Source organism: Pinus tabuliformis, chromosome X (genome assembly GCF_031772625.1).
Source record: "Pinus tabuliformis cultivar Carrire ecotype Pingquan chromosome X, CPIR1, whole genome shotgun sequence".
Taxonomy (NCBI): domain Eukaryota; kingdom Viridiplantae; phylum Streptophyta; class Pinopsida; order Pinales; family Pinaceae; genus Pinus; species Pinus tabuliformis.
The window spans coordinates 864005469-864077557 of record NC_142308.1 but is presented as its reverse complement, the minus strand read 5'-3'; the positions used below and the strand labels follow the sequence as shown (position 1 = coordinate 864077557).

The following is a 72089-nucleotide window of genomic DNA, read 5'->3' as shown; positions in this document are numbered from 1 at the left end:
GCCATTTGTTGTTTTTTTTTGAAATTGTGAAATTTTCTAATAATGATGAATGATTTTCAATTTCAGGCAGCAAAGACTTCAAGGTAAATATGTTAAAAATAGGACTTTGACTGAGGTCTTAAGCTGATTTTTTTATCAATCTGGGTTGGGTGACTAGGATAGGATCCATGGCGGGATAATTACGGAGATGCCCATGGGGTTGGTTTCTTCAATGTTGGATGTCTGTAACCTGCAAAACCTTGGAATTAGTTGTGGAATTCACAGTTAGCTACAGAATCAGGTTGCATTCACAGCTAATTTGCAAAACCTTATTAAAACAAGACACAGTGTTTTGAGGGCCACTACAAACCATAACCAGTCAATCTTGGACAACTAAACCTATCAAAGTAGTTGGATTTTTATTTTATTTTTATTTTTTTTTTATTGTTTCCCTTTTTTTTATTGAATCAAATGAAATGATGAAGTTTATTTTTTCCCCTTTTTCTCTTCTTTTTCTTTTTTTAACATAACAATTTTTTTTTTCTGATCCTCCAGATCACACAAAGTGCAGGAGGAGAGCATATTCAAGAAATTATTAATTTTTTTTAGATGTAAGAAATAAGGTCCCCTAATTACATTTCCCCGGCAACGGCGCCAAAATGTCTAGTCAATTTAACGTCTGAAATTTCTCTACATAAATTATCAATCTGGGTATCGTAAACTGATGAAGTGTGGTGCACCATATGTGCTTAGTTAACCTTTTTCCTTACTTTGTTGTTTTATAGTTTATGTTCTTTTGGGGTTTTGTTCTTGTTGGTCTCCTAAAGTGTTCTAATGCAATGCAAATCCTAGTTTAAAGTTTTAAGAATGCCTTTAAAGATCAAGTGTGGATGTAGAGTTGAAGACAAGGTTTATGCTTCTTATGATAATTTCCAAACTTAGCACTTCAAAGATCTCAAAACATGCTATCTATAAAATCAGAACTTGAACAAAAGTGTAAACATGCAGCTACATAAATCAAGCTAAAGATGAAGTACTGAAAATGAGATTACTATCTCTGCTGTCCATCTAATTACAGAATTGAAATCTAATAAACTATTGCACTCAAAACCAAAAAGTAAAGAAGCTGGAAACTGGTCACTGATTTCACCCATAATCACAATATCCCGTCAATTAACTTCTAAAACGAGGTTAAGCTAAAGACTCCGGAAATATCATCATATGGCATGAAAGAATGACATTTAAACTATCTACTTGCAGACTAATGAAAGCAAAATCAATTACTTCACCTATAATCATAATAGCTCGCCAATTAACTTCTAAAACGGGGTTAAGCTAAAGGGACCAGAGATATCATCATATAGAATGAAGAACTGATATCTAAACTATCTACTTGCAAACTAATGAAAGCAAAATCAATTACTTCACCTAGAATCACAATAACTCGCCAATTAACTTCTAAAATGGGGTTAAACTAAAGGCACTGGAGATATCATCATATAGCATGAAGAACTGATATCTAAGCTATCTAAAAAGCAGTAAACAAATTTCACTAAAATAAAAGCATAACAACTGGAATTAAAACTAAAGTTCAGCAGAGGAAGCAAGTCTCAGATCATCACTTGATGCAAAAACTAATAAGCAAATACAAGAACATGTAAAAAAAACTAATCTACAATCAACCGGTTGAACACACTTGCATGAATTAAAATTGAATGAATGGAAAATCTAAACTATCAAACTTGAAAGCAATAAAATGACATACTTGAATGAAATCAAAGAAAAACTTCAAAACAAAATCTACTCTACCTTACATTCTAATGTGCTCCATGACATCTACTTCACATCTCCTTCCATGTTGAGAACATCAAAGCTTTATTCAAATTCTTCAAAATTACAAAGTACAAAAAAGCTCTCCAAAGTTTTCCAAAGCCATCAAGGAAGAACTACAAACTCCAAGCTAAAGAGCTACCAAAAAGCCACAAGCTAAAGAATTAAAAAGCCAAACTAACAAATGAAGGAGAGAGATCACCTATTTATACAAAAAGATGAGAAGCCATCTCATTAATGAGAGTCCATGAATATCTCCCTCTACCTCTAGAGTCCTAATCAAAATAGGAACTGATAAGACACATGTCTTCTTAGAGTTTCAATACAATTAGGAGATGTGACACATATCCTCATAATCTCATGATTCTCTCCACTCAAATTCGAATTTGGCCTTAGGGTGCCATATAAAGGTCTTCTAGAAGCCTCCTTTTATCCTACACATGTCAACAATCTCAAGCAACTTGTTAGGTATAAGCATATGCACATTATTTTCTAATTTTTAACCACAAATTCACTTAAAAAGGCTTAGAATTAATAAAGTTTGGAAAAACATAAATGTGGCCCAATGATAATGGAAGTGAGATGAATGTGGTGACATAGTGGTGAAATGGAGGTGATATAATGGACATAATAGTGAAAGTGTAATGGAAATGAATGACATTTTCAAGACCCAATATGTATCAGAGTTGTGAACAGTATACTCAGAAGAGAATTCGAAGTTTGAAGTTCGGGGTTGCAGGTGCAAATCTAATTCCTATCATACTTCAAGGTTGGCCAATGGCATTCTATGGCTTGAGACTCGAGTATGCCTTCAAAGGTAGCTCGAATTACATAGCATGGAAAGATAGAATCGAGGTTGTATTAGAAGACAATGGCTTGAAGGATTTCATTGATCAATAAATCCTAAAGCCAGCTTCAGCTAATGCACAAGAGTTGGCTGAGTGGAAGAAGTGTGTGGTGAAGGTGGGACAGATCATCCTTGAGGGAGTTTGAGACCATATTGTCTCGAGTCTCCATGGGAAGGATACTCCATTTTCAATGTGGAAGACATTGAAGGACCTTTACCAGAACAGTAGTGACCAGAGGAAATTGGCACTTAAAGATAAGCTTCGAAGAATCAAGATGGAGAAGGGAAATACTATTTCCACATATCTAAACAAGCTCACCACCTGTAGAGATGAGCTTGGAAGTGTGGGAATAACTACTCTTGATGATGATATGGTGAGCCTCTCTCTCCTTGGCCTTCCAAAGAGTTGAAATAGCTTCCAAGACTCTATGAATGGAAGGGAGAAACTTCCGGATTGGGAACAACTGTGGTCGGATCTTATGCAGGAGGAGATCAAGAGGAGCACACGAGATGGTTCTTCATCTAAGGAAGATGATGAAGAAAATCTGGCCTTAGCAGGTAAGGCAAGGAAAGGGAAGGGGAAGGCTTCCCATTTCAAATCGAATTCTTCTCATGGAAGGAAGAAGGGTGACATGTCTAAAGTAAGATTCTTTAATTGTCACGAGATTAGACATTATGTGACTAAATTTCCATCGAAGAAGTCCAAGAAGGGATACTTAGTAGGATTGGAAGGTGAGGCATTAGCCTCTCAATTTGAAATGAACTTTACCCCCATCGCATGCATGGTGTCATTGATGATGGGTTGTGTCTGGTATATTGATAGTGGAGCCTCATTCCACATGACTGGTGATAAAAGTTTATTCAGTGCCTTGGAGGAGAAAGACCTCAAGATGCGCATAGAGATGGGTGACGACGAAAGGTATAGTGTTTCAGGAGTGAGCACGGTTGCTTTTCAGAGAGAGCATGGAGCTCCTATCACCTTGATAGATGTGAAGTATGTTCCTGGACTAAACAATAACTTGGTATTGGTCGTGATGTTAGAGGACAAAGGCTACGATATTGTCTTCATTAAAGGAAAGGCGTTCCTAAGACATAGCCATGGGTGAGACCAAGAGGATAGGGATTCGGGTGAAGAATCTTTATAAACTAGAGGTAGATGATTGTGCATCATTGAGTATGAAAGCAAAATTGGTGCAAATCCAAGACATTGGCGAGTTGCGGCACAGGCAGTTGGACCATTTGCATCATGGGGCTTTGAAGATAATGCAACAAATATCTATAGGACTTCCCAAAGGTAAACTTGAGAAAGTTTACCCATGCAAAGGTTTTACCTTGGGAAAGTACACCAAGTCTTCTTTTCATGATCGAGACAGTTGAGCAAAGGCTATCTTAGAGCGAGTTCATACTAATGTGTGTGGACCATTCTCGATAGCATCCACAGTGAAGCAAAGGTATTATGTGATTTTCATTGATGACTATTCCTTAAATGCTGGATTTATTTCATGTAGAAGAAAGACCAAACTTTTACAAAGTTTTGTGAGTTCAAAGCTTTGGTCGAGAAAGAGTCAGGGAAGAAGATCAAGGCCTTGAGAAGAAACAATGGTGGAGAATATGTATCTCAAGAGTTTAAGGACTTCTGTGTAGCGGAAGGAATTAAACGGGAGTTGACAACACCTCATAACCCACAACAAAATGGGGTGGTCGAGAGGAAAAACAGAACTATTGTAGAGGTATCATGGGCAATGTTGCATGACAAAGACCTACCACTTCACTTGTGGGCTGAGACATGCAACACAGTGGTCTATTTGCAAAATAGAAGCCCACATCACATACTTGGGATGAAGACACCATAGGAATCTTTCTCTAGTAAGAGACCAGATGTGGGTCAATTCAGGGTCTTTGGCTCATCGGTATACTACCATGTGACAAAGGATGCACAGAAGAAGCTTGAGCCGACAACAGAGTTGGGGATACTTGTTAGGTAGACTGATGCACCTCACAATTATTGGGTGTACTTGCCTACCAGTTGGAGGATAGTGGTTCACAGAGATATCAAGTTTTATGAGCAGAAGGCCATGCGAGTTTCCCTTGAGAGGGAGATCCAACTATAGGCTGTGGAGGAACTGTTGGTTCCTAAGGAGGAGGAGCCTTAGACTGATGCAGAGTAGATGCATGCAGAGGTTCCAGGAGTGGAGACATCCACTCAAGCAGAGTCTTCCAGAGATGAATGGAAGCGCACAAGAGAAGCTGACAGATTGTTGAACGATGCGAAAGAGAATGTGGGAGCACCATCTTCTTAGCGCAGACAGAGGAGGTCACCTGAGAGGTACATTGGATACATGGCCCTTGTTGGAGAATGCGTTGAGACTGAGCCATCTTCATTTGAAGAAGCAATGCAGCAGCCGATTTAGGTTGATGCTATGGTGGAGGAGTACGACTCCATAGTTCTTAACATTGTTTGGGATATGGTTCTGAGACCGGAGAACAAGTCAGTTGTGAGTTCCCATTGGCTTTACAAGGTAAAGCAAGCTGTTGATGATGGGAGGATCATGTTGCTACAATGTATTTCGACATAGGAGCAAGATGCTGACATTTTGACAAAGGCATTGTCAAAGTGTAAATTTGAGTTCCATAGAGATAGGATCAGGGTGGCAGATAATCCCTTTCTTGTTGAGAGGGAGTGTTAAAATATGGCAACAATAATATTCCAATTTAATTTGTCCTTAAATTAAATTGCGAATTAAAATTGAATTTAGTCTTAACAGCTACTTGGAAATAATTAATTAATTCATTTTGAATTAATTAGTTGGAGAAATTCAAGTTAGAAGTTTTTCTGAAGTCATGAAAGAGTTATCCCTTAAATTAAGGAGATAAGATTGAGTTATATTTGAGTTGTAATTAGTTAACTTAGTTTATTGAGTTAAGTCCAGTTAAATTAGTTCCAAACTGTTTGAGGAAGTAATAGAGAGTTAACAGTTAGTTGATGCATGCATGCACTCAACTAGTGTACTCCAGTTAACTGAAGATGCCCTCATAAGAAACTCATGCATTTCTATTATGAGAAAGACCCAATTGAGATTAAAGACAAGGACAGTGTACTATCAGTTTCATGTGTTTTCTTATAAGTAAAACTCATGCATGCAGTAAAGGGATCATTCCTTGAGGATTTTGCAGTTCTGACAGTGTGTGAGATCAGAGTGTTCCACTTGTTTGAAGGAGAATCATCCCAGAGGAACAGCGCAAGGAAATAGGAGCTTGGAGGGCAGAGAGGAAGGCTAGAGAGTAGCCAAGATTTCATGTGAGCATCTGTGAGGATTGTATTGAGAGCTAGCTAGCTGTGAGAGCTAAGGCTTTGTATAATTCCTATGTATTTCCACCTTGAATGATAATACAAATAGTGGGGTTTTTAGCTGAGGCTTTCCCCAAAGTATTTTCATGTGTATTGTGCATTGATTCTTCTTCTTCTGGTTATATTGTTCAGCTCAATATTTAAGCTTCTGCAAATTGATAGTAGAAGTAGGTTATAGTATTCTGCTTTGATTTATATTGCATTATCAGGTTAACCTACATCATATTTTCTACATGGTATCAGAGCTAGATTTGTAGAAATTATTCTACATGGTATCGAAGTTGTGAACAATATACTGAGAAGAGAATTCGAAGTTTGAAGTTCGAGGTTGCAGGTGCAAATCGAATTCTTATCATACTTCAAGGTTGGCCAATGGCATTCTATGGCTTGAGACTCGAGTATGCCTTTGAAGGTAGCTCGAATTACATAGCATGGAAAGATAGAATGGAGGTTATATTAGAAGACAATGGCTTGAAGGACTTCATTGATCAAGAAATCCAAAAGCTAGCTTCAACTAATGCACAAGAGTTGGTTGAGTGGAAGAAGTGTGTGGCGAAGGCGAGATGGATCATCCTTGAGGGAGTTTGAGACCATATTGTCTCGATACTCCATGGGAAGGATAATCCATTTTCAATGTGGAAGACATTGAAAGACCTCTACCAGAATAGTGGTGACCAGAGGAAATTGGTGCTTAAGGATAAGCTTCGAAGAATCAAGATGGAGAAGGGCGATATTATTTCCACATATCTGAACAAGCTCACCACCTGCAGAGATGAGCTTGGCAGTGTGGGAATAACTATTGTCGATGATGATATGGTGAGCCTTGCTCTCCTTGGCCTTCCAAAGAGTTGGAATAGCTACAAGGACTCTATGAATGGAAGGGAGAAACTTTTGGATTCGGAACGACTGTGGTTGGATCTTATGCAGGAGGAGATCAGGAGGAGCACATGAGATGGTTCTTCATCTAAGGATGATGATGAAGAAAATATGGCCTTAGCAAGTAAGGCAAGGCAAGGGAAGGGGAATGCTTCCCATTTCATCGAATTTGTTGGAAATAATACTGAGAGGGGGGGGTGAATCAGTATTATTAAATCAATATAAATTTTTCATTTCCATATTAAGATTCATATATGCTACTTCAGTTAAGGCAAACCGCGTATGTATGCAACTATGTGTAATGCAACAAGCGTATATCCAGTAAACTTATGATTCAGTTATTTGATCCTTAATGAGTGCATCAAAACATTATTAACCATATGAACAGTAAACAGGAGCAGTAAAATAGAATAGATCATCACACACAAGAAGCACACAAGAACACCATGATGTAAGGTGGAAACCCAATGTGGGTGAAAACCACCTACTGCAAGTCATCTCAATCTTCTTTTTAATAAGAAAATTATTTTACAATGGTTTTGTACTAGTGCAGTCTTATACCAGTACGCAGGCTTCTACCTGCAAAAGGCTACAACCTTCTCTCATTCTCCAGACTCTCCTGGAAGGAAGCTACAACCCCCTTAGCTCTTGTACTAGCTGATCCATTTACTAGTACGTAGGTGCCGGCCTACTGAAATGCTCCAACCTTTACTCGTTTTCCAGCTGCTACTGGAAGGGAGCTATCACCCCCTTAGCTCTTGTACTAGCTGATGTACTAGTACGTAGGTGCCGACCTACAAAAGGATACAACCTTCTCTTTCTTCCTCTAGGTACCTCATTTCATATATTTTCAGACTGGATACTCCTGAAGCACAACACCATAATCTGAAAGGCCATGTTTCATCTAATTTTGATACTAGACCCATCAATATCATTGAAGCCCAAAATCAGTCAACACTAGGATCATCAATATCTTAATCACCCAATACTGAATCACTGAAACCCTGTCAACAAAATGAAGTCACTAGAACATAAAGCAGAACACTGAACTCTGCAACAATATTCAGAACCAACTGTATCATAAAAAATCATGCATCAGAGTGCATACGCTACTTGGAAGTTGTTATCACTCAGGTTGTCCCCAGGTTGGAGTAAGGGATACGGCCGAGGTAACCACAAACCAACTTTGGATTGCAAGTTCTAGCCCACCTGCAATCAGAGAGGGCTCTCTCTTTGGGATTTAGCTTTGTTGAAAATGATCTTACACTAGCTATTGAGTTCAGGGGTTTTTTGTTCTGATTTTGGTAGGAAAAATGATGTTTCAGGTAGAGAGGTAGAGCATAGTCTGAAAATTTCAAACCATTGCGCGTGGAGTCGAGGGGGAGGACTGTTGGTGTGTGTTCTTGGTCACCATAGGGAAAATGGAGCAAGATAGTTGCGCATGAAACAATGTTTCAGGTTTAAATTATGGAAAGAAAGCTAAGTAATGAGAGGCAGTTAAGAATCTCTCAATCAGCTTAACAGATGGAGGTAATAGAGCTCTACCTAGGGGTAGTGAAGAATCCCTAGATAATTGGCAAAACACAGGTGAATCGGGGTAAATATGAGCCAGAAGGAATTCATATTCATGACCAATTCATTCAGAGGAAAACATTAAGAAACCATAGAAATTGAGCATAGAGTGTATTTAAACAAATTCTAAGCTATTCTTTCTTTCTGCTATTTAGATAGTGGTAAACAATAAAACAGAGGTAAGATGCACTTATTGTTTCAGGCTGCAGCACAAAAATTCCATCTTCATATCTTCAAAACATTCATTTACAACAGGCAGTTTGCTCTCCAAGCTTTCAGCAATCTTTGGTTATAGAAAAAACTCAGGTATACAATGCGAGTCTCTAGTGAAAATTCTCAATCGACCAACGCTTGAAACAATGTAGAGAGCGGTATATATAGGGAAAAACTCTCTACAACTGCTTTTATTACAACTTGACCTAAACAGGTCTGAAAGAAAGATGATTACTTTAACCTAATCCTATCCAGAAATAAATGCATAAAAATATCTCGGGCTGCGCTGAAGGCTGCCGTATCAAAACTGAGTAAATGGTGTTGTCCTTGGTGGCTTGGTGCAGTGTTTTCTGAAATAAATGTGTATGGGTTTCTGCTTCTTTGCTGTCTGCCTGCATTTAAAGCTTTAACTATGATTTGAGGGCAAGGATGGGCTTACGCCTCTTGATTTGACTTTTTGGGGGGCTCATCAATGTTCAGGTGCTTCAAGCCCCTAAAAAATCTTGGCTGATACTCTTTGGCTCTTCTTCTCCATCTGATACTCTTTGAAAAATGAATTGGGTCACTTTTCTCCTTTGCTTTGGGTCTAATCACAAATTAATGGCCGCTGTTCGGCCTCTATTTCCTTTAGAATTGTCTTCTGCTCCTTTTGGCAAGCTTCGCGAAGAAAAATAGGTCATTCGGCGCCTTTCGGGCTTGCTGGGGGCTACGTAATGAAAAGATTCCCTAAAGATTCCCCATTCAGGCCTATTTTATCCAGCGATGCGCGATTTCGCAAATCGCGCATCAAAAACTGCCTCAGAAACTGATTCCGGGGCTCCGGAGTGCGATTTTCGCCCTTCGCGCTAAAATTGTTGATGATGTCAGCATGACGGACTTCGTACGGTGGATGACGTCAGCGATGACGTCAGCATGATGACGTGGCGGGATGACGTCAGCATGATGATGTGATCACGTACGGAGGTGACGTGGCAATACGGCAAGGTGACAGTGGCAAGACATGTGGCAGGGTGACTCGGCGGTACAGTGGCAAGAGGCCATGCAGGCGGATGATGCGGCAGGTGACGTGGGGCTTACGTCACAGGGGGAGGGCGGTAAGTGGTTTCTGGGCGCACCGCCTTTGGACAGAGGTGGTTTCGGGGGAGGGGGCTCCGCCACAGCCCAGGAGGTGACGCGTGGCGAGAGTACGGCGGCAATACCGCCCATCTCCCAGACGCTAACCTTCGGGCGCGTTGGGGGACAGGAAGGCCCACCCACCGTAGATCTGTGGGGCAAGCGATCTAACGGTCGGCGGCGAAGGTGAGGTGGTGGAGGGATAAGGGGCGGGGATTCCGCGGGAATATTCCCATTTTAATACAGTGCGACGGGGGTTTAGACTTAGGTTTTGTGGGTTTGGGGGGTTAATAACGGGCGGGTTAATATATTTATGTTCGGGACTTTAGCATAAGGGGTAAAACATGGGTTTTTGAGGGTTTATGAGCGGGGTTTTAACGATTTATGCATAAAAACTTAGGATAAGGGTGGAAATGTGGGTTTTTGAGGGTTTTAGGGCTAGGAGAGAGGTTGTTAGCATGACCAGGTGTCATCTAACTCCTGCTATGACACGGATGGGCTAAAAACAGCCCCTGATGGACCATTTTTTCCCTGACTTAGAAGAAATATGGCTATATTTCCAGGGAGGGGATAGTTACATAGGGGAGTTTTATATACATAGTTTTAGTAGGGGAAGGGGAAAACTGATAGGGAGTTATATAGTAGAGTTAGTGGTTAATATGGTGATGATAAGCAGGCGCTAAGGTAAGAGACCTTAGGCTAATCCTCGAGGGAAAGTGAGTTATAGATGAGAAATAAAGAATCCTTGAGTGAAGCATATCTTCACCAGGACAAATGACATGGAGAATGATGAAACTAAGAGGAATCAAGCAGATCTTGACCTCTTTGGGAAATTAGTAATTGACTTGGGGAATTTAGAAGAAAGGGAATTTAGTGATGTCCAGCTTGAGCTCCTCCAGATAAAAACTGTCTGCAACTGTGATCTGAAAAGATAAAATACTTTGTAACACAAAATTGATCATAAATCATCATTCTGCAACCTCACAACTACCTACCTAGCCTACTCACCTAACATTTTTTCTTCTTTTGATTTGGGTGCACTTAGACTTGCAGACCCAGCTTTACAATTTTTCTTTTTTGAATGATTTCCTATCTAAAACTACACTTATTTCTGCCAGGGCCCAGATTAAGCAGTTGGGTCCCTTTGATTCTCTACCTATCTACAGATCTGCCAAGATTAAACGGTTTGGTCAGATGCATTCTCTATATTCTAAAACAGGAAATTGAAACCTAGGGAGACCAAGGTTAGACTGTTTGGACCTCCCTTAAATGAAAACTCTTCAAAACTGGAACAACCCATCAAAATTGGAAAACAGCAGTGCCATTTGGACTGACACACTTCATGGCATCTTGTGGAAATATGGAAAACTGTAGCCTGCAAAGTATGACATATTTGGCATGTAAAAATGTCAATCATGAAAGATGAAACCCTGTTGCAACAGGAGGCTAACAGTGGCTCCACTTGGGGATGGCTTTTCCTTGTGAAAAGTCAAGAACAGCAGGTCAGACTGCCTTGATCTTCTATGGTTGCTGTAGACTGGAAACATTTGTTCTGGCTGCCAAAAATGTAAAACTTTGAACTATGAACAACCTCCTCCTCAACTGAATTACTGTGAACTATGCAGCATCGCCTGCTTTATTCTGCGTGCTTGATAATTATGCACAATGACTGCAAATAGTTCTTTTCTACCATGAATTGCTTGTAATGTGACAGTTTTCCTCTTGCTGTTTTGCTGAAATTGGTGTAGAGACAGAGCTTTTAAAAACTGGAATACTTGCATCGGCTGTGTCTTTCACAAATTTACTGCTTTTCCTTAAACAATCGGCCTGCTTATACAAAAATAAAAACAGATTGCTGATATATACAAATAAGACTGTACAAAGATATATATAAAACTGCATTGTGTCCCCTAAAAGGGATCATGGTAATGTTTCAGCATACGGCCATTGACAGGGCCTTCTTCGGCAGTGCCGTCCTCTATAGATCTGAGAAAATAAGTGTTATTTCCCTGAACAACAGAAACAACAAATGGACCTTTCCATAAAAAATCAAACTTTGCATGTTTTCCCTTGTCTTCTCTTCTTGAGTCCCACCTTAGAACTTTGTCACCAACATTGAAATCCTCAGCCTTAGCTCTTCTATCGAACATCTTTTTAAGCTTTTCTTGCAAAATTTGAGCTCTGTCATAAACTTGTTCTATGGTTTGCTGAAGATGAATGGTCTGATTAATCCTTCTTTGAATGTCATTTGGTTCAGCCTGAATCTCTTGTAACAGCTTGATAGTAGGAATGCCCAGGGATGAAGGAAATTTTGCCTCCATGCCATATACTAGCTCATAAGGACTCATCCCAATGGATCTCTTGCTCGAGAGTCTGTCTGCCCATAGGGCATTCACCAACTTTTTGTGCCAGTTCTTCTTGTTCTCTTCCAGCACTTTATTTATGATGTTGATGAGGCTTTTGTTAGATGATTCGGCCAAGCCATTACCTTGAGGGTAATAGGCTGTAGAGTGGCCCAAGGTAATATGAAATCTGTGGCAGAAATTGATCATCTTTTTGGACTTAAAGGCAGCGGCATTGTCAGTGATGATTTTCTCAGGGCAGCCAAATCTAGAAAGGATATTGCACTCAAGGAATTGGATAATGATGGTGTCATTGGCTTGTCTGCAGGGAATGGCTTCAACCCACTTGGTGAAATAGTCAGTGGCTGTTAGGATCCATTTGTGTTGGCCTGAGGAAGAGGGATGGATTTCTCCAATGAAGTCAAGACCCCATTGTTGAAAAGGTTTTTCTGTTGAGATAGGTTTAAGGGGCAGGGGTAACAACTTTCTCTTGCCCTCAAAGATTTGGCACTTGTGACATGACATGGAAAACTTTTTTACATCTGCAAAAAGAGAGGGCCAATAGAAACCTGCCCTTAAAATTTTATCAGCGGTGGACTTCCAGTATAGATGTCCTCCACATTCACTTGCATGGAATTCTTTCATGACATTGTTAGTTTCATTCATGGTTAAACAATTAAGCAATATACCTTCATGATTTCTCCAAAATAATGCACCATCTATAACACAAAACTTTAAAGCCTTCATTTTCAAAAATCTTTTCTTGGTCCTGGACAATCCTGGGGGAGCACACAGGTTTAACAATACAAAGCAAATATCAGTGTACCAAGGGCATTGCAGAAATATTTCACTGATCTGTGGAGTCGCCAGCTCCAATTCCTTGTCCAATTGGTTATGTCTAAGGCTTGAAAATTTGTTTCGGACATCAGTTTGGCTGAACCTTGTCCCTTTATCAGTTTGGTTGGTTTTATTTCTATGTCATACTCAAGGATGCTTGCAATCCACTTGCCTCTTTTGCCTTCTAATCCCTCTTGGGTCAATATATCTTTTACAGCAGCGTGTGGGACATAGGCAATCACATGTGAACATAAAATGTACACTCTGAAATCCTTGATGGCCTTAACAAGTGCGTAGGCCTGTTTTTCCATGATTGGGTACTTCAAAGGGGCATCTCTTAAGGCTCGGCTGAAGAAAGTGATTGGCTTTTCAGCTCCTTGTTCATCCTTTTGCAAAAGGACAGTGGCTATTGTGTGATCAGACGCAAACGAAAATATGATAAAATCTTTCTCAAACTGCGGGCTGGTGAGTACCGAGGTTTGGGTTAATGCAGCTTTGATACTTTCAAATGCTTGCTTGGTTTCCAGGGACCATCTTACCTTGGCATCCTTCTTTAACATGTTGCTTAACAATCGTATTAGTTCAGCTAGATTTGGAATAAATCTTCTTAGGAAGTTGATCTTTCCAAGGAATGCTTGCAGCTCTTTTATGTTTCTTGGATATGGAATTTGGAGGATGGCTTGGATTCTTTCAAGGTCAATTCTAATCCCATCTTTTGATATAATGTGGCCAAGTAACTTACCTTCTTCTAGGCCAAATAGGGACTTCTTGGGATTCAAGGAAATGCCATATTTCCTACATGTCATGAATATTTGCCTAAGGTGCTTGAGGTGTTCTTCATCAGATTTGGAAAATGGGGTCAAGTCATCAAGATAGACAACTAGGAAGTCATGTATTTCTTTGGAAAATGCAATATCCATTGCTCGTTGAAAAGTTGCACCAGCGTTTTTAAGTCTGAATGGCATCTTTACATACTTGAATGTTCCCCACGGTGTGGTAAAAGCAGTTTTGTCCTGGTCATCCGAGTGAACAAGTATTTGGTTGATACCTGAAAAACCATCTAGAAAAGAGATTCTAGATGACCCCACTACTCTCTGCAAGATGTGGTCCATTTTAGACAAAGGGTAATGGTCTTTTAGGGAGACTTGGTTTAAATTTCTGAGATCTACACAAAGTCTGATTTCACCTGTCTTTTTTCTTGTAGGAACAAGATTGGATACCCATTCAGAAAATCTGATGGGTGCTATGATGCCTGCTTCAAACATCCTCTTTACTTCCTTCTCGATTGGGGGAAGAAGCATAGGGTTGATTCTTCTAAGTTTCTGCTTGAAGGGTTTCTGGTACGGTTTTAAGGGGATTGTGTGTTGGATCACCGAGGTGTCATAGGATTTCAAATCCTCATATCTCCAAGCAAATACATCTTGGAACTCTTTGAACAAGTCAATGTATTTGGGCTTTTGATCAGGTGGCAAATTTTTGGACAGTCGGATCATTTTTGGATTTTCTGCCATCCCAATGTTGTGTTCTTCTATATCAGTGTTAATGGGTTGCAATTTTGGCTTTCTAAGAACGTCATTGGCGTCAAACATGTCTTCTAATGGGGTTAGGCCAGCAGGCAGAAAGTTATCCTTTAAGTCAATGATCTCTGCCTCTACTTTGGCAATGTCTTCAAAATGCATTTGTTTCAGATGTTCTATGTTTTCTTTGTCAAAAACAGTCGGGTTCAGGATTTTCTTGGCTGTTGCAGCTGTTATAGCTTGTTGATCTTCATTTGTTTGTTGTTCTGAATCTGTCATAGCATCCAAGTCGATGTTAATATTTGAAAACTCATGCTCAAGGGTAAGGAAATTATTAATCTGGGCATCATTTTCGAATACTTGCCAATCTTTGATGTTATTTGGGACAGCGGGCCTATGTTTTATTTCAACTGTGAAGTGATGGTTTGGGTCAAAAGGAAGCTTGCATGTACTAGAAAAGGTGGCTAGGCTGTGTGCATGAATGTTATGTTCTCTTGAAATTTTGGCCAGCTTGAATTCAGTGAATGAATTGAGTATATTAGCGGCAGCAGTCCTATAGGCTCTCATTCTATTGCCATTGGTAACAAAATTACCTTTCATTTGTTGTATGATTAAATCAGAGTCTCCTAAAATAGACACTTTTGCAGCTCCTAGAGCTTTGAGCAGTTTAAGGCCTAGCAGTAGAGCCTCATATTCTGCCATGTTATTTGTGCATTTAAAATTCAGTCTATAGGCATGACCTTCTGCATGGTTGTTATATGTATTGTGAATCCAGACACCTGCCCCTGCTTCCAACTTGTTAACAGAGCCATCAAACTCTAAATACCAAGTGATTTCTTGCTTGTGGTTTGTACTAAGAGTTTCAGCTAATTTAGGATTGGGCAGATTTGCAATTTCTATTTGGGGATGTTCTTCTAACATGCTGGTTGTGTTAACTGTTGTGACAGTTTCACTAGTGTGTGTAACTAATTCTTCATTGATGTGTGCTTGTTGTTCCAGAGCCAAGGGCTCATTATCAGTTGGAGAATTTGTATCATCATTAAACAAAATAAAGGAATCCATATCAGAATGGATTGAATAAATGGGAAAATTTTCAGGCTTGCTCTCACTACTCACCACATATTTCATCAGCGTTTCTCTATACAGTCTCTTTGGTTGCCCAAAGACTGAAATGGTGGCATAGGAAAGGTCTAATTGAAGGGATCCTTGAAGCTTTGCTCCCCATGATCTTGATAGGAGCATACCGTACTTTGGTGGAATGTCGGCAACCACTACATCCATGAGGATGGTCTTATTTGGATATTGAACTAAGGAGACACACAAGTCTTTGATGAGGCCTAGACATTTCACTTGACTTGAGTCAAATGAGTACAAGACTTTGTAAGGTCTTGTAACGTCAAGGTTCAATTTTTCCATAACTGCTTTGGGCATTAGATTGTGCGATGCCCCTGAGTCAAACATAGCATTGTGCAAAACTTTTTCATGTATATGCAAACTGACATAAAAGGGTGGGACAGGTCCATGTGTTGACTTTCCATTGACTTCTGGGCCAAACAGCACTTCAGGGGAATCATCCAAAACATTCACATCGTCCTTGTTTCCTGGAATTTGAAGTGACCTTTGAATTTGTTGCCTATATACATCGTGTTTGGCAAGTTCTGAGAGGGGAATGGATATTTTCAACTTAGCTATTTCTGCCTCTAAATTAAATGGTTTTTCCAATGGAGTCTTGGTCTTGATAAAGGCAGTTTTTTCCTTTTCATTTAGATTATCTGTGATTTGCTATTGTTTACCAGCGTTATGAGGACTGATAGCTTGCGGTTTTTTAGTTTCAGGAAAGTTTTTTGGAACACTGTTCGAGCTTTCTTTCGAGGAAGAAGGTGGCAAAGGTTGATCTTTGGAAGGCTGTATTTCTGTTATGTCTTCTACAATCACTTGATGCGGGTTTTGAACATTTGTATCAGCTGGTTCTGTTATGACAGCCTTACCTTTGGTCTTGTTGGGTTGTTTGCCATCCTTTGTTTTACTAGGTTCCGAAATGTCAATGGTCCTAGTTCTCAGCTTATATTGTTTGTGTACTTCATACACAGCAGTATCATATCCTTGTTTAAAATCAAAAGACTCACCAGATTTAGTTTGAAACTGATTGTAATCGAGTTCATTTTGGTCTTCTTGGGACAGGACAGTTTGGTGCTCACCCTTTAGATCCATCAGGTTCATGTGAGTGTCCTCTATGGGTTCACTAGAAGTAGATCCTTCAACATAGTTATCCTGAAAAGGGGGTCTTATGTCATGGTCTTGGTTAGACCTACCAGCATTTGTGTTCTGCGTTTTCCTAAAATTTGGATTCCTTATGGTATTGGACTGTTGTCCTTCCCATGATGCTTTTCTCTCAACATTTTCTACTCTTTCTCCTAGCCTTTGCAGGCCATTGATAATAGCATCAAGCTTTTGATCAAAGGCTAAGGGTTCTTCCTTAAAGGTGGTTCTTCTTTCCATTCTAGCTCTGTTTCTCTTGGCAATTAAGTTGGCCTCAACACTGACAGCAATGTTTTGCAAGGGTCTGAGGAGCTCTTTCCTTTAACTGGTATGCCATATCAGGGTCAAAACCATCCGGAAATTTGTACAAGGCCAGATCAGGGGGAGGCCTTAGGTTCTGTGGTATTGCATTATATACATTATTGAATCTTGCACAGTACTCCAAAACAGTCTCTTCAGGACCTCGTTTAATCGTATCATATTCAGCTAGTATGTGCAAGGGGTCTTTCTTTTTCTCCCATCTGTTGGTAAAGGATTGGTAAAGCTCATCTAGGGTGGTTATGGAATTTGCAGCAAGTTATCTGAACCAGGTTCTTACATCACCTGTTAAGTTCTGAACAAAAATTCTCATTCTCACGCTACCATCATCTATTTCGTAGTTTTCAAAATAGTCTTGCATCTTTTTGGTATGATGAATGGCAGTAAAAGGGCCAGTACTATCAAAATATGTAATTTTAGATTGGTACTCTTGAGGTAAAGCCCCAGCATTAGCAGGTAATTGCAGGGGTGCATATCTATTAGCCATATTGGCAGGGATAAGTGGAACAACGGGGATAAATGGAACAACTGGAGTAACGGGGATCACAGGAGTAACTGGAACGCTGGAAACAACAGTAGTGGTAGTATGTAAAGTGAATGAAGGTGTGGAAGGAGGAGTTCGAGGTGTGGATGATGAACTAGGGGAAACAGGGGCCGAACGAAACAAAACCTTGACAGGAGTCGGAATACAGCTAGGGTAAGCTATTTCAGGAGTTTTATCAGCGAAATTTTCCTGTCTTTCTTGCTTCCTAATGATTTTCGAGATTATGTTAGGGTTTTCAAAAATAGCTGGAGGGTCGGGATCTGGATTTGACCTTGTATATCGTGGATTCTTCTTGGGAGCCAGCTTCCGAATTGTTTTTTGGGTATTTTTATGGGAATATTTTTGTAATTAACAAGGGACAGATCAGATTTTGGAATGGCTGTGTATATCTTAAAACTAGCATGAAGATTGACTGAAGGCTGTGTATATTTACTTCTGCTAATGTAAAACAGAAACAGTTTCAAAGGCTTCCTGGCTGACATTCAGGCTTCATCTGTAGTTTTAAGAAATATACAGCAATTAGAAAATCGACCTTTTTACAGGGGATCTTTCCAACCTTCTTTGTGAAATTAACTGAGGATGTTCCCCAGCGGAGTCGCCATTATGTTATCACTCAGGTTGTCGCCAGGTTGGAGTAAGGGATACGGCCGAGGTAACCACAAACCAACTTTGGATTGCAGGTTCTAGCCCACCTGCAATCAGAGAGGGCTCTCTCTTTGGGATTTAGCTTTGTTGAAAATGATCTTAGGCTAGCTATTGAGTTAAGGGGTTTTTTGTTCTGATTTTGGTAGGAAAATTGATGTTTCAGGTAGAGAGGCAGAGCATAGTCTGAAAATTTCAAACCATTGGGCATGGAGTCAAGGAGGAGGACTGCTGGTGTGTGTTCTTGGTCACCATAGGGAAAATGGAGCAAGATAGCTACGCATGAAACAATTTTTCAGGTTTAAATGATGGAAAGAAAGCTAAGTAACGAGAGGCAGTTAAGAATCTCTCAATCAGCTTAACAGATGGAGGCAACAGATCTCTACCTAGGGGCAGTGAAGAATCCCTAGATAATTGGCAAAACACAGGTGAATCGGGGTAAATATGAGCCAGAAGGAATTCATATTCATGACCAATTCATTCAGAGGAAAACATTAAGAAACCACAGAAATTGAGCATAGAGTGTATTTAAACAAATTCTAAGCTATTCTTTCTTTCTGCTATTTAGATAGTGGTAAACAATAAAACAGAGGTAAGATGCACTTATTGTTTCAGGCTGCAGCACAAGAATTCCATCTTCATATCTTCAAAACATTCATTTACAACAGGCAGTTTGCTCTCCAAGCTTTCAGCAATCTTTGGTTATAGAAAAAACTCAGGTATACAATGCGAGTCTCTAGTGAAAATTCTCAATTGACCAACGCTTGAAACAATGTAGAGAGTGGTATATATAGGGAAAAACTCTCTACAACTGCTTTTATTACAACTTGACCTAAACAGGTCTGAAAGAAAGATGATTACTTTAACCTAATCCTATCCAGAAATAAATGCATAAAAATATCTCGGGCTGCGCTGAGGGCTGCCGTATCAAAACTGAGTAAATGATGTTGTCCTCGGTGGCTTGGTGCAGTGTTTTCTGAAATAAATGTGTATGGGTTTCTGCTTCTTTGCTGTCTGCCTACATTTAAAGCTTTAACTGCGATTTGAGGGCAAGGATGGGCTTACGCCTCTTGATTTGACTTTCTTGGGGGCTCATTAATGTTCAGGTGCTTCGAGCCCCTAAAAAATCTTAGCTGATACTCTTTGGCTCTTCTTCTCCATCTGATACTCTTTGACAAATGAATTGGGTCCCTTTCTCCTTTGCTGTGGGTCTAATCACAAATTAATGGCTGTTGTTCGGCCTCTGTTTCCTTTAGAACTGTCTTTTGCTCCTTTCGGCAAGCTTCGCGAAGAAAAATGGGTCATTCAGCGCCTTTCGGGCTTGCTGGGGGCTGCGTAATAAAAAGATTCCCTAAAGATTCCCCATTCAGGCCTATTTTATCCAGTGATGGCGCACATTGCGCATCAAAAACTGCCTCAGAAACTGATTCCGGGGCTCCGGAGTGCGATTTTCGCCCTTCGCGCTAAAATTGTTGATGACGTCAGCATGACGGACTTCGTACGATGGATGACATCAGCGATGACGTCAGCATGATGACGTGGCGGGATGACGTCAGCATGATGACGTCATCACGTATGGAGGTGACGTGGCAGTACGGCAAGGTGACGGTGGCAGGACATGTGGCAGGGTGACTCGGCGGTACAGTGGCAGGAGGCCACGCAGGCGGATGATGCGGCAGGTGATGTGGGGCTTACATCACAGGGGGAGGGCGGTAAGTGGTTTCTGGGCGCACCGCCTTTGGACAGAGGTGGTTTCGGGGGAGGGGGCTCCGCCACAGCCCAGGAGGTGACGTGTGGTGGGAGTACGGCGGTAATACCGCCCATCTCCCGGACGCTAACCTTCGGGCGCGTTGGGGGACAGGAAGGCCCGCCCACCGTAGATTTGTGGGGCAGGCGATCTAACGGTCGGCGGTGAAGGTGAGGTGGTGGAGGGATAAGGGGCGGGGATTCCGTGGGAATATTCCCATTTTAATACGTCGCGGCGGGTGTTTAGACTTAGGTTTTGTGGGTTTGGGGGGTTAATAACAGGCGGGTTAATATATTTATGTTCGGGACTTTAGCATAAGGGGTAAAACATGGGTTTTTGAGGGTTTATGAGCGGGGTTTTAACGATTTATGCACAAAAACTTAGGATAAGGGCGGAAATGTGGGTTTTTGAGGGTTTTAGGGCTAGGAGAGAGGTTGTTAGCATGACCAGGTGTCATCTAACTCCTGCTATGACACGGATGGGCTAAAAACAGCCCCTGATGGACCATTTTTTCCCTGACTTAGAAGAAATATGGCTATATTGCCAGGGAGGGGATAGTTACATAGGGGAGTTTTATATACATAGTTTTAGTAGGGGAAGGGGAAAACTGATAGGGAGTTATATAGTAGAGTTAGTGGTTAATATGGTGATGATAAGCAGGTGCTAAGGTAAGAGACCTTAGGCTAATCCTCGAGGGAAAAGTGAGTTATAGATGAGAAATAAAGAATCCTTGAGTGAAGCAGATCTTCACCAGGACAAATGACATGGAGAATGATGAAACTAAGAGGAATCAAGCAGATCTTGACCTCTTTGGGAAATTAGTAATTGACTTGGGGAATTTAGTGATGTCCAGCTTGAGCTCCTCCAGATAAAAATTGTCTGCAACTGTGATCTGAAAAGATAAAACACTTTGTAACACAAAATTGATCATAAATCATCATTCTGCAACCTCATAGCTATCTACCCAGCCTACTCACCTAACATTTTTTCTTCTTTTGATTTGGGTGCACTTAGACTTGCAGACCCAGCTTTACAATTTTTCTTTTTTGAATGATTTCCTATCTAAAACTACACTTATTTCTGCCAGGGCCCAGATTAAGCAGTTGGGTCCCTTTGATTCTCTACCTATCTACAGATCTGCCAAGATTAAACTGTTTGGTCAGATGCATTCTCTATATTCTAAAACAGGAAATTGAAACCTAGGGAAACCAAGGTTAGACTGTTTGGACCTCCCTTAAATGAAAACTCTTCAAAACTGGAACAACCCATCAAAATTGGAAAACAGCAGTGCCATTTGGACTGGCACACTTCATGGCATCTTGTGGAAATATGGAAAACTGCAGCCTGCAAAGTATGACATATTTTGCATGTAAAAATGTCAATCATGAAAGATGAAACCCTATTGCAACAGGAGGCTAACAGAAGTGACGAACCAGCGTGTATACGCAACTTCACCAAAGCGAAACAACGTATATGTCATTAATTACTTATTCATAACTTCGATGCACTTCCTTACTTCAGACATACCCAAATCATTACATATACAAAGATAATACATATGTTAGCAACCAGATCTAGTTCATCAGATCACATAAAGATAAGTCATTCTGATCCTGATCCATTATAGATCTCATCCATCAATACTAAACCTAAACATAATCAACCAATCTAAATATGCAGAACACTGACACCAGTAAACAGTCATCAGAACTCATCAACAACCAAAAACACTTGTAACTTCAAACATCATAACTCATGTGGTATACGCTACTTAGATATATCTAACCTGCGTATGTACGCGCTTCTATCATAGTCAACCGGCGTATACATCTATAAATATTCATTCATTAGTTGCAGTTATTTCAAACTTAAGTTATACCCAGATTAGAACATTACATGTGTCAGTATACAGATCTAGAATAAACATGATCAAACCATATAGAGATGATTCATTCCAAGCCATTAGATCCCGATCTATCCTTAGATCTTGTTCTCCATCAACCGCTGAGATTCCTCCTTAGCTCAGATCAAGCAAAGCATCATGAACCCATAACCTGCATACTAGATCTCATACTTCATCATATATTCAAGACTTTCTCAATCCTTTGCCTAATGATCTTCTTCTCCTTTTATAGTCTTAGGCCTTACTCAATACCATGGTCCAAAACCATTGAGAACCAATACTAGGGACCCAATACCTGGGTTCAATACTTCGAACGCAATACCAAGGACCAAAACCATAGGTCTAAATACCACGGACCCAAAAATAAGCTTTTCCACATGTACGCGCTTTTCCATGCATGAAAGTGCATGCATACGCATAAGCGACTTTTGATCAGCAATCTCGTGTGTATATGCACCTTTGTATATAGTGAACCTGCGTGTATACCCTACTTGGTATATAGTGAACCTGCGTATATATGTGACTTGGTACATAGTGAACCTGCGTATAACCTGCATATGTACGTGACTTGGTATATAGTGAACCTGCATATATACTCTTCTTTCTTCATTCTTTGTAGTCTGATCATCAACTCTTTGCTACTGACCTGTTGCACTATGATCTATCATCTATGTGAGTAGCCATGAAAGAAAACACCTGTATCATAATGCCAACAATCTCCTCCTTTGTACTTGATGGCAAAGATAACTTGTCGTACTGAGAACTGTCATCTGATTCCTTTGAGCTGTCCTGCATCCCATGTATTCTGTCACATCTGATATCTCTTCTGTAGATTCATCCAGTTATATATAAGTGAGTTGTTCTTCTACGAGTGGGTTGCCATCAAGTACAACACATGCATGATAATGCCAACAGAATTCTTCTCATGGAGGGAAGAAGGGTGACATGTCTAAAGTAAGATTCTTTAATTGTCACGAGATGGGACATTATGTGACTAAACGTCCATCGAATAAGTCCAAGAAGGGATCCTCGGTAGGATCGGAAGGTGAGGCATTAGCCTCTCAGTTCGAAATTGACTTTACCCTCATCGCATGCATGGTGTCATCAATGACAAGTTGTGTCTGGTATCTTAATAGTGGAGCCTCATTCCACATGACCGGTGATAAAAGTTTATTCAGTGCCTTGGAGGAGAAAGACCTCAAGATGTGCATAGAGATGGGTGACGACAGAAGGTATAGTGTTTCAGGAGTGGGCACGGTTGATTTTCAGAGGGATCATGGAGCTCCTATCACCTTGACAAATGTGAAGTATGTGCCTGGACTGAAGAAGAACTTGGTATCGGTCGCGATGTTGGAGGACAAAGGCTACGATGTTGTCTTCAGTAAAGGAAAGGCATTCCTAAGACACATAGCCATGGGTGAGACCAAGAGGATAGGGATTCGGGTGAAGAATCTTTATAAACTAGAAGTAGATGATTGTGCAGCATTGAGTACGAAATCAGAATTGGTGCAAAGCCAAGACATTGGAAATTTATGGCACAGGCAGTTGGACCATTTGCATCATGGGGCTTTAAAGATAATGCAGCAGATATCTACAGGACTTCCCAATGGTAAACTTGAGAAAGTTGACAATGCAAAGGTTGTACCTTGGGAAAGTACACCAAGTCTTCCTTTCATGATCAAGACAACTGAGCAAAGGCTATCTTAGAGCAAGTTCATACTAATGTGTGTGGACCATTCTCGACAGCATCCACAGCGAAGAAAAGGTATTATGTGATTTTCATTGATGACTATTCTCGTAAATGCTGGATTTATTTCATGCAAAAGAAGGACCAAACTTTCACAAAGTTTTGTGAGTTCAAAGCTTTGGTCGAGAAAGAGTCAGGGAAGAAGATCAAGGCCTTGAGAAGCAACAATGGTGGAGAATATATCTCTCAAGAGTTTAAGGACTTCTTTGCAGCAGAAGGAATTAAACGGGAGTTGACGACACCTCATAACCCACAACAAAATGGGGTGGCCGAGAGGAAAAACAGAACTATTGTATGGGCAACACAGGCAATGTTGCATGACCAAGGCCTACCACTTCACTTGTGGGCTGAGGCATGCAACACAGCGGTCTATTTGCAGAATAAAGCCCACATCGCACACTTGGGATGAAGACACCACAAGAAGATTTCTCCAGTAAGAGACCAAATGTGCGTTACTTCAGGATCTTTGGCTCATTGGTATACTGCCATGTGACGAAGGATGCATGGAAGAAGCTTGAGCCGACAACAGAGTTGGGGATACTTGTGGGGTACACTAATACACCTCACAATTATCGGGTGTACTTGCCTACCAGTTGGAGGACAGTGGTTCGCAGAGATCTCAAGTTTTATGAGCAGAAGGCCATGTGAGTTTCCCTTAAGAGGGAGCTCCAACTACAGGCTGTGGAGGAACTATTGGTTCCTAAGGAGGAGGAGCCTCAGACTGATTTGAAGTAGCCACATGCAGAGGTTCCAAGAGTGGAGACATCCACTCAAGCAGAGTCTTCCAAAGATGAATAGAAGCACACAAGAGAAGCTGATAGAATGTTGAAGGATCAGAGAGAGAATGTGGGAGCACCATCTTCTCAGTGCAGATAGAGGAGGTCACCTAAGAGTTACACTAGATACATGGCCCTTGTTGGGGAATGTGTTGAGACTAAGCCATCTTCCTTTGAAGAAGCAGGTGCAGCAGCCGATTTGGGTTGATTCTATGGTGGAGGAGTATGACTCCATAGTTTGTAACAGTGTTTGTGATGTGGTTCTGAGACTGGAGAACAAGTCAGTTGTGAGTTCTCGTTGGCTTTACAAGGTAAATCAAGTTGTTGATAATGGGAGGATCATGTTGCTGCAGTATATTTCGACAGAGGAGCAAGATGCTGACATTTTGACAAAGGCATTGTCAAAGTGTAAATTCGAGTTCCATAGAGACAGGATCAGGGTGGCAGATAATCCCTTTCTTGTTGAGAGGGAGTGTTAAAATATGGCAACAAGAATATTCCAAATTAATTTGTCCTTAAATTAAATTGTGAATTAAAATTGAATTTAGTTTTAACAGCTACTTGGAAATAATTAATTAATTTAATTAGTTGGAGAAATTCAAGTTAGAAGTCTTTCTGAAGTCATGCAAGAGTTATCCCTTAAATTAAGGAGATAAGATTGAGTTATATTTGAGTTGTAATTAGTTAACTCAGTTTATTGAGTTAAGTCCAGTTAAATTAGTTCCAAACTGTTTGAGGAAGTAATAGAGAGTTAACAGTCGGTTGATTCATTCATGCACTCAACTAGTGTACTCCAGTTAACTGAATATTCCCTCATCAGAAAATCATGCATGTCTATTCTGAGAAAGACTCAATTGAGATTAAAGACAAGGACAGTGTACTATCAGTTGCATGTGTTTTCTTATAAATAAAACTCATGCATGCAGTAAAGGGATCATTCCTTGATGATTACGTAGTTCTGACAAGTGTGCGAGATCAGAGTGTTACACTTGGTTGAATTAGAATCATCCCATAGGAACAGTGCAAGGAAATAGGAGCTTGGAGGGCAGAGAGGAAGGTAGGAGAGCAACCAAGGTTGCCTGTGAACATCTGTGAGGATTGTATTGAGAGCTAGCTAGTTGTGAGAGCTCAGTCTTTGTATAATTCCTATGTATTTCCACCTTGTATGATAATACAGATAGTGAGGTTTTTAGATGATGCTTTCCCCAAAGTATTTTCATGTGTATTGTGCATTGATTCTTCTTCTTCTGGTAATATTGTTCAGCTCGATCTTTAAGCTTCCACAAATTGATAGTAGAAGTAGGTTATAGTATTCTGCTTTGATTTATATTGCATTATCGAGTTAACCTACATCATGTTTTCTACATGGAACAATGACAAAGAAGTATGACCACTCATTCAGAAGTTGCAGAAGATCCCAGTTCAAACAATATTGCCAAAACTTGACGAGGAAGGAAAAATCATATTGGAACCTAGAGAAGTGACAGAAACAGGAACCTGACATCTACGAAATCAATCAATTTCAGAGTATCTCATCAAGTGGGAGAACTTACCCGCTGAAGATTCCACATGGGAGGACAAGAATTTTATACAGAAGCATCAAGAACTACTCAAGCGTTGAGGACAACACTTTTTGCAGGAGAGGGGCATGTTAGGTCCCTATACTACTAGTGTAACCCCTTATTGTTATTAGTACAACCCCCTTATTATATTGTTTTGCCCATGTAGTCCCCATATTGTTATTATTGTGCCCCATAGAAGCCCACTATTGTTATTATTGTGCCCTTACATTATTATTGTTATGTCGTCTCTAATTATATTATGTCCCCTTAGACTCCTATATATAGAAAGGAGGTCTCGTCATTTGTATCATCCAAGAATTGTTCATTTTTGTAATGTAGAGGAGGTTTCCCCCTCGAAAATGTTGAGTTTTAAGGCGTTGATCTATCTTTTCTATCTTTTTGTGAGCTAGTTTCATAGCCACATTAATTTAATGATTGAAGAAAAGGATACATTAAAATCAAGAAATAAAATTAGACTTAGAGGGTTAAAATATGAAAACAGAATGAGGTATAAAACAAGGAGGGGAATTGTTAAATAAGGTAGGGATAAGTTAATAAAAGTTAAATTTGTCAAAACTTAGGATATTAAAGGGGAATATAAAGTTAAAATAAAATTAAAGAATAGAATAAGGAGACCAAAGGGGAAGGGAAAAGGATTAATGATGAAGGTTATGAATGAGAGGTTTCTAGGAGTGGCTAAGCTTATATTCATCTTCACGATTAAATTTATTACGATGTTTTTTCTATTTCTCGGGATTCATGGATAATTATGGTGGATTAGAAAGGAGCAGAAGAGAGAATTTATGCTTGATCGAAGCAAATACAATGCTTAGATTTAAAGGAATGTTTGGATGATTTGGAAAACCGATTATAAAATGTATCAACTATGTGTTCTTTTAGTCGGGCTTTTATAGATCTATCAGTTTGTCCAATGTACGAATTCCCATAGGAACATGGAATTTTATATACACCTGGGTTTTCCAAAGGATCAACTAGGCCTTTAGGAGATTTGAATAATTTCTTTACTATCTTGTAAGGTTTGAAGAGAGCTTTAATATGTTTCTAGGCTAGAATTTTGGCAATGTGAGTAGTCCCTTTAATGTAGGGAAGGTAAACCATACATTTGAGGGGAGGGGCATGAGGATGTTTAGGCTTAGGGTACCAAACAACTTGGAAAGCCTTATTGATTTGACTGGAAGCATAACCATTTATTTTAAGGGCTTTTGTGAGATGATATTTGTATTTAGAAAGAAATTGGGGATCATAAATGTGAATGCCCTAGTAAAGACCATTTTTAAGACAACAAAAGTTTAGGCAGGATGGTGATGGGATAGGTCATGAAGATACCAATCAATATGAGTCTTTTTTGGAAACACTGATGGGATAGAGAAACATCAATACAACGAGAGAATAACACATCCAAAAATGGTAAGGAAGAATTTTATTCTAATTCCATTATTAGTAAATTGGATGTGGGGGAAATAATGTTGAGGTGGTTCAAGAAATCATGAAGGGAAAGAATCTCATGGGACCATATCACAAATATATTGCCCACGAAGTACTTGAACTGACATTTAGGCTTGAGGTGTCATGATTAAATTACTTTAACTTCAAAATGCTCCATGAATATGTATGTGACCACAGGTGATAGTGATGATCCCATTGTGGTGCCTTCAATCTATTCATAGCAAGTGCCACAAAAGGAAAACAATGTTGAGGTGAGTGTTGGCATTATGATACACGTGTTGTCCTTGATGGTAACTCACATAGATAATAGTTCACAGTGCAATAGGTTAAAAGCAAAGGATTACAGATCAAACTCCAGAGATTGAAGAAAGAGAATGGTTTAAGAAGTATACGTTGGTTCACTTTGTCCAAGAACCATACACACATGGGTTAACATAACAAAAGGAGTGTATACATATGCACACACTTTCACAAAAGGAAAAGAGTGTATGGGATGGAAAATCAAGGTTTTGGTCCGAGGTATTGGTCTGAGGTTTGGTCCGAGGTTTTGGTCTGAGGTATTGGTCTGAGGTTTTGGTCTAAGGTTTTGGTCTGAGGTATTGAAAAATGATAAAACTATATAAGGAGGAGAAGATCAAAGGGCCAAGTGTGCAAGTGTAAGGGTTTCTCAGGAATACTTCTATTTGAAGTATATTTTATGTTTCAGGGGCTATGATTATGATATGATTTGAAATATTTTGTGCACCTTGAATTTAATTTTGGATCAGGATCATGAGACCTGAAATGACTTGTCATTCAATGATCTGATATTGGTAGGCTAGATCTGATTTCTAACGCATGTTTTATTCTGTAAATGTTATGATCTGGGTATGACTGACGTCTAGAATAGCTGTGAAGTTTTAAGTTAGTATTTGTAGATCTATATGCTAGTTCGCCTTGGTGAAGGCACGTATACACGCTGGTTCGGTACTTCGAAGTAGCATATACATTATGAAATATGATGTTTGAAGTTGTATTTGGTTCTGGTTGTTGATGCAGAGTTCTGGGTTCTGCACTGTGTTCTGGTGACTGTGTTTTGATGACAGTGTTCTAAATGTTCAGATTGATTGATTGTGATTTGCTTCAGTGATGATGGGTTTTCAGTGATTGGTTGTATTGCAATGGTGATTGATTTTAAGCTTCAATGTTTTTGATGGGTATAGCATGAAAATTAGATGAAACATGGACTTCATATCGTGTTGTTGTGTACCGAGAGTATCTAGTCTGAAAATTAATGAAACATGGTCCCTGGAGGAAGAGAGAAGGTCATAGCCTTCTGTAGGTTGGTGCCTACGTACTGGTAAACATATCGGCCAGTAAAAGAGAAAAGGGGTTGGAGCTCCCTTCCAGTAGTAGCTGGAAAACGAGTGAAGGTTGGAATATTATGTAGGCCGGTGCCTACGTAATAGTAAACATATCAGCTAGTACAAGAGCTAGGGGGTTGTAACTCCCTTCCAGTAGAAGCTAGAGAACGAAAGAAGGTTGTAGCCTTCTACAGGTGGGTGCCTGCGTACTGGTATGAGTCTGCACCAATACAAGATTGTAAATAGGTTTTTCTTATATTAAAAGAAGACAAAGACGACATCAGTCGGTGGTTTTTCTCCCACATTGGGTTTCCACCTTAAATCTTGGTGTTCATGTGTGTTGCTTATGTGTGATTGCTTATTCTATTATTATTGCACATGGTTACTATTTAAATGGTTAATTAAGTATTGATGCACTCATTAAAGATTAACATATGATGAATTAACTTAATCATAAGTTCACTGGATATACGTTGGTTGCCTTAAGAGCAGTTGCATACACACACGAGTTCCATTCATTGAAGTAGCGTACATAAATTTTATTATGAAACGAAAAAGTTAGTAAGTTGATAATATTGATTCACCCCCCCCCCCTCTCAGTATTATTTCTAACAATTGGTATCAGAGAGGGTCCTTCAGAAGAAGCTTGATCGCTTGAAGGGGGATCTTTCAAGATGAACAATCATGAAGGCATGGGATCGATTAGACCACCATTCTTCAATGGGAACAACTTGGTATATTGGAAAACACAAACTATATATTATCTTCAATCACTTGGAGCTAATGTTTGGGTAATTGTGGAAAGAGGATACCAATATCCAACAGTAGTCCCCACAGATCCAACAAAAAAGAAATCATATGAAATCAATGCCACAGACGTCAATGCTTTATTGGGAAGTCTATCAAAATCAAAATTCATCAAAGTCATGCAGTTCAACATAGCCAAGGAAATATGGGACCAAATCATTCACAGCTACGAAGGAGACTCCTAGGTAAAACGTGCTAAACTCCAAGCTCTCAGAATACAGTATGAAACTCTCAAGATGCATAATGATGAAATTATTTCTAGTTATTTCTTGCGAGTAGATGGGATTGTAATTCATATGATAAATCTCGGTGAAGAAATAAAGGAGGCTACTAAATTTGAGATCTTTGTCTTCTAAATTTGAGTCAAAAGTATCTTCCATTGAAGAAAAGCAAGATCTACAATCTGTTACTATTGTTCAACTTCATGGAATTTTAACTTCCTTTGAAATGAGGAAAGGAGGTCCATTAGACATCAGAGAAGTCGCTTTCAAAGCTTCTACAAAAGGAAAAGAAAAAGGATATCTCAAAGAATTAGGATATATATCAGAAGAAGAATATGTAAACTTTGTGAAGAAACTTCAGCGAGGTTCTGGAAGATTCAGGGGTAAGCTTCCCTTCAAATGTTTTTCTTGTGGAAGAGTTGTTCATTACGCCGCTAAATGCCCTCATGACAAAGGAAATATTTCTGCAGAAGGTAATATAAATTATTATACTCATGAAGATAGTGATGGCATGTCTAATAGTGATGAAGATGATCAAGATATTAAACTATTCATGGCATATGAAAATGACACCTTAGAAAAGGAAGATTTCCTTAAAGAAATCACTCAACTCAAAATCTATTTGGCAGAAAAGGATGCAGTCATAGACACAATGACACATCAACTCACTGAAAAGGACAAGCACAATGAAGTGTTAGAATAGGAAGTAGCAAGTATAAGAAAAGAACTTGAGAAGACAAAAACTCTGAATCTTAGATTTGCTAAAGGATCGGAAACGTTAGATGAAATCATCAAAGTTCAGTGTTCTCCTCTCATAAACATTGGTCTTGGTTTTCATGAAACTGTTGAAGGTGAATCTAGCTCACAAGGTGAGGCAAGGAACTTTAATGCAAAATTTGAAATGCTCAACAAGGAGATAAGAGGTCAATCCCATCAACAGCAAAGGAAAGAAAGACTTCAAAGAAAATCACTTCCTCCTAACTATGGAAGGGATAATCGGTTCTTTCCTCTAACAAATAATGTTGAATGTTCTATATGTCATAATTTTGGACATGTTGTAGCTAGATGTAGAAGTAGAATGATTCAAGAGCGTCACATAGAAAGATCATCAATTTCCAGGTACTTTAAGGAATATTGCTTTTCTTGCAATATGTTTGGTCACAAAGCTACTGATTGTGATAGAAGGAATATGAAACATGTAAGATGTTATGTGTGTAACAAGTTTGGACATATAGGAAAGAAATTCAGGAGCAAATTTTGGACACCATACCAAAAGGAGAAAACATCATCACAATCCAAGGTATTGAAGAAGAAGGAATTGTTGCCAGAAAGATGTGGCATAGCTCAGTATACAGACATAACAGACCTAGGGGGAGCTGAAAGTGTAAAACTTCAGTATTCCAATTCTCATACGTAGTTATTATGAAGACAAGTCATGTATATACACAATTTAGAAGCCGCACAGTCACGTATATGGTGTTTTGAGGAAAAAAACAGTGGGATAGACTCAGGAAAAGGGGTCTGATATGGTTCAGACAATTATCAATTATATTTTTTGTTCTGATTGATGATGATTACAGTCCACTAATGATATGTAGAAGTGCTTTTGGCCCTCATAAGTTGTTAATAACTTGATGAATAACTGGTTGATGATGATGCCTTGATGATTACTGACAAATGCAATGATCAGATATAACAGTGAATAGATGGCACAGGTTCAGGGGGAGAATATTCGTCTAATAATGCATTGTTGGCATTATACATGATGATACTTATACTGCTTGATTCACATAGTTTCTTTGATTCAGATGACTCTTTTGATGATGGACATATACAGGTTGTTGATCTTGATGTTGTTGATAGATGCTTATGGTACAGATCATATATGGTGTATGATAGTTGTTGATGACTATCATGGTCTTGTTTAGATCATTGGTCCTTGTTATAAATGTCATGTATATCATTCGTTGTAAAGGTCATATAAAGACCTAATTTGTAACCCCACTATGCATGGGAAGGATGATGTAATAATTGCTATTTCAGTCATGTATAAACATTTGGTATATCCCCACTTGGTTGGGTGGATGAGTCAAATTTGGTGTATCCCCACTTGGTTGGGTGATTGATGTATGTATGAGTCATTGGTCTTAGGGAGGTCATACTCACTTAGTTGAGTAATAGAGTCATGTTATTCTTTTGAAACATATCTCTATAGACTCTACATGTACTAAGGGGGAGCATGGATAGCATAGTGTATCCCAAAGGGAGAGAATATCTTGGTCCTCCCTTTGCCCTTGATGTCAAAGGGGGGGAGTATCTTGGTGTTGTTTGATATATATATCAGGGTCTACAACTTGACATAATAAACACCAATAGGGTTGCCATCAAGTCCAAAGGGGGGGATTGTTGGAATTATGATACAGGTTTTGTCCTTGATGGCAACTCACATAGATGACAGTTCATAGTGCAACAGGTTAACCACAAAGGATTACAGATCAGACTCTAGAGATTGAAGAAGAGAATGGTTTAAGAAGTATACGTTGGTTCACTTTGTCCAAGAAGCGTACACACGTAGGTTAATAGAAAAAAAGGAGCGTATACGTATGCACGCACTTTCATAGAAGGAAAAGCATGTATGGGATGGAAAATCAAGGTTTTGGTCTGAGGTATTGGTCTAAGGTTTTGGTTTGAGGTTTTGGTCCAACGTATTGGTCTGAGGTTTTGGTCCGAGGTTTTGTCTGAGGTTTTGACAAAGGATCAAACTATATAAGGAGGATAAGATCAAAGGGCCAAGTGTGCAAGTGTAAGGGTTTCTTAGGAATACTTCTATCTGAAGTATATTTTATGTTGCAAGGGCTATGATTATGATATGATCTAAAATGTTTTATGCACCTTGAATTTAATGTTGGATCAGGATCATGAGACCTAAAATGACTTCTCATTGAATGATATGATATTTTTTGGGCTAGATATGATTGCTAACGCATGTTTTATTTTGTAAATGTTATGATCTGGGTATGACTGAAGTCTAGAATAGCTGTGAAGTTTCAAGTTAGTATTTGCAGATCTATACATTAGTTCGCCTTGGTGAAGGCGGGTTTACACGCTAGTTAGATACTTCAAAGTAGAGTATACATTATGAAATATGATGTTTGAAGTTGCAGTTGGTTCTAGTTGTTGATGCAGAGTTCTGGGTTCTGCTCTATGTTCTGGTGACTATGTTCTAGTGACAGTGTTCTGAATGTTCATATTGATTGATTGTGATTTTCTTCAGCGATGATGGGTTTTTAGTGATTGGTTGTATTGCAGTGGTGATTGATTTTGAGCTTCAATGTTGCTGATGGGTCCAGTATGAAAATTGGATGAAATGTGGCCTTCATATTGTGTTGTTGTGTACCAGGAGTATCCAGTCTGAAAATTAATGAAACGTGGTCCCTGGAGGAAGAGAGAAGGTCGTAGCCTTCTGTAGGCCGACGCCTATGTACTGGTAAACATATCGGCCAGTACAAGAGCCAGGGGGTTGGAGCTCCCTTCTAGTAGTAGCTGGAAAACGAGTGAAAGTTGGAGCCTTCTCTAGGTCGTTGCCTATGTACTAGTAAACATATCAGCTAGTACAAGAGCTAGGGGGTTGTATCTGCCTTCCAGTAGAATTTGGAGAACGAGAGAAGGTTGTAGCCTTCTACAGGGGGGTTCCTGCGTACTGGTATGAGTCTGCACTAGTACAAGATTGTAAACAAGTTTTTCTTATATTAAAAGAAGACAAAGAAGACAGAAGTAAGTGGTTTTTCTCCTGCATTGGGTTTCCACCTTAAGTCTTGGTGTTCATGTGTGTTGCTTATGTGTGATTGCTTATTCTGTTATTACTGCACACCATTACTATTTAAATTGTTAATTAAGTAGTGATGCACTGATTAAATATCAACATATGATGAATTAAATGAATCATAAGTTCACTATATATACGCTAGTTTCCTTAAGAACAATTGCGTACACAAGCAAGTTCTCACTAAAGTATCGTATATAAATTTGATTACGAAAAGAAAAGGTTAGTAAGTTGATAATATTGATTCACCCCCCCCAGTATTATTTCCAACAGTAAGGTAGAGTTTTATGAGGTTAAGGGTTTTAAGATCAACCAGATTGGTAATTAAATCCATGGTTTTCAACATAGGGATTTTTGTGAATAGAGATACCATGTCGAAGTTGACCTTGATGTCATAAGGATCGAGAAAAAGGTGAGAGGTTTGATGAATGATATGAGTTGAGTCTTTAATGAAAGAAGGAGAGTGCCCCATAAAGGGTTGAATCTTGTCAGCCGCAAATCAAGAGAGGGTGCGAGTAGGAGCCCCAATGGTGCTGACTATGGGTCTAAGGGGGATTCCTTTTTTATGAATTTTTGGTTGCTCGTATATTCTAGGAGTAATAGGTTGAGAGGGCATAAAATGCTTTGGCTTTTGGAGGGGAAGAGAAGAATATTTTATCGCTTTAGTGGTCATAGAGGTAATCGACTTGATAGGGATTTTAGGGAGGGATTTATAAGAAGAGGAAGATAACATTTCTAGGATTTTAGATTCATAATCCAAATGATGCATGATGATAGTGGCATTTCTTTTAGTTGCTTTAAGGATAAGGATACCTGGTTAGGAAGAAAGATATTAAAAATATTTTCAAACCTTGCAAGACGTTAAAGAAAGTGTTCAAATCTCCCAAAGACCTATTTGATCCTTTAGAAAAACTAGGTGTATATAAAATTCCATGTTCCTTATGTTGGACAAATCGATAGATTTGTAAAAGCCTAGCCAAAAGAACAAATATTTGATACTTTTCATAATTGGTTTTCCAAATCAACCATTGTCGATCATTCCTTTAAATATAGGCACCTTATTTGCTTCAAGGAATATAAAATTCTTGCTTCCACTCCTTTCTACTCCACCAAAATCATATGTGAAGTCGCTAAAATAGAAAAACATCCTAATAATTTTAATCATGAAGATGACTATAAGATTGGTAGCTTAGTTACTCCTAGAAACCTCTCATTCATAACCTTGATCACTAATCCCTTCGTAAATTTTGACAAATTTAACTTTTATTAACTTATCCCTATTCTATTATTTTACCCTATTTAACAAATTCTCTCTCCCCAAGCCTTTTTTCCTTGTCCTTTATTTATTTATCAACCCCTCAATTTATTTCTTGATTTTAATCTATCTTTTGCTTCAATCATTGAATTAAATATATTCTTTAATTCAAACTCTATAATTTTATAATCTCTTATATTTTATTTATTTATCTGTTATAAAAAAAAATATTTATGTTCTATTTGGTAATTTATTATTCTCTAACTTTGATAGAAAATGTATTTTCATTAATTAATCCCTATTCTTTTCCTTAATGGTTAATTTCTAGTAAAAATGCATCTTAATTCATTAATTACTCTTAGTAAAGTAAAATATTTATTATTTATTTCAAATGTTCCCATTGACTTTTGAATTACCTCATTAATGGTTGAACTCTAACACCTATTTAATATGATATGCACTATTTTCTATTCATTCAGATTCAATTGGTCCCCAAGATGGGTGGAGTGTCCATGAAAAGTTAAGTTAGACACAATCCTTGCACCATACACACAATAATGACATATATATATATATATATATATATATATATAATGTTTCAATAAAATATAAAGTTATCTCTCTCTCTATATATATATAACCCCCCATAACCCCCCTCTCTCTCTATATATATATTCTTTTATTGAAACATTACAAATATATATATATATATATATATTCAAAAATAATAAATTACAACCGAATTTATAAATTAAAATATTTTTTAATGTACATTTTTCTTTTTATATTCAACTTTTACATTTTATTTAAATATTACTTTTTTACTATTAAAATATTTATTTAATTTACATATGTTTCTTTTATATATTTAATTTTTATATTTTATTGGAAAGTCGCACTTCTATTATAATTGTTTATAAATACATAAATTTATATAATTTAAGTATTTATGATATAAAGAAAAAATTTAATATATTAAAATTTTGAAGATAAAAATTAACAAATAGAAATGAAAAAAGATTATTAAAAAAATTAGTATTCTATGTAAATTAACAATATTATTTTTAGCATCCTTCCAAAGTTAATCTAACATGTATTAGGCTCTCCCTTGTTGTCAAGTTTGACATTCAAAAACAATTTAGTGCAAGTAACTTGGATTTTTCTAACCTAGTAGATTTTAGCCTTTAGAGCTTTATTGTTTTATTATTTTATTATTTTATTACGAACCTTTTTGAATTTCTTGTTATTTCATAATGAATTTGAAATGAATTTCAATCTAATTTTCTTTGAGGAATTTCCTGAAATTATTTGTGTTCATGTTTGACTTGTTCATGTTGGTTTTGAGATTTACAAATTCACCCATTCCATAATAAATTTTGTTTACCAAACCGAGTGACTTAATTTACATCTTAAAAAATTTAATAGATGTTGGTTAACATAGATCCATGTTGTTATAAAATAATCTATATTGAGTAATTCAATGATTATTATTATATTTTAAAATAAACTTAGCAAAATTTTAATTCAAGTGAATTATTATTATTATTATTATTATTATTATTATTATTATTATTATTAATTTCATTTTAATAATAATATTTTTGTCAAAAAAAAAACTTAATTTAAAAACAAAACTTATTCAAAAATTAAAATACCACTACCATCTTAATTTATAACATTTACGTGAAAAACTTAATAATAAAATTTTGGATTAAAATTATATTTTGAATTTGTAACATCTACCTAAAAGATTTAATGAAACAATTTTAGTTTAAGATTAAATTTTGAAATTTTAAATATTTATTTAAAAGATTTAATGGTAAAATTTTGGTTTAAAATTATATTTTAAATAATTTTTTATCAATATTTTTTTTGTAATGCTTGGTAGGACCATCCATTTTCTATTATATATATAAGGCAAATTTACACCACACAGTTTTACCAGGTGGCCTCAACTCGCCCCGAGGGGAAACCGAGTTTGTTGGCCACCGGTTAGCATTATACGCCATCCAAAAACAAAATTGCTTCAGTCTTTCTAACAAGGCTAGGTAAGTCTCAGTCTCATGTCCAAATACTATATAACATTTGACATAAACAACAGAAAATTTAAATGCTATCCGCATAAACAAAAACTAAGCATAGAGGAACTAATCCTTCTTGACATTCTTCTCCTCAGAGTCTGAGGCAACAGGGGTAGGATCTTCAGTAGTTTCCTCTGGCATTCCATACAGCTCCACGATGCAAGGGATGTGATGGTCGATACGATCCATCCTGATATCCTGTTTGTGCAACTGAAATAGGATTTTCTCCATGTCTTTTTTGTAATTGGGCAGGCCCTGCAGTGTGACTGCCATCCCCACATAAATTTGTTCCATCACTTTACCAAGCAGACTTTTCATCAAGAAGTATAGGTACAAGGTGTGTTTGAATTGTGTAATTCTACCTTATGTATTCCCAGGGTCAGGAACCATCATCTTCCAGACTTCTATCTCGTCATTTGATTCCCTTTCCTGTTCTATCTCGGCTTCCCAGTCATCCATCAGCTTACAGATACCTTCATCGGTTTCATCCTTGTATGTCGCGGCTGCCTTTGCTATGAGGTGCTCAGTAGGCCTATGGCCCCTATGGCCTTCCATTGGGCTGGGTCTCTTGGCTTCCTGGGGGGCTTGGCCCTTACTTCCGTGACCACGTCCTCGTTTTGTTGGAGCCATGCCCTATAGCCATTCAAACACTGTTAGATTCATCATTCTGTTCGCATCATCCCATCACAACTCATAATGCCTTGCTTCTCTACCCTGCCTGGCCTGCGACGGGTTAAGGTATCCTTGTGCCGACAAGTGGCCAGGGGAATTGGGTTCCAAGCACAGTTCCCCAATCTCTTCACCTTGCCTCTCCCCCTTGCCATGGTGCAGTTGTTGGTCACCCCCCTGCAGTTGGAGCCAGGCCTTCAGGCCTGTCTGGAACCAAACTTTGCAGTTGTTTTCATACCCGCATGCCCCTCCCTCAGCCACCAGTTTCCTGCCATGGTTGTGCTTGCCCCTCTGCCACTTATGCCACCTAGGATCCCTAGCTACGCTCTTACTTCCATGCATATGCAAATACCATGGTTTACTCAGCGAATTACTGGCATTGTTAATGTCCCATCCCCCTACCCACAGCTCTTGCTTACCTCTCTCAGTAGCACTTGGCCCCCCAGACATGACTTGCCTGATATCCCCAATACCCCCGGTCTAAGCAAACAGGTAGGGGCCTGTATCTTGGCTAGACCGTGTATTATCCATGTCGTTGCCAAAACTTTGACTTAAAAGCAATATGAATGACACGCAGGGTCGGGCCATGGCCCTCCCATTCCTCACCTGGTTGCTCCCTGACTATGCTAAGCCCCATTGGGATGGCCTCTTGCCTCTCCCTTCCCCCCAGCGGAACCCCCACCAACGCATGTAAGTGCCGCAAGAACCCCACCAGAGCATATAATTAAACAGGAGCGAGACCGGACTACATACCAGAGAGTCGTCGCTAGCCCGCAGACAAAGTTCCTCCACCTCTCTTCTGCTCTGAACTGCCTTCCTTCTCCACTTCGGAATTCACTTGCCTGGCACGTCTGATCTAGGTCCGAGTGTGACAAAGGACCCTTCCAAGACCTTTTACTTTTGTGATGTCTTAAATTGCATTTTTAAAAGAACATAAATGAATACATCTGCATGTTGTAAAGAAGAGGAACATGACAATCATCAACACAAGAAAACATAAGCCATTGATAACAGAGTTTGTCGAGGAGGGACTACGTCTCCGGGCCCCGATGTCAAGATGGTGTAGGCCGCTACATTAAGTGTTGTCAATAGTGATGATGTACATAAAAGGTGACATCGATATCATACAAGGAAAATTCCCTCACGCATGAGTGGCTCCAAGAGATATTCTGCTACAGGAACTCTCAGTCAAAAGGACTCCTATCCATATGACACAAACTCATGCATGATGATAATGAGCATCCTGCCAACATGGCATAAAAGGGATCTCAATGCAAACATGCATGGCGACACATGAGTATCCCATCAACATAACGACAAAGGGATCTCAAAACACAACATGACGAATCATGACAACAAGTACATCACATAGATGATTCCGCATCACATCAAGCAGGAATCATGAAAATGAGTAAGAAACAAGATCCCACATCAAGCATCAACAGGGATCTGTGCAGCACAATGCATAGCAAAAGAAGTACATGAACACACTACATATACCTCACATCTAGGGGCCATCTGAAGAAGAGGATGTCAAACTGTTGAAGTTGGTCGCACGTCGAATCTCACGGCATCAAATCTCATGGAAATGGCTACTCGCACATGAATGCTGACACCTACACTCCACTTAGAAAAGTGGCTGGAAAATGAAATGAGCAAATAAAAAAATCTGAATGCACCATCAGATTTGTTGCGTTGAATAGTGCAAAATCGACTGTCAAATTTCTGAATTCCGAGAAAGTTAAAATCTAGGGCTTAAGGAATCTTTTAGATTCCCCCTAGATTCCTTAAATATTCCCTCCTCTGCATCCTCTAAAAATCGGTTGCTCAAATCAGGAAACTGCGCCATCGAGTTTGTGTCGCTGAGAGGTGTAAGATCGACATAAAGTTTGTCCAATTTGGACACTGCAAAAATTTCACCCTCTTGGAAATTTTGCTCAGTCATGGTTCCACCTGCAATAAATTAATTAAAAAAATCTCGTCTCGATTTCTGTGCCCGCTCCTGGTTCCTCCATGTTGCCTGAGCGCACTATGCAAAATGGGGTTTATATCAATTTTAAGGGAAAATTTTACAAAAAATCGTTTGATAGATGGGTATAAAGCTGAATTAGGTGGAGGAGGTCGGGTGGTCAAACCTTGCCCCCTCCATGTTTAACCTTTTTTTCTGTTTTATGAAACTATGGCATTTCATTTAGGAGGGGGGTCGGGTCCGCATTGGGTGGCCTGCCCCATAAATCTCGTAACCATACTCTAAATGAGGGTGGTGTGTTAAACAAGGCGCATTAAATGGTAAATGGTTTGGTTCATTTGGTTGTTCATGGTACGTATCATGGGGCCACCCGATGGGGGTCGGCCCACATGGGCCGGGCGGGTTCGATCCCCGTCGGCCTCACATAAATGTCATACGGTTATGTTAAGAGGTTTTGGGGTGTTATGGAGAGGCATGGGGTGGTGGGGGTGGTGGCCCACCACCGACCTCCCCGCCCCCCCCCCCCCCCCTTTTTATATATTTTTTTTAACTTTCAATACTAATAAGGCAATTTTGAAAATCTGAATTTTCGACTGAAGGAGTCATTTTAACAAGGTGAAAATTTCGCCTGGAATCTAGCCAGAGTTGGCCAGATTCCGTCCGCCGGAAAAGTCCAAATTGTGTCTCAATTAACCTGCCCAGTCAGCAAAAGTCAACCAAAACTTTGACTGCCTTTATCTTCCTCATCTGGACTCAGATTGATGAACCATTCACACCACTGTGATCACGATGACAAAATTTTTAACATGAACCTGGTTCGAGCATAATCCAAACACTTTGATTTTTGAGCTTTCATAAGCCCTCTTTGTCTTGTATGTGTCTTTGGAGCCACCTGGATCAATCCTCCCCACTGAGGATATTTTGGTCCTCCAAAAGCATGAAAAACAATCTGCAACTTTTATGTACCTTGTCTGCATCACAAGCGTCCTGAAAGGCCTCACTTCTATCTCCTACACCTTTGTTCTTCGAAGCCTCAAGTAATGAGTCGACACCTGCAACCTTTGCAACCTGTAGTACATTGTTTTGCAAATCACATGCTTGACTTTCATGACCAACTAATGACCTAAGCATCCCATACTTGCCACGAGTTTATAACACATACTCGGTGGTCAAGTTTACATCAAGATAGACACAATACCCCAGCTACGAAAACAAGGCCAACATATCATTATTGCTCCAACAAGTGATGGAAAACACATCATCACTGCAACACATGATTTACAAAGATAAGGCCAAACACTATTTGCTTTGACAAGTGATGGAAACACGACATCATTTTCACAATTTATCATGCAACTCAAAATAAGACCAGACATCATTGTTGATTAACAAGTGATGGAACACACATCATCACTTTTACATTTTAAAATGCAACAAATGATTTACAAAAGTATGACTATGACAAGCTAACATATTTAGAAACCATTTTTCACTTATCAATGTGAATGGGTCGCCTCCTTGTTGTGGTTTTTCTTGTCGAACAATTGCTTCACCTGGTTCATGCACCGACGCTTTGTCTTTAAGGCGTTGCTTTGGATGGAGCCTCCAACAAGTGGCTCTTTGATGGCCACCCTTGTCGCAATGACTGAAATACATCTTCTTCCTCCAGATCTGTTTAACATGTTTCTTTTCCTGCTGTTGAGGGGCTATTTCATGCCTCATCCTTTTGTGTATTGCCATTCTTTTCCAACACTTAGAAAATGTATGGTTATGTAATCCACAAAAGGTACATGTTTTTCAATGCCATGTTTTACGTTCATCATCAACAACATGATTATAATCAAAATGAACATTCAAATGTCGAAAGTGGTTATACCTTTCCTTACCATCTCTAGTGTAAGTATGGCGATGAGAGCTTGCCTTAGCTCTTTCCCTGCGATGGAAACTGCTATGGGATGATGGTAATGTTTTCCCATCATTCTCTTTCCTCGATGATTTTGACGATGTCTCGGAAGAATCTGACACCTTCGAGCATTCTCCTTTGGTGTATCTCAAGCCTGCAAATTGAGGTCTCTACACAATCTCGAATGGTTGAGTTATGCCTTGGTTATTAACACCAAGTTATTTTTCCTCCTCATTCCTCGTCCTGGTAAGGAGCCTCATGTTTGTCCTTGTACTTGGGATCTCCAAATCTCCAACAGAAATCATACTATGTGAAGACGAAACCGAAAGGAAATCAATATCCTTTACCTCCTCTGTCGATTTGTAAAGAACTGATGAGGGCTTCTCAACATCTGTTGTTGGTGGTTTGCTAGCTGTCTCAGTGCATTCCCCGAATTCCTTTATGACATACCCAAGTCCTGCCTGACGGGGTAATTCTTCTACTTTGATGGGGTTGACAATGCCTTGGCCATTAACGCCTAAGCCTTTTCCTTCATACCCCATTTTCTTCAACGGTTTGAAGCCAATTCCTATGGTATGATTTTCAAAAATAGCGAAATCATCATCAAGACACATACATGAATTCAAAGAATTACTTTTTACCTCACATGGGTCACATTGCAGTGTTTCCAAGGCCTCGTCCTTAGCTTGCAACTGTTGTAGCAAACTTTATTTTTCCTCTTTCTCTTCATGTAGGTGCATCTTCAATTCGACGTTCTCTATTTGAAGATTATGTTTGTTGTGCTTCAGTTCTTCCAAGGCCTCTTTCGTGGCTTGCAACTGAAGCTGCAATCGCTCCTTTTCCTTTGTCTTTCTCTGTAGAGTTTCATACATTATCTCTACCCGTTGGGAAATTTTGAGGATGGTTTCGTACATCGCTTTTTCATCCTCTGTCGTTGCACGTTCCATTGTTCATGCTGCAATTCACATCCACGCAAAGATCGCTCTGATACCACTTGATCCAGGTCCGGGTGTGACAAAGGACCCTTCCAAGACCTTTTACTTTCGTGATGTGTTAAATTGCATTTTTAAAATAACATAAATGAATACATCTGCATGTTGTAAAGAATAGGAACATGATAATCATCAACACATGAAAACATAAGCCATTGATAACAGAATTCGTCCAGGAGGGACTATGTCTCTGGGCCCCGATGTCAAGATGGTGTAGTTTGTTGCATTAAGTGTTGTCAATAGTGATGATGTACATAAGAGGTGATGTCGATATCATACAAGAAAAATGCCCTCACGCAGGAGTGGTTCCAAGAGATATTCCGCTACAGGAACTCTCAGTCAAAAGGACTCCTATTAGTATGACACAAACTCGTGCATGATGATAATGAGCATCCCGCCAACATGGCATAAAAGGGATCTCAATGCAAACATGCATGGCGAAGCATGAGTATCCCATCAACATAACGAAAAAGGATCTTAAAACACAACATGATGAATCATGACAACAAGTACATCACACAGATGATTATGCATCACATTAAGCAGGAATCATGAAAACGAGTAAGAAACAAGATCCCACATCAAGCATCAACAACGATTTGTGCAGCACAATGCATAGCAAAAGAAGTACATGAACACACTGCATATACCTCACATCTACGGGCCATCTAAAGAAGAGGATGTTAAACTTCTGAAGTTGGTCACACGTCGAATCTCATGGAAATGGTTGCTCACACATGAATGCTGACACCTGCACTCCACTTAGAAAAGTGGTTGGAAAATGAAATGATCAAATGAAAAATATGAATGCACCATCAGATTTTTGGCATCGAATAGTGCAAAATCGATTTTCAAATTTCTAAATTTTGAGAACGTGAGAATCTGTGGCTTAAGGAATCTTTTAGATTCCTTAAAGATTCCCTCCTTTGGGTCCTCTACAAATCGACTACTCATATCAAGAAACTAACTGCGCCATTGGGTTCGTGTCGTCGAGAAGTGTAAGATCGACATAAAGTTTGTCCAATTTGGACACTGCAAAAATTTCACCCTCCTAGAAATTTTGCTCAATAATGGTTCCACCTGCAATAAATTAATTAAAAAAAATCCATCTCGATTTTCGTGCCTGCTCCCGGTTCCTCCATGCTACCTAGGAGCACTATGCAAAATGACGTTTATATAAATTTTGAGGGAAAACTTTACAAAAAAATTGTTTGATGGGTTGGTATAAAGCCGAATTAGGTGGAGGAGGTCGAGTGGTCAAACCCTGCCCCCTCCATGTTTAACCATTTTTTTTCGTTTTATGGAACTGTGGCATTTTATTTCAGAGGGGGGTTGGGTCCGCATTGGGCGGCCCACCCCATAACTCTCATAACCATACTCTAAATGGGGTGGCGTGTTAAACATGGCACATTAAATGGTAAATGGTTTGGTTCGTTTGGTTGTTCATGGTACGTATCATGGGGCCGCCCGGTGGGGGTCGGCCCATGTGGGCCGGTCAGGTTCGATCCCTGCCGGCCTCACATAAATGTCATACGATTATGTTAAGAGGTTTTGCGGTTTTATTGAGAGGAGTGGGGTGGTGGGGGTGGTGGCCGCCCCCCTCTCCCCCCCACCCCCTTTTTTATTTTATTTTTTAATTTTAATACTAATAAGGCAATTTTGAAAATCTGGATTTTTGACCGAAGGAGTCATTTTAACGAGGCAAACAATTTTCCCTGAATTTGGCCTAATTTCATCAGATTTCGTCCACCGGAAAAGTCCAAATTGTGTCTCCATTAACTTGCCCAACAAAAGTCAACCAAAACTTTGACTGCCTCTATCTTCCTCATCCGAACTCGAATTGACAAACCATTCACACCACTACGATCACAACGATGAGATCTTTAACATGAACCTGGTTCGAGCATAATCCAAACACTTTGATTTTTGAGCTTTCATAAGCCCTCTTTGCCCTGTGTGTGTCTTTGGAGCCACCTAAATCAACGTCAAATACCATTCCCGTCTCCGCCACCCTTCCTTATTCCTCCCTTTTCCACCTTGCAAGCCCACATCCCATGCATTCATGGCTAAGGAAATCGCACCCCCTGCCTTAAGAATGTGGGAAGTGGTTGTAATAAACCCTGATATTAACCATATCACCTCAAAACATGTCGCCTCTAACACCTTCTCTCATCTCGATCAAAAATTTATTTTATCAATATTAAATTATTAGAAAATATTATTTTTTATAAAATTAAAAATAATTTAAAATTAAATTATTAAATCAAACCAAACTTCCAAAAAAAATCATTTAATAAAATTATAAAAATGTCAAATAACAATGAATATAAAGTTTCATATTCAAATCCACGAGTGTCTCTTTTGATGGCCTAAACAAACCTACCCAAAAATTATAGTGAGAAAGTATAGTGCTATCAGTCAAAATCAACACTTACATTCTGGAACGCCGTATAATAATAATAAAAATTAAAAAACTTAGGCCAATAAGATTGATATGAAGGTTTCCGAGGGTTTTGCACGAATACATATCAACGGAATAATACGATGGTATGAAGGGTAGAGGAAGGTTCAAAGTAATGTGTGTATGAGAGGGTCAAACTTAGGCCAATAAGATAGATATGAAGGGCGATGGGAGAGTTCAAGGTAATGTGCATGTCATTGGATCAAACTTTGGGGAATAAGACAGGCCTTTAAAAATATAGTACGAGGGACTAGGGATAATGATGGGTTCACAGTCATATGTCTACGAGATAGTCAATTTTTTTTATACAAGTGATTTACTTTTCTTTCCTGTAAGCCTTTATTTTTCACTATTATTTGAATATATAAAATTAAAATATTAATTATTAATACAATTATATAAATTAGTGGTGGCTTAATATATATTTTATATTATTTAAATTTTAAAAAATCATAAAAATAATTAAAATATAATTTTATTTTAAATTATTATTATTATTAATTATAAAAAATTAATATATGAGTTTAACATGCAATAATATTTTTAATAATGGAAATTCAATCTAATTTTATTATAGAAATTTTGAACTTGTTATATGGATAGGTATGTCTATCTTAGAATAGGACTTTTAAGATTTTAATTTAATTATCAAGAATTATTAAGTAGATAATAGGGATTTAATTCTCAAAATTCATGCATTTTGGTGTTTAACAACTATTTAATTTATATGGTTGTGTTAGTAAATAGTTATTCTTAGAATACTATAGGCTAATACAATGACTTATCTTACCACATGCTCAATATAATTTTTTTTAATTAATTAATTTGAGATAATTAATTAAAATAGTATAACATTTTCATGTAACAACATTTTTAATTATGGAAAGTCAACTCCAATTTTATTATAGAAATTTTGAACTTGTTATGTGGATAGGTATGTCTATTTTAGAATAGGACTTCCAAGATTTTAATTTAATTATAAAAAATTATTAGGTGGATAATAGGGATTTAACTCTCAAAATTCATGCATTTTGGTGTTTAACAACTATTTAATTTATATGGTTGTTCTAGTAAATAGTTATTCTTAGAATACTATGGGCTAATACAATAGCTTATCATACTACATGCCCAATATAATTTTTTTAATTAATTAATTTGAGATAATTAATTAAAATAGTATCTTTTTTTTAAGAAAATAGTATAATTAGTGATAAATCTTAACTCTTAATTTGTGACTATATCAATATATTCTATGACGATTAAATTTCTACCATCCAACTAACTAGATTAAAAATGTGAAAAACCTTATAAAATAAACATAATTATATAAAAAATTAAAAATAATTTTTATTTAATTAAAAATATAATTTTAAAAAATAATTAAATTAAAATAATTTTAAAATAAAATAAATTAAATCTGAAATTCTTCCTTCCAAAGCCTTACAGTGGCCAAACGCGTGACTTTATCGAAGATGCTTGTGCCAAAGGTGAATTTCGCCCAACATGTTTTATATACTTCATTTTGGATGAGATTGATGAAGTTAGTATGTGAGTGAGAAGGCTGGGAGAATTAGAGGAATGCTTCATACTTAGTGTAGAGTAATGATAAGCGTGTGTATGAATGTTTATGGTAACAAAATGAGAAGATTTATTTGTTGTAGTATAGTAGTGATGTAGAGTTTTTAATTGCAAATCAAAGATTGAGATTGAGAATTAGATGAATGTTTCATACTTAGTGTAGAGTAATGATAGCTTGTGTATGAGTGTTAATGGCAATAAAATGAGAAGATCTATTTGTTGTAGTATAGTATTGATGTAGAGTTTTCAATCACAAATCAGAGATGCAAAGAGTTGTTGGTACAAATTGAGAGTTTGATATAGCTCTAAGTTTTTGACTCCCGTATTTATTTTGTATGTATTGTTGGTGCATTTGACACATAACCATTGTGTTTTATGTTGTTGATGGTGTTACGCAGTAATTATATTTTTGGAGTGAGGGTTTGTTATTATGATTGGGTATGAGCTATGTTTATGTTATTGGTTGATTATGTTATTCAGAGTGGATGCATACATTGTGGCCATTATTTTACTTGAGTGCAGAGCATATGATTGGGGTGATTTAATTTGTTTTGTTGATGGTGTCTTACTACTGAGAGTATGATTACAGAGTTGAAACATAGTTGAGCAGAGTGCCCTGGATCCAATTTGAAAATGAATGAAATCATGGTTCACATTGAGTAGAGGAGTAGTGACTTCATGAAAGTGAAGCATTGATTTTGAAGTTTCAGTGAAATGAACAATTTCTCCATCCAAGTAGATTTGGATAGTCCAATCAGAGTTGGGTGAGGATCAATGATCATGGTGGCTTTCAACAGATGGTGGTCTGTAGATCTGTGTGAGAACATAGTCTTTCGAGCTGATTAGTAGAATCAAGTCTCCTGGATGATGGGGTCAACTGATTGTGTATGAGGTCAAGTCTCCATGTTGATGGGAGTCAACAAATATATATAAAATACATCATTTACTTAATAGAAGATTCAGAGCATCACAACAACAATAAGGGTGGTTTTTTCCCTGGTAAAGGGTTTCCCATCAAATATCTTGTGTCTCTTATGTGACGGTTTTTGTGGTTGTGTTTAATGGTTTTGTTGTGTATTGTTATTCTTATGGTTGTTTGATTTAGCTGCTTACATTGTCTATATTCATGTGATTATATAATGTGTTGTTGGTTGATATTTGTGATTCAATAGAGAAGTTTAAGTTGGTTAAAATTGTTAATAATACACACTACTGATTCAACCCCCCCAACAGTGCTCAAAGGTTTCCAACACCTTCATGTAGTATTCCACCCTTGGAGGGTCGGTGGGGAGGCAGGCTGATAGGGAGCATATTTACATTCTCTAAGGGTGGGTCTAGAAGTCTTTTATTCATAAGGGGGGGTTTGTAGAAGGTTGAGTTGGTGGAGTCTCAATTGGGGAGCTGGTTCAGCCGAGAGGGATCTAAGTATGACACACATTGGAGGTGGAAGGGCAACTTTTTGGACACCAACAAACATTCTGTTACTTAATTGTTTGTGTGGGGAGTGGTCAAGCTAGCTAGTGAAGTGTTTTGGGTGAGTTGGGCGTTCTAGCAGGCTTTACAACTTGGAAACAGATACAATGGGTTGATTTATTTGTGTGATCTGAGTAGAATGGTTAGTTGGAGCACCATGCAACGCCAACGTGGATGGGTTTGTCATGGTACTGGTATGCGTTGTCAAGGTGTTGTTCATCGTTTGGAACAACAAGACGACAGGAAGGAGCTAGAGTAGTAGTGGGAAACCTCTCCAGGATGTGTTGAGTTACCTCCGCCATTTGATGTTTTAGTAGAGCAGCGTCACCAGGTGACTGCAACTATGGCGCAACTGGCTTGTGACTGGAATGATGACCAAAACAAGGTCATCGCTTTCATGAATGACCTCCAGCACAATCATCGGCATATGATGTATCAACTGGTCTCTCTTTGTCAAGGTCAGAAGCAGCTTGAGGAGAGGCTAGACATTTTTGAAGGAAGGATGGCACACATGGAGGCTCATGTTCATGAAGCCTTTCGCCAACCACATGGCAATGGTTTGGATGACCCAAATCCAAGTAATCTTATGGGTTAACTATGAATGTAGCTTGTATTTTGATCCTTGGACGGTTCTAGTTTCTCTAGGAAATTTATGTATGGTCTATAAGCTTTGTTTTACTATTGTCAGTGTCTATTTGACATTATCATCTGGCCAACAAGTCCAGTAGGAATTAGGCTAGTGGTGTTTTGAATCCAAGCTCCTCACAATGTAAATTTTTTATGAATTAATAGTAAATGTTGATTTAAAAAAAAAAAAATACAATGGTTTATAAGTTTATAGAATGTTAGGTAAAAAATTATTCAAAATTCTTTTTTATTAATTGAAGTGTTCCAAAATCATAGTTTTGTTGACTTAAAAGATCTAGGAGTTTGGTTATGTGATAAATATTTTTTAGATATAATGTAGATATAAGCTAGATAATTTAAGAGAAGAAGTCTTTCATATTCAACCCTCTTCCTTTGGCAAAGATGACAAACTTTTTCATGCCAAAGTGTTTTAGGAATCCAACATTTACTTTCACTATGAAACTGATGAGAATTTGTTATTTTAATAATATTTATTTTCTTCTTTGCACTAATTAAGATAGAGATATTTTTTATTTTCAAGATTTGGGTTAATCACTTTATAATATCTTTATTTGTTGTTTCCCTCTAACTCTTTATCACCTCACAATTTATTGTTTTGATGTAATAATATTTTTAACAATATCCATATTCTATAAAATGAACTCCCTTTTTATCTTTCAATAGTCTAGTTAAGCCTAGGATCCCTGATGCCATTGCTCCTTGAGTTGAAAATGGTGGTTTCTATCAAAATGAAAAGCAATTTTAGAAAATCGCTCATCTTCCATATTATTTAACTTCTTTTTATACGGAAAATACTAATTTCACTTTGCATAAAGAAAAACATATAATTCTTTTTTTCTTCCAAAATCGCTAAAACCTTGAAATGAAATGCACTCAAATTTTTTATTGGGTGTTGTTTAACTATTATGTTTTGGAGTTCTTGGTTGAAATGTAGCAAAATAATTTTTGGTTAGAATCTAGCAAAATAATTTTTTGGTCGAATCTTAATCTTTGATGTTTAAAATGTGTTTTTGAGTTCTTGGTTGAAATCTAGCTGAAAGAATTTTTGGTTGGAATCTAGCAAAAAAATATTTTGGTGAACCTTAATCTTTAATGTTATATGGATTCAACATCTTGAAAAACCCCTAAAACACTCACATTGTGGAGAGTTCACAACTCAAATTTGTAATTTTAATACACCTCTATTTTCAAATTATGAAAAAATTAAACCAGAAAATATATTAAAATTGTAAGATAATTAAACAATAAAAAATTGTGAGATAATTAAACCATAAAATATGATTTATGACCCATTTTTTCGCTAGACTAAAACAAAAACCTCCCAAATTTATAACAGAGTACTTCAATTGCAGGCATGGTCGTCTGTCTAATTTTAGGCCTAAAATTTCGCTTGCATGTGTTCAGACAATAATTTATCGTACCACTGCCTTAAAAGACATGGTCACCAACTCCCCCTTAAAGACAGGGTCACAAACTTGCCAACACTAGATAACGTTATTGCACTTCGCAGATGGTGACGTAGTCTTCTCAATGATTTCATTGGCCACCAGACATTAAATGTTGCGCCCGCTCAGGCCAAAGTTCTCTGGGCGCTCTCAAATCAGTCGTTATAGTTGGACCATTTTAGAGAAAATCTCTGCAGCTACATTTACACAACTAAAAATTATTTTTAAGAATTAGTTGGTTATAATTGCACCACTTCGCAGAAAATTCCACAGCTTCATATACATAACTTCAAATATTTTTTTAGAGACAACATGTGACTAACTTGCTTTCTGATTCATCCTTAAATTCAGATGACCAATCCTTGGTCCTGTAGGTAGATGACTTTTGAAGAGCTTTATCATTATAAGAACATGGTATCAATTCAATATGGGTGAGGAGGATTGCCAAAAAACTGAAAACTATGTACAATGTCAACGCACTAGTGAGAACCACTCAGAAACATGTTTTATTTACTCACGCAGTTCGATAAATTAACTATAGATAAACGGGAAATGAACACAAACGGTTACTATAGTTAACTTGTGGAAGTGTGCTGTACAATCCAACTTCAAAATATAAGATGTAGACAAGTCGGTGGAAGCTTTTATTGTTACTAAGATCTCCGAGGACACATGAACACAGACAGCATCCAGGCAGACACACATAAAAATCTACATCGATGCATTTTTCTTTAATTGATCTTCACATCACTTGGAAATCTCTGATTGTTCCTTCTCAGCGACTTTGGCCAACTTTTTCTGGCGGGCGAGCTCGATGTCTCGGCTCATCTTTCTGGTGTACATCTGTGCAAAAGTGATGGGCTCTTCCATGAAACACTTCTCGCCTTCCGCCTCCTTCACAACTCCGTCCAACGGGTACACAATGCCCTCCTGCGCTGGATTCTGAAACGTCGCGATAGACAGCCTGCTGCTGTTCGAATTCACCACCGCTTGATGGTCCGCGGTCTTGAACTTGCCATTGCTCAGATACTACAATATTATTACATCATAATGGTTAAATCACTAAATACTATAATGTTATTAATAAAAATTTGAGTTTATGCCCATTGCAGATTTCTTGTAATTAAAACAGTTGCTTCATGACATATAAATATTTTGTGTTCTTTAAATACATGAAATCTGCAATGAAAATAAAAATACCCAAATAAAAAGAAAAACTGAAACTATAAAGATATAACTGCTGGGTAATTTGATGCACTTACATGCATATGATCTCCCAAATTGACAACAAAGGCTCCTTGAATGGGCTCCACAGTAATCCAGTTTTTGCCATCGTCCTTGGTAGCTTGTAGGCCTCCAACTTGGTCTTGCAGGAGAAGAGTGATGGTGCCCGGATCGGTGTGCCTTTTCAGCCCCAATGTCATGTCTGGTTGTGGGCATTTGGGATAGAAGTTTATCACCACTTTCTGGTCCATCTCCACACAAGCCTTGGTCACTGCTTCAGTTTCCAATCCCAATGCCTCTGATATTATCCCCAACAGTTTGCATGCCAAACCCATCAGGGATTCGCTGTATTTCTCCACAACCTCCCTGCGAATACACAACAATTTAGTGTTCAATTCATATGAAACAAAGCTGAAATCAATTTATATGGGGGATACAGGGGATGGATGGGGGTACCTCCAGCCATCGGGCTTGACAGGCCACCTTGTGTAATCACGCTGGTGAAGGGGATAAGAGAAGTAAGTGCAGATTTCTCTCCAGTCGAGAACGGCTTCGCCCTGCAGATGGCTGCTCACCACAAAGCCTCCACGCTTTCCACCTCTCATGTCGTATTTGAGCTTCTCCTCTGCAGGGAGGGCGAAGAAAGCCCTGGAAAGCTGAGTCATGGTCTCCACGAGCTCCTGGGGAACACCATGATCAACCACCTGGAAAATTCCCCATTCAGAACAGGCCTTGCTCACTTCGTCTCTCACGCGGCCCCTCTCTTCCCCGGCGATACCAGAGAGGGAAATGACGGGAATGTCTTTGCTGAATTGATTGTAAGCCACCTTGGGGCGCTCGTCCTCGTCTCGGATAAAAATGGACTGCAGGGACTTCGGCGTCTCCGCCGTTACAAGGAAATCGGGGCGATCATTAACCACGGCTGTTGTGGGCGCCATTGTTTCCTGGCTGAGTACAAATTGGGCAGCAAGACTCGGAAAATCGGTGCTCTCAAAAGACCTCCCTTGGATGATCGGCAGCAGGAAAGAGGGTTTCCTCAACCGAGGTACACCAGGTATTGTGAAGGGTAGTGAGTTATAAAGGCAGGGAAGCAGATATTTGAAGGGCCGCTGAGACCGCAACGTGTCTGGCTACCAAACTTCTCCAACAGACTTTCTTCCGGGTCGCGTGGATGTTAGATAGTAATCCTTTTTCAAACCATAAATGAAACGAGACGAGCTGACGCCATTAAACTTCCTCCAAACTAAAGTGATGGTTAGGAAGATGGCCAATTTCTTGAAGGACCCACGGGTAGCATTAGTTTGAAAATTAGTTGCCATTCCCACGCTGCATATTACCAAAACGTCTACTATTTTCACATACCCACACCTAACGTCTATGGCTACCTAACCTTCCCTGGCTTGCTAGCGGCGCACACATCGGCATGCGTCTGCGGCCCGGTGGCCCGTGGGAGACTGTCCCGGGCGGACAGTCGGCCCCAGAGGTTATCTATATCTACGGGGAAATAGTCAACCCACACGTCCAATTAGCTGCGTTTAAATAGCTCCGTCGTGTTTGGTTTCCATTTTCTCTGATTCTAAACTCCCCTTTCTACGTTGGGAGACTGTCAAGACGCCAAAGCAGATGGTAATGAATACAACGCTTTGCTCTGCCGAAGAGAGAGCCATCCAATCGAAGCAACATGGTCCAGTAGCTGTCTCATGGGCTTCATTGCCAATATATGGCTTCAGATATTGGCCTTAGGGAAAGCCCAAATGCCATAATGGCAACCCTATGTACTATAACGATGATTGCGCCCTTGACTTCACATTATTTTCGTTTTCAGTTAGAAGAAATCCTCTTATCAGAACTTTTTAACCTGTATTAAACATTATTAAAAAAAATTCTTTAAAATACTATCGGTTATCATAATTGGTTACCAAAGAAGTTTTCGAGGAAAACACATTTTTTTGTTCAATGACCTTGATGAAATGGCTTTATACACTATTACGCTTATATAAATTAAATGAGGGTCTATAGGTATTAATCACTTCAGTTTGCATCTTACTATTTAATTCATTTCATTATATATAAAAATTTGGTTTAAAAAAAAAAAAAAAAATTTAAATTATAATTTTATTTTAAATTACTATTATCATTAATTATCTTTATATATATTAGAATTGGGCTTTATAAATTTCCAATATTTAAAATATAATAAATAATAAATAATAAATAATTTTTATTTATTAAACCAAGAATATTTTTCTTGTTATATATGATTTAATGGGTAAAATAAAAAAATTACGAACAAAATGAAAAATACAAATGAACTACATTTAAAACCTAAATTATTAAAGTTAAGCTTGGGCCTGTGAAAATTCAAATTTAGGAGTTTTCCATCATTTCATGTCAATGAGCAAGTTTCAATCAACAAGTTTCCTTTCCACTTGCTCCATTGGAATCTTGGTCCATCATTTCATTTATGTTGGAAATATTAATCCCAACCACCGCCTTAAACACATTGACCCAGTCAACTACTACAGGGTTGCAGGGAAGGACTAAAGTCGGAGCTACAACGTTGCCCATTCCCCAACATATCACAGAGTTTAAGGCACTTAATGAATTTTGGTAAATACGTATGGGCAAACATTCACTCTGCGACTGTTACCCATGATAAAATATGAGAATCCAAATTAATTTATTAATCAAATGCAATTACATATATACAAGAAGTGTTGTCTCAAGATAGGTACGCTGTCTTGGACACACAATCTGTTGGTTGAGAAATTATCTCAACCACACATCAATCTAGGAAATAGATCCTAACTACTAGGAACAGATTCCTTTACTTAGTAAGAATCACAAGTGAGACAAGTAGGAATTAGATATTCCAACACTCCTCCTTAAAGAGTACTTGTCTCCATATCAATCTGTAAAATCTAGTTGTGGTCAAATATACCAAAAAGAATATGTTGATGTCCATATAAAGGAGCAACCATCCACCAGAATGCATGGGTACTAACTGCTGCAACCGCCAGTCTTGTAGGATGTCCTTCGCATACATGGTTCTTTCAACCATTATAACTGCACACCTATACCTGTACCTGTAAATCCCCCTCCAATATCATCATGGGTTTTATCAGATTACCCGTAACCATGCTCTAGGTTTTATCGAATCACCCTCAACCATGCCACCAAGGGCTCTCAGCCACCAAGGCTAAACACAACCACCAAGGTTCAACTCAGCCATGAAGGCTTAACTCAGCCACAAAGGCACTCCAGCCACTATGGGCCACAATCTTGCCACTAGGGCACTCCAGCCACTCTGGGTTACAAACTTGCCACTAGGGCACTCCAAAGACCCAACTAAACGAGGCAGAGGGTTTTCTCGGCTAACCCTAAACCATGCCAACAGGAATCTCTATCCCACTTCACTATTACATGTGGTTTCTGGCTTACCACAAACCGACACTGCAAATACAAAGTGGTTTTTAGATTACCATGAACTGTATGGGGATACACATGCCTTACAAGGCTTACATTTCACACTCCAACTCTGGAGTTCCCAGGTACACAGTTTACAAAGACCACTACAAAATGTTGAAAAATGTGCAACACGAAATGTTAAATTTAGAATGTGCTAAAAATAGGACTCCTAAAAATAGCATGTCTAAAAATAGCAGTTTGGCCAGTGAGGTCATTGGCCACCTTGGGTGAGAGGTGAAACTGCTAAAAATAGAAAGTTCTAAAAATAGCATTCCTAGGTCCCTTCCTATTATAGCAGTCCCTAGTCTATCTATAGGAAGTAAAAACGAATTTGGTCTTAAAAGCAAATATTAATTAATTAATCTCCATCAGTTAGTTAGTTAAGGAAAAACAAACTTGAAGTCTATGTGAGGACATGCAACATTTATTTATTAATTGGTGAGTTTATCCATCAGTTAAAGAGATAAGGATGAGTTGTAATTAGTTGGCTCAGTTAACTAAGTCAAGTCCAGTTAGATTAATTTAACAAGTTGTTAAATTAATGAGATTCAGTTTGTTAATGCTTGCATGCATATAACAACTGGTATTTTTAGATAACTAAATATTATAGCTTAAATAACTCATGCATGTCAGTTCAGACGAAGACCCAGTTGAGATTAGAGAAGGGACAGTGTACTATCAGTTGGATGAATATTTTTCCTATAAAAGAAACTCATCCATGATGAGGATTTATCTCCTTCAGGTTTGTGCAGTTAGATTAGAGGTTAGTGAGTGTGTGAAGAGGCCAATTCACACATGTGACATCACTCGACCCCAAGGAAACTGCACAAGGAAATAGGAGGCTTGGAGGGCAGAGGAGAAGGTTTGTGAGAAGCCTTTGACTATCTATGAGCAGCAGAGTGATTGTACTGAGAGATAGATAGCTTCCGGGCTAAGACTTTGTGTAATCCAGACATATTTCCACTTGTATGATAATACAGAGATGGGGTTTTAGGCAGGTGCTTTCCCCGGGTAAATTCTTCTGTGTTATGTGTGATTGATTCCTTCTTATCAGTTATATGTGTTCTTATTGATGTTGTTCATGGTTGATTAAGCTTCCGCTAAATTGTTTGTAGAAGTAGATCAAGTGTTTTGCTTTAGTACATTGCATTACCAAGTTGATCTACAGGTGGGAAATTTCTACATGGTATCAGAGCTAGTTGATTTGTAGAAAAAGTTCTACATGGTATCAAAGCTAGCTGATTTGTAGGAAAAATTCTACAAAATTCTACACAAAACACCCTAGACTTTCTTACTAATAAAATGTGACTCATAAAATAACATGCTAGTGAGTTTATTCCACAAACTCACACTAACTCACACAAACTTTCACTTAGTTGTCCATCATCCTCCAATCTCTGATGCTGCTTGTGCACTTCATCTTTTGATTACATCTTAGGCATCTTTGTCTTTTCTTTCTATTTCTGATTTAATTTTCTTGGATTTACCTGCATGATTTGTTAGAGTAGCTAATTCTAACAAAACCACTCCATTGAGTTAGCTAAGCTCAATGCTTCTAATTCCAAACATTTATAAATACCACATTAATTTGTTTCTCATTGGAGTTTTTTTTTTTTAAATGTGAAATTCTAACAAATTTCACTTTTACATTGAGTTGATCAGGCTCAATGCGTTTACCTTCCCAAACTCCAATTCTATCAAGTTGACCCGAAGAGAAAGAAGAAGGCGGTAAACCTCTAGTTGCATGAGCAACACACTACCCAGAGTTCTATCACTGGATCCTATGGCAACAACTAAACCATATGAGCTTACGTCGATACTTAGAACACAAATTGTATGCCTAGACATAGCATAGATAAGGCTCTTGCTATCAAACATCATAGATATGAATATGCTTGTCATATGAAGCAGAGAATAAGATCCGAGAATCAGTGGGAGAAAAAATGTGGGATCTCACCGGCATGTAATGACCCTCCAAATAGTACAAGAATTTGCCATGTGTCACATCAAATATTGCAATCGTCCCGTCCATTGTGCTGCATGTAAGACGAATTCCATCTCGACTCCATACAAAAGCTAGAACAAATTTCCCTCCAGCTTTTTCTGATGATTTTGTGTTAGTACCCTCTCCTTTAGGAACTTTAAGGGAAACATATGTCTGCCATGAAGTGGTATCCCACAGCTTCACAGAGGTGCTACCCCCTCCAGCTACAACCAAAATATCCCCCTTGGGATGGAACCACATGTTCCAGGCTTCTGAAAATCCTGTTGCATGTGCCTCAACAAAGGATTTGGAGCCTTTACTCAAGCAAATCTTCACTATATTGTCTGATTTTGCTTCTACCAAAGAATCCCTCAAATTCTGAGCCTGGGTTGGATCCTGAGAATCCCAACCAATGACTCTGATCTGTTTGATGCCTTTAAAAGCCTTGGTACGCTAGATCCACAATACTGCAGATCATTGTATCGCCAGATCCGCCGATTCTAGGGTCAATCTACAGCTACGAGTGCTACCACTGTAGACTCAGCGATTTCGCAGATATCGACGCCTTGTTCTCTTACGAATTTCTCTGCTCCATAAAAAGCCAAATAAATGTGAGGAGTCTTATCCATAACAAGTTGAGCGAGAGAAATTGGATTCACCACTGTAGAAAGACCAGAGACTGCTCCACAATAATTAGGAGCTGAAAAGATAGTTACAAGCTGCCTTTTGGCAAAGAATTCATAGCCATCCTCCACCACCTGGTGAGCATGACATATTAGGTTAAGATCATGTTTTTGTAGAAATTCAGTAACTTTATCAACTCTGAAGGTGTATGAGACACCTATGTCATTCTCACCCCTTCCTTTAATATCCTTATCTGGATCTGCCCAAAGAAGATCACACAATAGACCTTGATTTGGCACATCTAAAGGTCATGGAATATCATCCCTGATCTGCCTCATGTCCTTCAAATCAGGGGATAGACCTTCATGCATACATAGAATTTTTTCATCTATAAGAGTAGCAACAGGCAAACAGTTGAAACATTCTATGAAAGCCTTCCATATCCAAACATTGTACCACTGCTTACATTCATCATAGAAACCATAAATTTTGTTTATTGAAGCGCATTCATGGTTTCCCCTCAAGAGAAAGAAGTTTTCAGGGAATTTTATTTTGTATGACAAAAGAAGGCATATTGTCTCTATGCTCTGCTTTCCACGATCTTCATAATCCCCTAAAAAACAAATACTTTTCTTGTGGTGGATAGCCACCATACTCAAACAGGCGTAACAAGTCTGAACATTAACCATGTATATCACTACATATCTTTATAGGCACCTCGAGCTCCAATAAATTCAGTAGATTGAGAAATATTCTTTTGAAACTTGACAGAGCTTCCATACCTCGGCTCTTTCACTGCGCTCTGATATTACTGTGTGAGCAATATCCCTTGCTCCTCCATGCAAGGCAATTTCCCACCCCATTCTCCTCTGCCTCTTGCCTTCCCTTCAATGAAGTTGCAAGTGTTGGCCACACAGGTTTGAAGCCGTACAGGTTCTCTGCAATTCTCGGCAGATAGGCTTCCTGATCCAGTCGGCTTCCACTCTTCATGTCTAGTTCATAGCGCACAACAAAGAAAACCGTAGCTCTTTCTACATCTGGCAGGTCGGTCCATAATTCACCAGACTGATGAATCACCACACTACTGCTGCCCTGGCCAATGGACAGAGGGAGATGGACAAACAAACATTCACACAACTTTTATTTCCCTCAGCCCAAGACGGGCCAAGCCCACGAGGGGCTAGCCCTCATGGCTCTGATACCATGATAAAATATGAGAATCCAAATTAATTTATTAATCAAATGCAATTACATATATACAAGAAGTGTTGTCTCGAGATAGGTACACTATCTTGGACACACAATCTGTTGGTTGAGAAATTATCTCAATCACACACCAATCTAGGAAATAGATCCTAACTACTAGGAACAGACTCCTTTACTTTGTAAGAATCACAACTAAGACAAGTAGGAATTAGATACTCCAACAACCCACACTCCACAACACCTGCAAGTTGAGAAAACCATATATTATGTAAAATTGTCCATCCAGTGTCTTAATGATTGGCTATGTCATGTATTAACATCAAATTTGTATGTTGAGATAAATAGGAATGTAAAAAGTCATTTTTATGGTTGAGTAAGTTGACAGGAATAGAGTATGTAAGTTTGAGATGTAGTGAGGAAAAAATCATGGAGGAAATCCTCCAAGTTCAGAAAACCATTTATTATGTAAAATTTCCTATCCAGTGTCTTAATGATTGGCTCTGTCATGTATTAATGCCAAATTTGTATGTTGAGATAAATATGAATGTAAAAATTCATTTGTATGGTTCAGTAAGTTGAGAGGAGTGGAGTGTGTAAGTTTGAAAGGTAGTGAGGAGAAAATCGTGGAGGAAATTTGTGGTGTGCGAGTGAAAACTAGTTTTATGAGTTGTTACTTCGCAACCCATTAACGCGTAAAGCACAAGAAGTTTTTTCTGTTTTTACTTGGAGCAACAACCTCCAATTTATTATGTGAATGTATTTACATATGCTTTATAATAGAATCAGAGTTTGGTTTCATCAGTAGATTTACCATAACCATTTTGGTTTTTACTTTGATTTGTTGTGTGCTTAATTTCTGTTTCAATTAAGCCTCTCTGTAGTTGCAATATCCTTGCCGCAACTGAGGTTTTAACTTGCCCCAACCAATTTGAGCCAGACTCTACCACTTTCAAATTTTCTAACATGGTCTCAGAGCAGGTTAAACTTTCTTAGTGTAAAAACAAGTGATTTTACTAGCAATTAAAAATTGTTTTGAGGGATTTTTTAAGTATATTTACCAGAAAGTTTTTTTTTTTCACTCAGAAATGACAACATCGAGCACAAGCTTGACTAATCCTCAGATAGCTCAATTTAATGGCAAAAATTATGATTATTGGACTATTACAATGAAGGCCTTGTTTTCTTCTCAAGACATTTGAGATTTGATGGAGAATGGTTTTCAAGAACGAGCAGATGATGCAACATACAATGCCTTGTTTCAAGCATATGAGGGACAACTGGAAGAAGGATGCAAGAGCCCTCTTATACATTTTTCAAGCAGTTCATGAAATTATTTTCCCAAGGGTTGCAATAGCAATGAAGTCCAAGCAAGCATGAGACACCCTCTAGACAATCTATCAAGGCATGGCAAAAATGAAGACAACAAAGCTACAAATGCTAAGGAGAGACTTTGAGACACTTTGTATGAAAGAGTCTGAGAATGTAGACTCGTTTTTTACACATGTAATTGGACTGATTACTCAAATCAGGTCTCATGGTGAGACACTTGAGGAAAGGAGAATAGTTGAGAAAGTTTTGAGAAATTTGCCAACAAGGTTTAATGCCATTGTTGTGGCCATAGAAGAGACAAAGGATCTCTCACAGTTTTCAGTGGATGAGCTTCAAGCATCATTGGTTTCTCATGAACATAGAATGAATAGAGCAACAAGCTCCTCACTGGAGCATGCCTTCAAGACACAAGTTTCATTTGGTCAAGGTTGAGGCAGAGGAAGATCATATGCTAAAGGAAGAAGAATAAGCCCACACAGAGGTGGAAGAAGCAACCTTTCAAGCTCAGGTGGAAGGGGCAGCAATCAAAATCCAAGTCAAGGCCCAAGCCAAAATCAAGCACAAGGTCAGATGTATGATAAATCTCAAGTCCAATGTCACTACTGTAAGAAGTATGGTCATTATGCAAATGAATATAGAAAGAAGCAATACGACATTAGTAACAAACCAAGTGTAAATTTCATAATAGAAAATCAGAACAATGATAACATGTTTTTAGCTTGTAATGCAACATAGGAACATAGAGATGTTTTCAGGGTGTAGCAACCACATGTTAGGGAACACAGAGATGTTTTCCAATCTAGATGAAAGTGTGAAATATGAAGTGACATTAGGGGTTGATAGCAAAGTATCTATCATGGGCAAAGGAAGAGTTAATATGCTAAGAAAGAAGAGGGAGAAGAAGTACATCTCAAATGTTTACTTTGTCCCCGGTTTGAAGCATAACCTCATAAGCATTGGACAACTCATGCAAAATGGCTACAATGTTTTTTTCAAAAATGATGAGTGCACAATTTTGGATAGGCCTCCAAGCAGACAGTTGATTGCAAAGGTTCAGATGACAAACAATAGAATGTTTCCCCTAAAAATAAGATCAGATTTAAAGGAAGAAGGTGAAAAAACTCAATTATCAATGAACTCATAAGAGGATGGAAGAAAAGATACAACTGTCACACAAGTAAACTTTCAAGCAGAGGTCAAAGATGAAAATTGGTTATGGCACTTAAGATTTGGTCATCTCAACTTTGGAGGTTTGAATTTGTTGCATAGGAAAGGCATGGTGAAGGGGTTGCCACTCATAGAAAAACCAGACAACCTATGTGAAGGATGTATCTTGGGCAAGCAACATAGAGAGACATTTCCAGTAGGAAAGTCAGTAAGGGAAAAGGCACCTTTGGAGATTGTCCATTCAGATTTATGTGGACCAATGCAGACACCATCAATTGGTGGAAACCACTATTTATTAACCTTCATAGATGACTACACAAGGAAGACATGGGTCTATCTCCTAAAACATAAAAGTGAAGTGTTTGAGCGCTTTCCTCAATACAAGGCTCTTGTTGAGAAGAAAAATGGACACTACATCAAAGTCCTTAGGACTGAGAGAGGTGGCGAATACATCTCAAATGATTTCCTTCGATTTTGCAAGGAGCATGGAATTCATAAGAAATTTACAACAAGGTATACACCTCAGAAAAATGGTGTGGCGGAAAGGAAGAATAGGACCATTATGGAAATAGTAAGGAGTATGTTAAAGGCAAATTATTTGCCAAATGATTATTGGGCTAAAGCCATAACTTGTGCAATGTATATCATTAATAAGTGTCCAACCAAAAGTGTGAGGAATGTGGTTCCTGAAGAGGCATGGAGTGGAATAAAGCATAATGTCACTCACATGAGAGTCTTTGGATGTGTGGCTTATGCACATGTCTCAGATGTGTTGAGGAAGAAGTTGGACAACAAGGGGGAGAAATACATATTTGTTGGATATAGTGATGAATCCAAGGCATACAAGCTCTACAATCCATCAACCAAGGTCACAATCAGTAGATATGTGTAGTTCGTAGAAGAGGAAGGATGGGATGGAAGTTTAGAGAAGACAGTCAATGTGAAAGCATGTATACCACATGAGGACAAAGAGGAATTGATAGCAGCAAACAATTCCTCAATAGTGACTCCCTCTACTCCTATTCAAGTGCAACAAAGCAGGCAACAAGTAACACCGTCAACAAATAATAGGACAACGTTGCACAGTCAAGAAAGTGCTTCTCCAAACATGCCACAAAGCACAACACCAAGTGACATGTCAAGCTCATCTTCCACAAGCATAAGAAGATAAAAATTCAGAAATTTAAATGAAATTTATGAGCAAGATGAAGTTGATAGTAGCATTGGTTTGAATTCCTTATTTTCATTATTTTGTCATGTAGATGACCCAATCCATTTTGAGGATGCAATCAAAGAAGAAAAATGGGCTGCAATAATGGAGGAAGAAATAGAAGCAATAGAAAAGAATGACACATGGGAGTTAGTGAATCTTGCGCAAGGAAAAGATGTTATTGGAGTGAAGTGGGTCTATAAGGCCAAGAGCAATGTCAACGATAAGATTGAAAGGCATAAAACAAAACTAGTTGTCAAATGATACAAGTAACAACATGGAAGAGACTATGCGAAGAAGTTTGCTCCAGTCAAGAGGATAGAGACAGTGCATACAGTGGTGGCGATTGTCGCACAACATAAATGGAAAGTGTATCAAATGGACCTAAAATCAACATTCTTAAATGGAGTGCTGAAAGAGAAAGTGTATGTTGCGCAATCACCTAGTTATAAGGTAGAAGGACAAGAAGACAAAGTGTATCGGTTGAGGAAAGCTCTATATGGCTGAAGCAAGCACCACGTACATGGTATAGAAGGATAGATGCTTCCTTGTTGGACAATGGTTTCAACAAATGTGACGGTGAGCCTACTTTCTACATCAAAGAGAGCGATGGTAAGATTATTATTGTTGTCTTATATGTAGATGATTTGATTTTTACAGGCAGTGATGATTTCCTCATCGTTGATTTCAAAGAAGTCATGACAAGTGAATTTGAAATCACTGACTTGGGATTGTTAAGATATTTTTTGGGCATAGAAGTGAAACAAACAAAAAATGGCAATTTTATTTCTCAAGAAAAATATGTAGCAGAAATTTTGGAGAGGTTTAATATGTAGAACAACAAGCCCGCACTAACTCCAACTGTCATGGGGTTGAAATTGAGCAAAGAAGATTGCAACAACAATGTCAATGCGACATTACACAAAAGCATGATAGGCAACTTGATGTATTTGACCGCCACTAGGCCGGATATAATGTATGGAGTGAGTTTGGTGTTGAGGTTCATGGAGACACCCAAGGAAACACATTAGCAAGTAATGAAAAGGATCCTAAGGTATGTCAATGGGACAAAACTGTTGGCATTATGAGACAAGTGTTGTCCTTGATGGCAAATCACACTGATGACAAATCATAGTGCAGAAGGATAGCAGCAAGGAATTGATGATCAGACTACAAGTATGAAGAGAAAATATATACACGCTGGTTCACTATATACCAAGTCACGTATACAAGCAGGTTCACTATATACCAAGTCGCGTATACGCAGGTTCGCTATATACCAAGTCGCGTGTACACACAGGTTGGCTTCAGTAAAAGAGCGTGTATGTGGAAAACTTATCTTTGGTCCGTGGCGGTTATTCCTTGGAAGTTGTGCCTACGGTTTTGGACCATGGTGTCTCAACAGACGTGTTGATCCCTAGTTTTGAAGTTGATGGTATTGGATTTCTATGGTTTTGGCCCATTGTATTGAGCAAGGCCTAAGGCTATATAAGGAGAAGAAGATCATTAGGCAAATGTATCTGAAAAGTCTTGAATATATGATGAAGTATTAGATCCAGTATGCAGGTTATGGGTTGATGATGCATTGCTTGATCTGAGCTAAGGAGAGATCTCACCGGTTGATGGAGAACAAGATCTAAGGAGAGATCGGGATCAAATGGTTTGAAATGAACTATCTTTATATGGTTGATTATGCTTATTCTATATCTGCATACTGACGCAAATAATATTCTATAAGTGTTATAGTATGATTGATGTCTGGTACAGCTGCAAAGTTATAAGAAATAATTTTAGATCTGTACGCGGGTTGGCCTTGGAAAAAGGGCGTATACACGCAGGTTGGGTTCATCCAAGTAGCGTGTACACTATAAAGCTTGATATTTGAAGTTGCAGATGGGTCTGATGGTTATTGCAGAGTTCTGTGTCTGCTCTGTGTTCTGGTGACTGTGTTGTTGACAGAGTTTCAGTGTTTCAGTGTTTCAGTGATTAATGATGCAGGTTGTACTACAAGGTGATTGTCTTATGGATCCAGTATGAAAATGTATGAAACGTGGTCCCGGGTAGATCGTAGGCCGACACCTACGTACTGGTAAACATATCAGCCAGTACAAGAGCAAGGGGAGTAAAGGTTGGAGCATTCTGTAGGTAGGCACCTACGTACTAGTAAATGGATCAGCTAGTACAAGAGCTAAGAGGATTGTAGCCCTCTGCAAGTTGTAGCCTGCGTGCTGGTAAAGGACTGCACCAGTACATTGTAAAAGAAGTTTCTTATTAAAGAAGAAAGAGACGAATTGCAGCAGGTGGTTTTCACCCACATTGGGTTTCCACCTTATATCATGGTGTTCATGTGTGTGGCTTTTGTGTGATGATCTGTTCTGTTATACTGCACCTGTTTACTATTAATATGGTTAATGATGTTCTGATGCAATTACCGAAGATAAACTAACCGAATCATAAGATCTCTTGATATACGCTAGTTGCAATAAACACAGTAGCGTGTACACGCGGGTTCACTTAACTGAAGTAGCGTATATGTTTCTAAGTATGAAATGAAAAAGTTTTATTGATCTGATAATACTGATTCACCCCCCCCCCTCTCAGTATTATTTCCAACAATTGGTATCAGAGCAGGTCCTTTGGTAGAAGCTTGATCGCTTGAAGGAGATCCGTGGAACAATGGGAAAGAAGCTTAAGAAGAAAGCTCATAAGAAGAAGAAGACATCTCAGAAGATCTATGACAGTGGGAGAGTCGATTGGGGATTAGGTATAAGAAGTTCTTCAGATTCAGAATCAGATTCAGAATCATTATCAGGTATGGATGTGTTATCCTCTGATGTTCCTGCTATATTTCCTTGTGAAAGTGATGGAAGTGATAGTGAAACTACTGAACATGCCTTTATGGGTGAGCAAGAAAAGTATCAAATAGAGGCAGTATTTAGAAGGCTTACAGACAAAGTTAAAGATCAACAAGATCTATTGAACAAAAGGGAATGTGCTTTCAAAGAAGAAGTTACCAAACTAAAAGCTCAATCAGAGGAAGGAAACAAGGTAAGAAAGTTACTCAAGGACAAGGAAAATCAATGTCAAAAGTTGCAGGGTGAAGTGACATCATTAAGAGATGAAATCAATGAAAGAAGCACAACCATCAAGAAACTCAGAGATAGATCCAGTTACTATGAAAGTCTTGAAGCCACGATCCGCTCGCTAAAGAAAGATCTTGAAGAATCAAAGAAGCAGAATAAAGATCTACTCCAAGCTATTGAAAAACAGGTAAACGAAGATATCAGCTTAAAATCTCAACTGGAATGTGCTCTCAGAATTCGTCAAATGCAGCAGGATCTGAATGAAGAACAAGAAAAGGAGATTTTCAAACTAAGGCATCAGTTGGAAGAAGGAAGGAAAGATGGAGAAGACATGAAGAAGCAATGTCTAGAAAAGGAGGAACAACTTCAAGTCGAGGTAAATATCTTGAAAGGTAAATTAGAAGAAAAGGATAAACTTTTGAGATTTCAAGATAGTACTAAAGCCTTGGATGATATTCTTAGTAGTCAAAGGTCTCCTGCCATCAAGTCTGGTCTTGGTTTTCATGAATCTGTTGAAGGTGAATCTAGCTCACAAGGTGAGGCAAGGAACTCTAAAGAGAAAACTAAAATGATCAACAAGGAGATGAAAGGTCAACCCCATCAACAATCAAGGAAAATGACTCCTCAAAGAAAATCTTTTACTCCTCCTATGAATAATGTTGAATGTTATGTATGTCATAATCTTGGACATGTTGCAGCTAGATGTGGAAGAAGAAGAGTTCAAGACCATCATGTAGAAAGATCATCACATTCAAGGTATTTTAATGGATATTGTTTTTCTTGCAATATGTTTGGTCACAAAGCTGCTGATTGCTACAGGAGGAATATGAAACATGTAAGATGTTATGCATGTAACAAGCTTGGACATATAGCAAAGGAATGCAGGAACAAAGGATGGACATCACGCCAAAAGGAGAAAACCTCATCACACTTGAAGATATGGAGGAAGAAGGAAGTACAGTCAGCACAATGTACTGAGACACAACACAGCACAGACATATCAGACTCAGGGGGAGCTGAAAGTGTAAAACTTCAGTGTTCTAAATCTCATACGCAAGTTCCTTAAAGGGAAGTCGCGTATATACGCGAGTTAGACACTGCAAAGTCGCGTATATGTCAGTCTGAGGAAAAGCAGTGGGGACAGGATCAGAAAAAGGATCTGATATGATTCAGTCTATTATTTGCTCTATTGGTTACAGTCTGCTGAGGATGTGTGGAAATGTTTTGTTACTTGTATGATGTCTAGAAGTGTTTTGATCCTAACTTGAGGATGATGATGTTTTGATGCTTATTATTGATATATGCATGATCAGATCTAACAGATGGCATTGGTTGAGGGGGAGCATATGCCTTTAGTAATTCATTGTTGGCATTATGGTTAATAATCCTTGGTGATGATTCTTATATGGCTAAATGATATATCTTGCTATGATGTGGTTGTGAGTTGTCTATGATAAACTCTCATATGATTCTTGAAGTTACATAGAAGATGTTCAGATCAGATTTATGGTTGATTCTTTGATGATGCATATATGGTGCTTACATGGTGTTCTTCATAAGGACAAGGAGAAGTACAAAGCTTGAATACACATCTTCCTCACCTGATGATGAGTCACTTATATATTGTTGTTGTCATATGCATAAAGATCATACAGTTATGATGTAGGCACTCATGTGGATAAGGATTGTTGCTGATGATGATATCAAGAAGCTTTGTCAAAAGAGTTTGAGCTCAAGATACATAGTGCTGATACATGGATGACTCCTCAAAGTCACTTTGTTGGAGACATGATGATGAGTTCGTATCTATATGATGATAGGTTTATACTTACATATGTTGGTTGATGCAGATGTTCCCAAGTAATGATACTTGGATCATGTAGATCTTGACGTTGATGTAATGGCTATGGTGGTTTCACATGTAATGTGAATGATTTCATGATGATGTTTAAAAGGAGGAGTTGACATCTATGTTCAGACATACCTTGCTGCAGGACATTTACAGGTTGCTGATATGAAAATAGTTGTACGCGAGTTTCATAAGGCCTATCCGCGTATATACGCTTGTTTACGTGGATGCAGACGCGTATATGGAGTTTTGAAGGAAATCAGCAGGGACAGATGTTGGTTGCAGAAAGTCTGATATGGGTCTGACAGAGATCATCTGGCACAGTTTCAGGGGGAGCAACTTAAAGTCTAATAAAGCATTGTTGGCATTTAGATGCTTTTGGTCCTAGTTCACAACTATTGTTGAAGAAGGAGCACAGAAGGAAATCTTGGTTGCTGATCTAAAATGATGATTATCAGATGCTGCTGGTGACTTTCATAAGTCTTGGTCTAGTTCTTTCGTCTCTATGTCATGTATCTCTTTTGTGATATCTCTTCTATGGTGTCAAGGTCATGTAACGGCCTATGTTGGTTTCCCCACTATGCCTGGGATGAATGATGTAATGTAATTGGCTATTATATGTAAATTTATGATGTATCCCCTCTTGGTTGGGAGTATGGATGTATGTATTGAGTCTTTTGGTGATAGGAAGGTCCTTTATGTTGTATAAGGCTTGGTTCTTTTTGAAGAACATCTTTTGCAGATCTTTCCTACAGTCAGGAAGAGCATGAACAACACACTTCAGCAGTACAGAGACTCAACATGTACTCAGGGGGAGCATTGACAGATTGGTACACTTTGGCATATACAAAGGGGGAGATCATTCAGAGATTTTAACAGATACTCAGGGGGAGTATGGACAGCGAAATGTTCAGCAAAGGAAGAGAACATCTTGGTCCACCCTTTGCCCTTGATGTCAAAGGGGGAGAGTGATTTGGTGTTGTTGCCATCAAGTCCAAAGGGGGAGATTGTTGGCATTATGATGCATGTGTTGTACTTGATGGCAACCCTCTCATAGAAGAATATCTCACTTATGTATAACTGGATGAATCTTCAGAAGAGATGTCAGATGTGACTGATGGAGGACAACTCAAAGGAATCAGATGATAGTTCTAAGTGTAACAAGTCAGCTTTGCCATCAAGTCCAAAGGGGGAGATTGTTGGCATTATGAGACAAGTGTTGTCCTTGATGGCAAATCACACTGATGACAAATCATAGTGCAGAAGGATAGCAGCAAGGAATTGATGATCAGACTACAAGTATGAAGAGAAAATATATACACGCTGGTTCACTATATACCAAGTCGCGTATACAAGCAGGTTCACTATATACCAAGTCGCGTATACGCAGGTTCGCTATATACCAAGTCGCGTGTACACGCAGGTTGGCTTCAGTAAAAGAGCGTGTATGTGGAAAACTTATCTTTGGTCCGTGGCGGTTATTCCTTGGAAGTTGTGCCTACGGTTTTGGACCATGGTGTCTCGACGGATGTGTTGATCCCTAGTTTTGAAGTTGATGGTATTGGATTTCTATGGTTTTGGCCCGTTGTATTGAGCAAGGCCTAAGGCTATATAAGGAGAAGAAGATCATTAGGCAAATGTATCTGAAAAGTCTTGAATATCTGATGAAGTATTAGATCCAGTATGCAGGTTATGGGTTGATGATGCATTGCTTGATCTGAGCTAAGGAGAGATCTCACCGGTTGATGGAGAACAAGATCTAAGGAGAGATCGGGATCAAATGGTTTGAAATGAACTATCTTTATATGGTTGATTATGCTTATTCTAGATCTGCATACTGACGCAAATAATATTCTATAAGTGTTATAGTATGATTGATGTCTGGTACAGCTGCAAAGTTATAAGAAATAATTTTAGATCTGTACGCGGGTTGGCCTTGGAAAAAGGGCGTATACACGCAGGTTGGGTTCATCCAAGTAGCGTGTACACTGTAAAGCTTGATATTTGAAGTTGCAGATGGGTCTGATGGTTATTGCAGAGTTCTGTGTCTGCTCTGTGTTCTGGTGACTGTGTTGTTGACAGAGTTTCAGTGTTTCAGTGTTTCAGTGATTAATGATGCAGGTTGTACTACAAGGTGATTGTCTTATGGATCGAGTATGAAAATGTATGAAACGTGGTCCCGGGTAGATCGTAGGCCGGCACCTACGTACTAGTAAACATATCAGCTAGTACAAGAGCAAGGGAAGTAAAGGTTGGAGCATTCTATAGGTAGGCACCTACGTACTAGTAAATGGATCGGCTAGTACAAGAGCTAAGAGGATTGTAGCCCTCTGCAGGTTGTAGCCTGCGTGCTGGTAAAGGACTGCACCACTACATTGTAAAAGAAGTTTCTTATTAAAGAAGAAAGAGACGAATTGCAACAGGTGGTTTTCACCCACATTGGGTTTCCACCTTATATCATGGTGTTCATGTGTGTGGCTTTTGTGTGATGATCTGTTCTGTTATACTGCACCTGTTTATTGTTAATATGGTTAATGATGTTCTGATGCAATTACTGAAGATAAGCTAACTGAATCATAAGATCTCTTGATATATGCTAGTTGCAATAAACACAGTAGCGTGTACACGCGGGTTCACTTAACTGAAGTAGCTGTTGGCATTATGGTTCAAGTGTTGTCCTTGATGGCAACTCACTCAGTGGATGGTACAGGTGCTCAAAGGTTAGTACAGGTGATGGCAACTTAATCAGAAGACAGATCTCAGTACTGCATGGCAAGAAAGCTCATACACGCTGTTTCGTTAAGCCCAAGTCGCGTGTACACGCAAGTTCGATTCAGAAAAAGCGCGTGTATGTGGAAAGGTTCCTTTGGTTCATGGTGGTTAGACCTTGGAAGTTGTGCCTATGATTTCGGACCATTATGTCTCGACGGGCGTGTCGATCCCTAGTTTTAAAAGTTGATGGTATTGTGTTACTATGGTTTTGGCTCTTGGTATTGAGAAAGGCCTAAGGCTATATAAGGAGAAGAAGATCATTAGGCAAAGATCATCTTTCGACAAGGCATGAATATCTAAGAGAGAAAGAGATCTGATATGCAGGTTCTGAGTTGGTTGATCTGAGCTAAGAAGAGATCTCATCGGTTGATGGAGAACTAGATCTAAGGAGAGATCGGGATCAAATGGTTTGAAATGCACTATCATGTTATGGTTGATTATGCGTATTTCTAGATCTGCATATTGTCGCAATGTTACGTTCTGAGTCTAACTAATATCTGGTACAGCTGCAAGTTGAGAAAGTTTATTTTTAGATCTGTACGCAGGTTGGCTTCGGTAAAAGCGCGTGTATACGCGGTTTCTGCTCATTAAAGTAGCGTATATCTTTTGAAGCTTGATTTGGGTTTACAGTGGGATCTGACTGTTATTACAGAGTTCTGTAGTCTGCTCTGTGTTCTGGTAACTGGTGATTGACAGGGTTCAGTGGTTCAGTGATTCAAAGTTGGTTGTTTTATGCTTCAATGATCTGTTGTGAAAATTGAATGAATTGTGGTCTTCAGATTGTAATGTTGTGCTTCAGGAATATCCAAGTCTGAAAATGTATGAAAAGTGATACCTGGAAGAAGGAAGATTGTAGGTCAGCACCTACGTACTAGTATCTTGGCTAGTACAAAAGCAAAAGGGGGTTGGAGCTCCCTTCCAAGGAAGTTTGGAGAACGAGAGAAGGTTGAAGCCTTCTGCAGGTTGTAGCCTGCGTACTGGTATAAGTCTGCACCAGTACAAAAGATTGTAAACTGAAGTTTCATATTAAGAAAGATAGGGACAACTTGCAGCAGGTGGTTTTCACCCACATTGGGTTTCCACCTTATATCTTGGTGTTCATGTGTGTGGCTTTTTATCTGTTCTGTTATACTGCACATGTTTACTGTTAATATGATGAATAATGTCCTGATACACTTAATTGAAGAATAAGTCAACTAAATTGTGAGTTTTCTGCTTATACGCTGTTTTACTTCGTCACAGTAGCGTGTACACGCTGGTTCACTTAACTGAAGTAGCGTATATGTTTTGGGCATTTGAAAAGTTTGATTAATCTGATAATACTGATTCACCCCCCCTCTCAGTATTATTTCCAACAGTAGCGTATATGTTTCTAAGTATGAAATGAAAAAGTTTTATTGATCTAATAATACTGATTCACCCCCAACCCCCCCCCCCCTCTCAGTATTATTTCCAACAAAAACAATATGGTATTTTATACTCCACAATAGATGATTTCAGGCTGGTTGGTTACACTGACAGTGATTGGGCAGGAAATGTGAATGACAGAAAAATCACGTCAGGATATGTTTTTCATTTGGGTTCCGGGTCCATTTCATGGGCCTCCAAAAAGCAGCCAATAGTGTCACTGTCAACAGCAGAAGCTGAATATGTCACCGCAACAACAATAGCGTGTTAAGCAGTTTGGATGAGAAGGATGTTGAGGGATCTTCTCCACGACCAAGAGGGGACGACAACTATTTTCTACGACAACGCTTCCACGATTGCATTGTCAAAGAATTTTGTCTTTCATAAGAGGACCAAACACATTGATACTAAATATCATTTTATTAGATATTGTAACCAACTGAGCTAGAAGATTATTAATTGGGTTAATGGTATCTTTCATACAACACGTGTTGTATTTCATCTTTTACAAGCTCAATATACCCATTTCGATTTCATATTTTTCAGTTCCGATTTTATAGTCAATGCACCGAGGTTCGCTTTGACAAGCTCGATGTGGAAGGTTTGATTTCATTTTTTATATAGGGTCGATTCACTTGATTTCGTTTTGATATTTTTG

The 72089-nt window shown here is 38.6% G+C and overlaps 1 protein-coding gene and 2 pseudogenes across 1 annotated transcript; all 3 read right to left on the bottom strand.

Moving 5' to 3' along the window:
* Positions 1-50729: 50729 nt before the first annotated feature.
* LOC149142442 (naringenin,2-oxoglutarate 3-dioxygenase-like) lies at positions 50730-52394 on the bottom strand. The gene is made up of 3 exons (XM_089447044.1): positions 51789-52394; positions 51371-51698; positions 50730-51137 (listed from the first exon to the last, which is right to left on the bottom strand). Exons 1-3 carry the CDS (start codon positions 52268-52270, stop codon positions 50856-50858), a joined length of 1092 nt encoding a protein of 363 aa, XP_089303170.1. The 5' UTR covers positions 52271-52394; the 3' UTR covers positions 50730-50855.
* A 4050-nt stretch (positions 52395-56444) lies between these two features.
* Positions 56445-57262, bottom strand: LOC149142441 (WD repeat-containing protein VIP3 pseudogene; annotated as a pseudogene).
* A 28-nt stretch (positions 57263-57290) lies between these two features.
* On the bottom strand, positions 57291-58188 carry LOC149142440 (serine/threonine-protein phosphatase PP1 pseudogene; annotated as a pseudogene).
* Positions 58189-72089: the final 13901 nt, after the last annotated feature.

Excerpts from the sequence above, each read along its gene's own strand:
- LOC149142442 (XM_089447044.1), bottom strand. The coding sequence starts at position 52,270 with ATGGCGCCCACAACAGCCGTGGTTAATGATCGCCCCGATTTCCTTGTA. Across the intron at positions 51,699-51,788 it reads GTCAAGCCCGATGGCTGGAG|GGAGGTTGTGGAGAAATACA; the intron begins GTACCCCCATCC and ends GTGTATTCGCAG. Across the intron at positions 51,138-51,370 it reads ATTTGGGAGATCATATGCAT|TATCTGAGCAATGGCAAGTT; the intron begins GTAAGTGCATCA and ends ATAATATTGTAG.